This window comes from Camarhynchus parvulus, chromosome 1 (genome assembly GCF_901933205.1).
Source record: "Camarhynchus parvulus chromosome 1, STF_HiC, whole genome shotgun sequence".
Taxonomy (NCBI): Eukaryota; Metazoa; Chordata; class Aves; order Passeriformes; family Thraupidae; genus Camarhynchus; species Camarhynchus parvulus.
The window spans coordinates 81,962,367-82,016,765 of record NC_044571.1 but is presented as its reverse complement, the minus strand read 5'-3'; the positions used below and the strand labels follow the sequence as shown (position 1 = coordinate 82,016,765).

Below are 54,399 nucleotides of genomic sequence, written 5' to 3'. Positions count from 1 at the left end.
TGTGGATGGAAAGAACTGTGTGCTCCTCAAGGAGCATTTGCCATCCTGCGCCTGCGTGTGACACTGTTAGCACTTAACAAAAACATCCCTGCCGAGAAGGCGCCGATCTGCGACTCTTCTACCTTAGTGACAGCTCTTTGTTGCTGTTGTTGGGGTTTGTTTCTAATGTCTGTATCTCAGCAACACAGGAGCTGTTGATTCGTGGGTCCATGAGAAGAACCTCGTGAAGTTCAACAAGTGCAGGGGGCTGCATCTGGTGGGGCAATCCCATATATGAGCACAGACTGGAAGAGGAACTTACTGAGAGCAGCTCTGAGGAGAATGATTTGGGGGCTGTCATGAAAGCTGAACCCAACCTGGCAGCTTGTGCTCACAGCCCAGAAAGCCAGTTGTGTCCTGAGCTACAGCAAGCGCGGCGTGGGCAGCAGGTCGAGGGCATGGATTCTGCTCCTCTGCTCTGCTTGTGAGATCCCACCCAGAGTGCTGTGTCCAGCTCTCGGGACTTCAACACAAGAAGAAGGATGTGGATCTGTTGGAGCAAGTCCAGGGGAGGCCACAAAGATGATCATAAGGGCTGGAGCACCTCTCCTACAAAGGCTGGGAGAGTTGGGCACGTTCAGCACGGAGAAGGCTTAAAGAGAAACCTCACTGCAGCCTTCCAGCACCTTGAGGGGGCTTGTGAAAAGACAGAGACTTTTTAAACCAAGCAATAGTGACAGGACATGGGGCAAGGGTTTTGAACTAAAAGAGGACAGGTTTAGATTAGATATTAAGAAGAAATTCTTTACCGTGAGGGGGGCCAGCCATTGGCACAGGTTGCCCAGCAAAAGAGCTATCTCTGAGGTATTAGATACAAACATCATATCCCTGTACTGCCCAGTTACTTTCCTGGTGAACCAAGAAATTAATTCATCACGAATATTAGACTTGTATGTATTAAAAAAAAAAATTACCTTTATGTTCACACATGCCATTGAGATTTGGATTAGATATAAGGAATATAAGGAAGAAATTCTTTACTGTAAGGGTGGTGAAAAAACTGGCACAGGTTGCCCAGAGAAGCTATTGATGCCCCATCCCTGGAAGTGTTCAAGGCCAGGGACAGGGCTTTAAACAACCTGGTCTGGTGGAAGGTGTCTCTGCCCACGGCAGCCCTTTGGAACTAGATGATCTTCAAGCTCGTTTCCCTGGTGTCACAGAGCGGAGCAGCCCCCGCGGTGCGGCACCGCCTGAGGACGTACATGGACGGACATGGCGCCCAGAGCGCTGCGCTCCTCCCATCCGCACGGGGGCGCTGCGCCACCGCCTCCGACCGAGCCCTGCCGTGCGGCCGCGGACTACAGTACCCAGCATGCCCCGCGGTGCCGCCCGGAAGCGGCAGTGAGCGGGTGGAAGCGGAGGGCCGGGGCGCCATGAGGGGCGCTGGGAGCAGCCGTGCCCTCCGCGCCTGGGCCGGCCCGCTCCTGCTCCCGATGCCGGCCCGGCTGCCCCCGGCTCCTCGCAGAGGTGAGAGGCGCCGCGGCGCCGTGCTGCTGCCCCTCGGGGTGGGTGGCTGCCGGTGTCGGGTGAGCCCGGGCCGTGTGTGTGAGCGGCGCTGGGGCTGCGCAGGGCGCTGGCCGGACTCGGTGTGGGAGCGGCCGCGGGGCCCGACCCTAAGGCGCTGTGTGAGGGAGCGCTGAGCGCCTTCCCTCGGGGCTGGAACAAGGGGTGAGTTCCGCGGGCGGGAGCAGCCGCGTACGGGGCTGTCAGGGGTGCTCGGGGCGGGAGCAGTTACCGGGGCTGCGGAGGGCGTCACCCACAGGTGTCTCGGGTACGGGGCTGCGGAGAGACCAGCTCCGGGCTGGGAGACGAGCGTCCAGTCGAGACTGCAGGAGTGGAGCAGTGCGGCCAAGAGCAGCGTGGCGAGCAACCAGAAGTGTAGTATCAGCTTTCTTGAGACTGTGCAGTGTAGCTGTTCAACCCAATGAAAAAATCCACCTATGCGTTCAGAAGACAAGAGCTGTGCGTTTAAAAGCTGGGACAGCTCCATAAAAACGATGTTTTTCAGTTGGTTTTCATTATTTGTAAGTAGCATTTGGTGCATCTTAACTCTAATATTGTCATTAATAATACAGTACTGTGGCTGGTTTAGTTATAGTCAGATCTTTATAGCATTTGTAAGATAGCACATAACTTGGTTTATCTAGTAGCGGCACAAAATTATAAATCCCCTGTTTAAATGTTATAAATCTTTTGAGTAAAGATCTGGATAAGACACAGAATTTGGTTAAGGCAGAGAGCCTGCAGTGCGTATAGTTTCAAATAAACAGATTAAGAAGTAACAGGGCTGCTTAGATAACAAAGAATTAATCAGGGCAGCATCTGTAATATGCAAAGCCACACAAACATCAGGTGAAGAGAAACATATGCTTGAAATAAAAGTAGGAGAAGCAGTGAAACCTGCTTGTGGGAGGCCACATCATAAATAAAGTGGATCTTTAACTAATACCTGAGGTTAACTAATGCCTCTTTAGAGATTAGGTATTCCTAATCTCTGAGGTATTAGATACAAACATCATATCTCTGTACTGCCCAGTTACTTTCCTGGTGAACCAAGAAGTTCATTCTCATGAAAATAAGACTTGCATATATCTTTTTTCTTTTTTTATTGTAGCTTTATGTTCACACAAGGCACTGAAAATGAGATATTTGGATTAGATATAAGGAAGAAATTCTTTACTGTGAGGGTGGTGAGCACTGGCACAGGCTGCCCAGAGAAGCTGTGAATGCCCCATTCCTGGAAGTGTTCAAGGCCAGGCTGGATGGGGCTTTGACCATCCTGGTCTGGTAGAAGGTGTCCCTGCTCATGGCAGGGGGGTTGGAACTAGTTGATCTTTAAGGTCCCTTCCACACCAAACCATTCTGTGATAAAATAAAAAGCTGTTGGAGTTTAAGCTCAGCAATTTAAAGAAAATAACAAGGAATGCTTAACTGCATAAAGTCATTCAGTGTGTTACAAGTACAAAAATTATTTAAGTGATGTTTCCCAGATATTATAGACCAGTTGGCTGTGGGGGTTATTTGTGCTATGTCAGGATGCTTGTCTGTTGCACAGCTACATGAACACACTTCAGACAGATCTGTAAGTCCTGTTTAGTGTAAATTCCCTGTGGAAAAGGGTTGATGGTTTCTGGTGTGTGCTGTAACCCAGCTTTTTGTTGCAACATCCATGCAGCTTTTCTGTGATGAAAGAAATTAAAATTAGTGTATTGTATGATAAGCCAATCAAGGTAAGATTAAGGCATGTTTGGTTGTTTCCAGGTTTTGCTGCCACGTTCGTTAGGAAGTCATATGATGTCAGAAGAATTGATATCACTCCCCTGGAGCAGAGGAAGGTGACCTTTGATACCCATGCTTTAGTGCAGGATCTGGAAGCCCATGGTAAGTGATATCAGATAAATAATTCACAGGAAAACTTTGAATATTAAGTAGTGTAACTTTGAGTGCTGTCAGTTTCCCCGGAGTGCCAGTACCTGGTGGTGTAAAATGTCTTGGCAGCCTCTTGAGCAGGCTGCTGAAGGAGAGGCATCTGTTGGTGTGCCATGCAAGCAACTGGGACATTAGATTTACCTCATTTGGAGCTGTAGGCAGGTTCATGTGGTGTCTTCCAGCTGAGGAACATAACACTGGTAACAAATGTGAAGTAACAGTTAAAGACTTCTATAGCAAAAATGAAGCTTTTCAAAAAATTCCTTCTGTCGCAGACATCCTTTTCACTAAAAATCCTTTCTTAGGATTTTTTCCCTTCTGAGGAGCTGAAGCCTCAGAGACAAAATGTAAACAATAGGTATGTGCTGCTGTAGAATGCAACAGGTAGATCCGTGATTAGTCTCGTGTAGATGTTTTAGTTCAGTGACCAGTCACGGCAGAGCTGGCTCTCTCTCTAGGTCGGAGCCAGCTGCCTTTGTTAGCATTCTTTTCTATTCTATTCTTAGCTTAGCTAGCTTCTGGAAACCTTTCCTTCTTTTTCCTTCTAGTATAGTTACAATGTAATACATATATCATAAAATAATTAATCAAGCCTTCTGAACATGGAGTCAACGTTCTCGTCTCTTCCATCAATCAAGAACCCTTGTGACCACTGTCACATTCCTTCTACTAGCCTGCTAAGAATAATTGAAAGGTTTTTTTCCCAATGAGAAGTATTTTCAGCAGCATGGTGCTGTGATACATTCTCAGTGCCCACTCTTGTGTTGTGAGTGAGACTGGCTGAAGTCAGATACAGGCTCCATCCAGCCCTGGCATGACACTCCAGGCAGAGGAGTGTTTCAGCAGGGCAGATGGATGTCACATATCCCCTTGTACTTTCCAAGTTTCCAGTTTGTCACCCTGAAGGTGTTTTAAATCAGTTGAGAGTTTTATTAACCTTCAATGGAAATCTTTTCACAAGTTTATGCAGTCCCTGAGCCACTATAAACTGATTACTATCCAGAATGTCCTTCCTCATGGAACTTGAGACATCCGCATGTTCTGTTTATGCAGAATCTGGCATCTGTGAGGTGAATTTGATGCCCACTCAGCTCTTCTGTGGGAAGGAGTGAACATTCAGTCTCTCATGTCACTCATGATTATGCAAACTTCTGTCATATTGCCCCATCATTTTCCAAAGAGAAGAATCCTAGCTTGTTGCATTTTTCCTGAAGCAGTAGATTATCCATATTTTTGATTATTCATGATGCCCTTCTGTTAATATTTTCTGCTTCTGTCACATTCCATTCCATTTCATGTTTTCAGGGAACAGTGCTGGCATTACTTGACAATTTAATGTCCTATGGATTTGCATAGTAAAGTAATGTGTCTGTTGTGTTCTCTGTTCCTTTTCCTAGTAATTCAAAGGGTTTAGTTTGCTTTATTCATCCCTGCTGAGCTTTGAGCTGATGTCTTCATCAGACTAGCAACTATCTTTTAAAATCCCAAGTGACAGTAGAAGCTTTGTACAGTCAGAGGTTAGGACTGTTTCCACTATTTGGTTCCAATAATAATAATATGTGTTAGTAGTTAAAAGACTTATAGTAGTGTGCTAACTAAGTTGGTTTTTTTTTTCATGCTTGTCAGACTTGACAGCCTGTACTTCCCTACATGTCTCTAGAACTGCTTTTTAAAAACTGGCACTGTTATTTTCCAGTCCATGGGAAACCACAGTAGGCTGTGAAATGTGACTTGTCCCAGGAACTGATTCAGCTATTTCTCCTTCAAGCTCCTTTAGAACTTGTGGGGTGAAGTCTGGTGCCAGTTGTTATTCAGTTTAATTTGTTCTATAACTTCTACAAATACTTCTACCTCAGTGACAGGTCTGTATAGGTAAAACCACAAAAGTAAAAGATCCATTTAATTTTTCCCAAACTTTAGGCAGTTTTCAGGCTTCAATCTCTTGGTTATATATATTTTTCCTCATTTTCTAAACTTTCACAAAACAAAGTAATTTCTTGCTATGGAGAAAGAGAAACATAAGGAATTGGCAAGAGCTTAAGTAACCCTGAAAATTCAGAGAAATTGAAGCAATACTATCACCCTTGGCAGTGGAAGGAAGCTGTCATAAAGCATGTGTAGCTTTTTTAGACATGTAAACCAGTGGTGCACCTGGACAGTAATAGTATTTTAGAAGGGTGCAGTCGCATAGTCCTCTAAATAATGTGCCTTGAAATCATTTTTCAATGTTAATTTAGCCCACTTTATAAAATGGGGTAGTTGAAACACAACATATCAGTCAGATTGCTGGAAATAAATCTCTAGGGCAAAAGCTGTCAGCACTTGACCAGATCCAACTAAAATGAGAGCAATTTTTCTTCCCCATTATTCACCACACATCATCTGTAACACTTCAAATTTACACCAAGTTACAGACAAAATGTACTTTTTATCATCAGAAAGCAAAAATCCCAGTTTGAGTTCATTCTGCAGGCAATGGATGCAGCAGTTTAAAAATCAGTTTTGCATGTGTTCTTATCTCGGCAGGACAGTTCCAATATATGCAGAATTACTTGTTATTATTCTATAGAATGCATGCTTTGTAGCTCAAGGTAAGTTTGATTTTAACAGAATTTGTGAAAGTTAATTATTAAGTAAACTTTTGCTAAATTATTTTTATAATGCATGAATGTGTGGATCTTGTATGAAGAAATTTGGTCTTTCTTTCAGCTGCCTATCTAGACTTTGAGTATATTAAAAGGTGCTGTGCTTCAGATTTTCGCAGCATTAAGTTTGTTTTTTCTAGGTGGAGTCGCAGTGCCTGGCTCCTGGCTGTCAGTTCCCAGTCATTGTGTGAATTCCCACGTGCCACTGTGGTTAGGTGTGACACTTGAGCGTCTCTTGCTCCTTATCCAGATTTTTAATACCACCTTCACTTCTCATCCTTCAATTGTCCCCTAGGCTTTGGGAAGGAGCAGGCACAGACCATCGTGTCGGCGTTGATAACCCTGTCCAATGTCAGCTTAGACACTGTCTACAAGGACATGGTTACACAGGCCCAGCAGGTAAAAACTCATCTGTGCTATAAAGGCTCGTGTGTGCATCTTTGAAACACAAGTGAGCAGCTCTCTCTAGTACTATAAACACCTCACTGTGCCAGGTTTTCCTACGTTTCACTTGGGATTTTAGCAGAAGGTTATAGGCCCTGACCAGCTTCCACTGAAGTCTGACTACTTCACTGAACACAATGAAGATTGACAATTCCTGGGAAAACTTTGGTTGTATTTACACTGAGGAGATAATATGCCTCATACCATCTGAAAATATTCATTATCAATACTGACTACACTACAAAAACCAGTGTTTCTGCCTAATAGAATTCCATGAAAATTCTGTTTAGAGTGCTTTGCATGTAATAGGATTTCCAAAAAGAAAGGTTTTCATTCTGATGAAAGAAAATCACAGAGACAAAAGTTCTTGTTTTCTTCTGAGATTTAGAAGGGGCAAAAAAAAGTTAGACAGCTTTTATTACAAGTAAATGCCAGTAAGCTAAAACTCTGTTAGAAGAAAGGCTTGGCAGTTCAAATAAAATAGCAACGAATGCTTAATTACTTTAAGTAATTGAAGAAGAACAGCACATCATTTCAGCTTGCACAGCCTTCTGGAGCAATGATCAAAACCATCACTGTGCATCAGAGAATCGCACAGCAATGTGCCTTTTTCCATGCTAAATAGTAGGGTAACTTCCATATGCTGGGTGAAGGAGTATTGCTTTCAGCATTTTAAAATTCTGAGCTTCTTCCTTTATTTTCTGGTTTGAGTTTCTTCCTGTGTTTATATGTAGTGGTTGAATTCTGAACTTGTTAGTTCAAACTCCAGGAAGGCTTTTCTCAGTGCTTTTTAGCAGTGTTTCACTTCTGTCCATCAGACTTTGAAGCTGGCAGTACGATACTCATTAAGTCTTTGGCTTTCAATGAGCTTGTAGGCAGGAAATGGAAGTGCTTAGTAAGAGCTGCATTCAGATCAACAATTAATGCTTCTGAGGCTACTGAATGTTCATTGAAAATGGAAGAGACTGCAGGAGGGACCTGTAGTTTCAGGTCTATTTCATTTCATTGCTACTTGGACTAACACCTCTGGCCTTTTTGCTTAAGTTCAGAGTTGGTGAACTAAAGCAACAGAAAAAGCACAAAACTCTTGAGTCTTTCAAACAAATTGCTGGTATTAAATTGTCTGTTTCTGTTACATTCTTGTTAGAGATACTCCCCACTTTTGGGCTTTGCAGTAGCTAATTTCATTGTTTCAGACCTAAGCATTTTTTCTTTACTTGTCAGAAAGAGTGCACCTTAATCAATGGCATGTTTTATTTTTCAAAGGAAATAACTTTACAGCAGGTAATGGCACATTTGGACTCCATTCGAAAAGATATGGTCATCCTGGAGAAAAGTGAATTTGCAAACTTGAGAGCAGAGAATGAGGTACTAATATATATTTTCATTAAGCATTTTAATCCAGTATTTGTTGTGTTTTACCTGATGTTTTGTGGAACAAAATATAAATGTAAAAGTAATTCTGGATGCTTTCATCGGAATTGAAGAGCCTGTGTGTTACAACTTCAGAGATCACATAAAAATGTAATTCACTTGCTATGACCTGCTCAGATCTTCTGTAAAGGATTCTAAGATGTGTACATTTTTTCAGCTTCTGTAATTTTATTTAAGGGTAACTGCTAGTTTCTGGCCATTAACCATATAGTGCAGGTAGAGGAGTCAGCCAGTCCTTTGCAAGAATTTAATTAATTTGGTGATTGAGACACATTTTGCTTTTACTTCATGGTATTTTGGTATTTCTCTGCTGTCTTTAGACTCAGAATAACAAGATCGTCATTGTAACAAAAGAAATCCTTTCTTTTGAAGAAAAATCCCAGCAGATTATATATGCCTGTACCTTCAAACACATTAGTTAGGATATTTAATCAAGAACAAATTGCCCCATTGGGAGGAAAAATGGGGAAAGAGTAATTGCATGGATGCAGTGATAACATTTAGATCACTGATTCATTTAGTTAAGTTTCCTGAATTTTTAAAAATCTTTTTTTTTCTCCTCTGCACTTAGAAAATGAAAATTGAATTAGATCAAGTTAAACAACAGCTAATGGTAAGTAAACAGCAAGTACCTACACACTCCCATTAGGGAGAATAAGTAGCTATTTTCATAATCTTAATTTGTTTTGAAGACTGAAACCAGCAAAATCCGAGCTGACAGCAAGCTAGACATAAACCTGGAGAGGAGCAGGGTGACAGATATGGTGAGTTGGTCTGTGAGATGCCCTTATTAGCTTTATGTTGTGTTGCTGTTGCTATAGCTGTGATGTATCTTTTATCCAGTTTACAGATCAGGAGAGGAAACTGATGGAAGCAACGACAGAGTTTCATAAAAAAGTAAGGACTGAACAAAGCAGGATGTAGATATGCATTGCATGTTCTGTAGACCCCAAACTTTGGTGAAAGCTTCTATGTTTATGGGTGTAGTGAAGCAAAAGGCCAGGCTCTGTCACTCAGAGCTGTTGCAGGTGTTTCTTGCCTGTGGGATTCACACTGAACTCCAGTCAGCAGAGGGAGGCATTCCAGCCTTGTCCCTCACTTCCCAAGTACTGTCACAGGCTGGCACAGCTGGGATGTGAGCTGTCATGCTTCCTTTTTCCCAGTGTTAACTGATGAGCTGTATCACAGGGATGGTGCAGGTGCCTACAGCCAAGCAATTCAAGGGCTGGAAGTCCCAAAGCTGCTAGAGAACATCAAAGTCTAAGGGGCTGAAGAGGGACTGTGTCCCATCTTGAGTATATCTTCCATTTTTGCGATATGCCTTGTGAATGCTAAAACCTTTGTTTTTCAAAAATGCAGGAATATTCTGTGTGCTCTGATACTGTTCTTTGGCTCTGATGTGCCAGTGTCTCCTTCAGGAGGCACTGGCACATCAGAGACAAAAGTCTGTCATGAGGGTGGCGAGACAGTGGCACAGGTTGCCCAGAGAGGTTGTGGACTCTCCATCCATGGCAGTGTTCAAGGCCAGACTGGAAGGAGCTCTGAGTAACCTGGTCTAGTGGAAGGTGTCCCTGCCCATGGCAGGGGGGTTGGAATGAGATGGTCTTTAAGGTCCCTTCCAACCCAAGCCAGTCTGTGATTCTATGATCATTGAAGTTTTTTTCTTTTACTGTCTATGCCTTCAGCAATCTTTCCAGATTGTATGAAGCAAGTTTCTCTGTCTTCTAATGTCTCCTAGCAGTGATAGGTTGGAAATTCTCTTGTTTCTGGTAGCATGGTATTTTAGTTCAGCTTTGGAAAGCTGAAGGGGCTAGAAACCATTGTCAAATATATGCTGTCTTTTAATATTTCAGGATGCAAATACCAACAGTATTATCTCAGAAATCAGTAATAAAATTGACACTGAAATAGCTTCCTTAAAAACACTCATGGAATCGAATAAACTTGATACCATTCGCTATTTGGCAGGTATGTGACAGGCAAGGAGGTGAGTACTGGGACTGGGTTGTGGCTGTATAAAATTATGTTCCAGAGTAAATGCTAAATGAGGGTAGGTGTAGCAGTAGGCAACTGGGATTGGGTGGAGGAGATCTCCCTTTCCCCCTCCAGCTGGAAGAAATGTGACAGAGAACACAGAAGAGCTGGAAGCATGCCACCATGGGACTAGGAGTGTGCCCAGAACTGGGATTAGGACAAATATGGACATGGTTAAAAAAAATTAAAAGCCTAAACACCTTACCCAGTTTGACAGTACCTCTGCTTGCTGCAGCAGTCGTTGATGTGATGGAGTTTCTACAGAAGTTTTGCTGAGGTCATTTACCTGAAGGTTTGCTGTCTTTCAGGACTGGTCTGAGAGTGACCAGTTCTGCCTCCCAATGAGTCTTCACAGACACACAGAGTTTCTGTGTGGCAGGACTTGTACTTTTCCCCTGCCAAGCAGAACAAATTTCTGCTTGTTCAGAAGCATAATTTGAGATTAGTCTTTTCAATATGTACATAACCAGTGAAGTTTTTATTGTGTAGGAGCTGGATAAAAAGAGAGTAATGCATTATATTTGGAAGTGAGAATAAGTTCAAAGGCAAATGTAATTAGCTTTATTCTAACACTAATTGAAACAGCAGTGTAACAAATCCAAAAGACAACTCGTCAGGTTTCAGGAGTGCTGTCGTGTTTGACAGCCCATTTTCAAATTCATTGTCATTTTGGTTCCGTGGGAAATCTGGGATGTCTTAACATGAGCCCTGGTGCAGCCAGCTCTCCTGCAGTGCAGTTTCCAGTAGCTGGGTGGCAGTAGTACAAGCCCCTGCAGCCTGTGGTGCTCTGAGGTACCCAGCATAGTTGTTGCGATGTGTCCCTGGAAATGTGGCTCCTCAGGCTGCTGCATTGGGCCTCCCATCTCAGCACTGCTGCTGCTGTGCAGGATACGGCATCTGAGACCAGCCACTGGCTTCTGGAATTGTTCTGTCACACCTGCAGCAATCTGGGAGGGTTAGGAGGCTCTGCTCTGTTGTTAATTCCTCCATCTGTTTGCAGCTGATTTCTTCTATGGATAAAGTGGTACAACAGCATTCAGCTAATTATCTCCTTTTTTTTTTGTTTTGTTTTGTTTTGTTTTTCTTTTGTTTTTAACAGCCTCAGTGTTCACTTGCCTAGCAATAGCACTGGGGTTTTACAGGTTCTGGAAATAGATCTGCATGGAATGACTGCACTAAATACAGACAGAAAAGGCCACCCAGGCAACACCACTTTGACAATAACCTTGGCACCTTTTGGTTTTGATATTCTAACTGTACAATAAAAATGTTTTCTGAATATGTAACACTAAAGATCAAAATAATTGGGGGGAAGTAGCCAAATAGTATTATTTCATTGCCTCCTATTCAATACTGTATTTATTTCAAAGTATTCCTTATGCTATACCAGAAAGTTTCCTAATATCTTCTAGAATTGAATTTGTTTTCTTTCTGGAAAATTCTCACTCTCGGCTCCTTTCAAAATAGAAATATTAAACATTTTATGAGAAATGGGAATACAATTCCCAAATTAGAGTTCCCAGTATGGGGATGGTAATACCAGACTTCAACCTACCTAATCTGATCCAAGTAAATTAATCTTGAACATAGGTTCAGGATTTTGCCTCCAGGCTGTTCCTCACTTTTTTGATGAATTCAAGCTTGTCCCTTTGGTTTTTTAATCTACATATGTAAAAACACACTCCAGGGCCTTTACTAAAGAACCTTTTTTTTCCTTGAAAACTGATTTACATTAATTCAAAATCTCATGTATAAAATGTCTCTATAGATTTTGTTAGTATCTCCTGCAATTTCTGTAAGCCCAGAGGTCCAAAGAATGGGAAAACTTCTCTGTCTTTGCCTTTCCAAGGGGGAATGCCGCCACTCCCAGCAGCTGTGTGCAGCTCTGGGGCAGATAAATGCTCTTAACTTCTCCCCTCAAGTAGTACAGAGTATTTCCAAGAAACCTGCACATGTTTTCTGGGCATAGCATCTGGCTTTTAATACGGAAATACTCAGAATCTCAGTGGTGCCAGGGTGGTGGTGGTCCTCCTGCCCCCTCCTGCAGGCGTTTTTGCAATCCCACGGGATACACTGACCCTCGTGACCACTCTGCCTTCTGCAAGGACTTGACAGTTCCTATTGCGGAGTTGCAACACAAGTGGATGCCTTCCAAAAGTGAAGCAGTTCCATCTTGTTGAGTACAAATGCATATGCTTGGTTTGATTCTTTCAGTATAATAATATTTTTTTAAGTCTTTCTGGATTAACTTTGAAGTAAAAATAGGCCTTTTATGGGCTAAGGACTGTTGTAGTACTGAGTACTGGCAATTTTTTTTATTGCTGTTTTATTCTGTTTACAGTTGAACTTGCTGGTATTCTGCCAATTCTTACATTCTCTGCATTAAATTATTTATCATCTTCATTCAAGAAAATAAAATTAATTTCTTACATTTGCTGTCTGGTTGACAATTTCTGCATGAAAGTTTAGCACCAATGGTGATGCAGGAAATATGCTCATCTGGTGCAGCTTGTCACCACCATCATTTCACACATCAAGAACCAGGCTCTTGATGCAAGGCTGTTAAGTCAGCATGCCTCTCCTTCATGGTGTACACAAAACCATGGATTTTTATTTTTCAGTATCCTTGAAATTCTCAGAGATTAAGTTTTCTTTGGTACTAAGGAGAGGATGGCTCAAGACTGACGCACTAAAATAATTATCTTCTAAGTCTCAAAATGAGGGTTCCAGAGAGAAAATAATTTCATGGTAGCACACAGCTGACAGAAAAGCTTTTATATGTGTAGTTATTTAATGGTTTTTAGGTATGGGGGAGAGGTCAGGGTTGCAATTTCTAACCACAAGCTACCCCATAACTTAGTAAACCCTTCAGCCTTGAGTTAGGCCCAGAGACCAACTGATGCAGGTCAGCTGGAACCTCACAAAGGAGTCACTTCCTGCCTTCTTTAGGAATGACTAAAGATGGAAATCAAGGTGCCTGGCACCCCTCTGCAGCTGAGTAGTTCTCCCACCCACTATTCAGCTTCCACACTGAATATGCTAGGAGGTAACATGCACTTTTTCTATCCTAAGGTGGCAGTACAAAATAGACCAGTGAATGGAGATACTTTCTTCAGAATTATGAGGGCCTGTGACTTTCCTGTTGTTAGGCCAGAGAACTAGAGAACTAAAAACAGTTCAGTGAAAAGTAGAGACCCACAGCTCGTCTGTAGAGCTGGGCTGTGCAAACACTTGGCATTATCTGGAATATTGCTTTTGTACCTCCAGTCTGCTGCCCCTCCTTTGAGGTTCGTTCCTCGGTGTAATTGCATTCCTCCTGGGCTGCAGGCTGACTGCTTCTTTATTTTCATCTTTGCAAGACTTGGCCATTGTCTCAGCTTCCTGAAACAAAGAATACTGCAGCCATTAAACAGCAACCACTGAAAGGATGTGAAAATCTACATCTGGGAGTAACCACAGAATACTGTGTTCAGACTGAAGCTGAGGGCAGAGCACAGTCCTGGGGCATGGGATGGCAGCACAGCAGTGGGAGACTGGAAGGTCCCTTGGCTGTAGCAGTCACTCAGCCAGTAAAGGCTGCTTGGTTAGAAGGGGAAAATTACCAAAAAAACCACAACTGCCTAATGAAAAATATTGACAGAGAAAATGTTTGCTAGCCTGGCAATCACAAGGCTGAGAAGCAGAAACATCCTTGAAAAAGTGCAGCTGGCCTCTCTGAAATACAGCTGTGGCACCTAGTATTCAGAGCCTGAGATTCCACCAAGAAGCACAAAAAAAAAGACTGCAGAGGCAATTGACTGAAAAGGTGGAAAATAGTCTGGGAAATAAAAAGTGCTCTGAAAAAATAGAAGCACCATCATCTATTGCCATCTATCTATTGTACAGATGAAAAGTAAAAAATTAGAATCATCATCACCTGCTTGCAATGTTGGTGTCCTCTTTCCTCTTATGTCTCTATCATATAAAAAGCTTAATTTTTAATTCAAAATAGAATCTGTCTGAGAACTCCTAGTGCTGCACGTACTGTTCCTTTCCCAAACAGACTGAATTCTCTCCATGAATTTTCTATGAGCTCTTGGGCTCTCATTCAGTATGCCTGACTGACTCCAGACACCGTGACATGGATCAAGTCCCCGTTACTGAATTTGTCCCCCTCTGGGGACCCACGGTAGCAATCTCTACACCCGTGCAGGCTGGGAAGCCCTTTAGGGGGTGACAACACCTCTCCTGAAGCACTATTCGAGTCTCAGACACCAGGTCTCAGCCAAGGGGAGCTGCCAGTCACTGGATATGCAGTATGGAAGCACTGGGGATCAGCCCACTCCTTAGGTGAACATTCAGATGAAGAATAGCAGTGCTTCTCTGCCAGGGTACAGAAAGAAACTGATATCCTTTCACAGCAGAGACACTGTCAAGGCCACACGAGGGCTCCTCCTCACTTCAGCGTCCCGAGCTGAAAGCTGTAGCACATTTTCTCTAGACTGTGCCCTCTAATAGAGGGAACAAACAACAGAAGCAGCAAGCAGGGGCCTCTGTGCCCCGCCCGGGGAGCTGGTGTGGCACTCACCACGGAGGCAGCAGAGGCGGTGCGGGTTTTCCCCCGGCCCTCTCGGAGCTGGTTTATCTCAGCACGGTAATCATCCAGCTGGCTCTCCAGCTTCTCCCGCCTGACTCGCTCATACTCCAGCTGCGCCTCCAGCTCCCTCACAGCCCTGCCAAAAGCAAAGGAGACAAGCAGAGCATGAAGTACATCCAGCCCTGCCCCGTGGCGCAGTGCCTTTGCCAGGGAACAGGTCTGTCACGCAGAAAGCAGCGCAGCACGCCTCACGCCGGCTGTGCTCAGGCTCCGGAGCCTTGGGGACAGCGCTGAGCAGCAGCTGTCCTTCCTCGGCTGCCAGCCGTGCTCAGCGCCATGGCACCACGAGATGGAGCCGCCTGCCCGCACACCGAGCCCGGGCCCCGCTGCCTGCGACCCGGCCAAGTTCCAGCTGCGGGGGAGGGAGAAGCGCCCAAGCAACCACGAAGTTATTATGAAACAGGGAAAAAGCACAAAGCCGGCAGCATTCTGGAAAGGTCAAGGCCAGCCTTCTCAATCACATCTGGTGCTTCTACACCCTTCCTATTGATTGGCTTAGGCACGGATGAGGAATACTCAGATGACAGCTTGCATGACTGACTTATACACAGTTGCACAAGATCTCACTGGTCACACCCTCAAGGGCTCCTAAATTATTTGAGATTCCTGGAACTGTTTAGCTGACACGTAATTCACACATAAACTGAGTCTCTGGAGTTGAGCCGGCTCTCTCATATATCAGGATGAACGATCCCAGCTACAAGGATGGAAGATCAGTAACAGGAAAGGGGAGACATCTGTCCTATGCATTCAAACAGCACAGGAGGAAAGCTCTCAGCAAGACCTACCATGTTTCCATGTTTCCCTGTTTCCCAGAGTGAGGAATTCCTGACTCAGGCCCTTTTGAGCTACCAATCAGCTTTACTGCCACTGCAAGAATGGCCTGTGCTCAGGGGACAGCTGACTTCTTCCATGCTTCCAATTAAAGAGGCACAGCTCCCAAACTGTGTGACACACCCATGGTGACAATTTCCTGCAACAAACTCTGGTTAAAGCACTGTGAAGTGATGCACACCAGGCCTCCTGCAGCAAAAGAAAAACTAGACTAAAGCAGAAATCTTCAAAATCTGCTACAGTGGCCTTCCCAAGTGGCAACTCCTGCTTTTCATCTAGCAAAATGTTGTTGTCATTAAGTATTTTATCAATAATGAGGTTTTCTGGCCTATGATACAAGCACCTTGGGGTTTATCTACAAATAGTCACCCTGGGAAGGGTAGGCAGGTATTCTGAGAAGCCTCATTTTTTTTGAAAAGAATAGTTTGGGGCTAGGGATGCTTTCTAGCCTTCACAGGTGGGAGAAATCCTTCAAAGAACCTCACAATTTTTCTAGTTTAGCCACACATGCCACAAAAAGCAACACCCCTGAAAGAGCCCCAGCAGAGCCTTCTAATAGACATTGTTAGTTTTTGAGCAGCTGCTCTATCCAAAATGAACTTTCCTGTCTGTCAGTAGTCAACAGTGATTTTTCCATCATTAAAACCAGATTGCTCTGACCTTTCAAAGTGGCATCAACACTTAAGCTGGTCACCCTCCTCTAAAACCAGGAGAGACACTTCTAGAAGTGATCAATCTCATCCTGAAGTACATATCTAATTATGCCCTAGAAGTGGCTACACCTCTCCAAGAAGTTGAGAAAGGAGCTCATGGTAACTAACTCGGACAGAGGTGTCTGTCACCTATTGTATACATATCAAGTTAAGCAAGATGGACTTTCAGCATAAGCTGAGTCAAAGAGTGATCTGGAACCAGAAGAAATCCTGACCTCAGTTTCCTGGCTCAGATATGGCTGCAAAACATAGTACTTAATTGCAATCTGTGGCACCTATTACCTGCTCCAGATCAACTGCTAAGTCTGCTGTCTTCTTGATGGCATATAAGCCCCCCAGACAGTGACCAAATAAAGACAGTGGTTTGAGTTGGCCCAAACACATGATGGAGGTGGTTATCTACAGAGGCTGAGAACAAAGGGTAGCCAAACCTTTGACAGGCAGAGGTGGAGACAGGCCTGTCCTTGGAGGCTGCAGTATTGTTAAGTCTCTAAATCTTGGATAGACTTTTCTTTGAAATGTAGACAGTCTGTCCATCAAATCACCTGACCAACCTAACAGAACCATTGGATTTAATGGAGACATTGAGAATTAGATCTTATGAACAATGCTTCACATGCAAGGGCAGGTTTGCTGATAGTTTTTTTTCCTGTATTCTGGATACAAGCTAATCCTTTCTTGAGCACAGAAACATATTGCCAATGAACTGAAATGTTAGCAGGTCACTGAATAATCTCTGCTGTATGTGTTCTTCCATTCAAGCCATGCTAAGACTATTGCCTATGTTCAGATTTCCTGAAGAGCACACATGTATTTGGCATCCTCAGAGGAAACAAAACAGCCAGAAACTACCAGACCTACCGCACACATCTGCAGAAAAACCTGAAGACTGAACAGATGATCTCACACAAGAATCATGGACCTATCAAGCACTTGTGTTGGGGGGGCTAATCGTGGTGGTAGAAGTTTAGAAATGGCCAAATTGCTGCAGTTCATTTCTTTTGGCCTGGTTGAAGTTGGTAAGTGGAAAAGACAGAATGGCCAAATGCAAATTTGAGTGTAAATCAGCTTTAAAGGAAGATTTAAAATGGGTCCCACAGAGTTAAATATTAGCAGGGCAGAATGACCTTACTTCTCAACTTTCCTTTCTTCTTTTCTCATCATCTTCTCCTCTTCAGTTACTCCCCCCAGCTGTCTGTAGTTGCTGTAGGCAATTTCTAGAAGTCTCTGAAGTTCTTTAATCTTGTGATAGGCCCTTACTGTAAAACAGAGTTCTCCAGGTAGGTAAAATGCAAGAAGACAGTCATGCTGAAATCCAATAGTCTGTAGAATAGTCTCACAAACAAATGAGCAGAAATCACACTGCTCAGCAAACACTGAGCTACACCTGACACCCACACAGCAAGCAGATGTCAAAAACAAATAGCAATCCAACACTGTTGCACCAGCATGGATTAAAATGGTATGACAATTATGATCTGATTGCCTTCTGCTTGCTTTCTAATATTCCCCAATTTGTTTCAATGCTCAGTATTACAGATATCCTGTCAACCATCTCATCTTATAACAGAAAGAGCAGTTGGCTGGGACTGTCCTAGTTAGGGCTATAACGTCTTGATAACAACTTTTGCAAGCAAGGAATGATGGAAATAGAGTGCTTACCACGTGCATTCCTTTTCTCTGCTTCATCCAGGGTTAAATCTTCTTTGCTATCTGTACTCCCTTCCACACCATGTGTTTCAAAAAACTTGATGTTGTTTGCATCTAGTTCTTCATCACTAGAGTTACCGTTTCCAGTTCTTGGTGCCAACAGTTCCACAGCTGCCAGATGGCCAAATCTGCACAGAGAACAGTTAAAATCTGGAAAAACACATGTGGTAGAAACTCTCAAACTGCCCATGTTCCCATTTATCAGAGGGGTTTCAGAACTAAAGGAAGACTGGACACACACTACAGTTATCTATCTGCTTTTTGTAGTATTCTTATGGCATGAGCTCTGCCTCGATGGAATCTTACGGCAATGGCTCCTACATCAGAGGCATCTCTTTCCTTTGCAGGGTTTCTTAATTGAATCTTATCAGAATCTGCATTATTTTTATTAATGCAAAAATCAGCTGGCCTCATTTACTTTGTACAGCAAACTGTGAGTATACGGGCTCAAAACTGTCCTCTGGCAAATGAGCTAGTTTTCCTCTTTTGTGTCTGACCTCACTAAAAAGAAAATAAAATTAAGTGAAAATTAAAACCTTTTATAGTCACAATATTATAGATACAACACAGCCTTGCTTATCACTCAGAGCTGGAATTCATGGGCTTGATCTCTTTTTTCTCCATCACTGAAAATCAAGATTAATTCCAACAAAGATGACATGATATTGATACATAAAAGTAAATAAGTAAATAAGTAAATAAATGTCAGAGCTACAGGATATGTACTGCTACCTCTTGGCTACATCCTTTGGAGTCTCTCCAGCATCATTTGTAATGTCACAGTCAGCTCCCATTTCAACCAACCACTGTAAGCAATGGATATGCCCCTGTTCAGCAGCTAAGAGAAGGAAGGCATACACAAATCAATTATATACAACTGAAGTGTTTCAAACCTAACACGTCCTGACTTGCCATTATTTGGCAAGTCAGAGATGGGGTTCACTAAGACACCACAAGGGAGATACTATTTCAAGGGAAGCCTCTGTGTCAAGATGCTGACAATCACTTGGGTACACAGAGTTTTGGGGAAGAGCATGCAGTGTGGTTGGTGACTCTTTCTAGGTCTAGTACTGGCAGCTCTTGCTGAACACAAGCTAAACTAAACTTGCCCAGTCTCGTGTATGAAGCACAAGACACACAAATAACTGCTGCCCTAGTTGAAAGGCCTGCATGTCACAGTTTGGCAGCCCCAGCCTGGGGTGTGTGCTGCTGTCTCAGGAGAGAGAAGCAGGGCTTTGTGCTGGAGCTAAAGGTACAGCTTTTCTTGGGGCAGACACCCAAGACAGCACCTCTCAGCAGCATCCTAACACAACCCTACTCATATGATGTGCCATGGCCACTGCTCCCACCATGTGGTACCAGGAACAACGTCTCACTTATGGAAGATGGTATTTGGCAGGACTAGATTAAACTGTACACTGATTTTCTCAAGGAAGAATAAATCCATTTCTTGACAGCACTCCCTTTTGGATATCTTTTGTATTTGTTTTCTTACTGAGATAAGGAAATGAAGTCACAACAGCATGTAAACACTGGGGATGAAACAACCATAGGTCAGCATCATTCCAAGAAGAAAAAGTGGAATTTTAAAATCACTTCATATCAGTTATTTTAATAAGAACTTCAATTATGTTTTTTTAAATCTACTATATACCTAATCAAAAAGAAATGCAGGAAATGTGTTAAAAGCATATTACAAAAATGCTTCCCTCTTTCTTTTGTCTTTTGTTTCTTCTTTCAGATAATACTGTGAAACCCCAAACACAAAAGAACCATTTTTTCTGTAATGCCAGCAGTCCACTACATGCCAAAGTGTCAACCAGAAGTTTACCTTTCTTCACAGCATCCTACCAAATGATTTTGTTGTGGTTTTTACAACATATCCCCACAGTACTGATGTATTCAGTAAATAAGGGCCCAGACCACAGTACAGATCATTCTTATATTTAGCCAGCCAGATGTTTCTAAAGGCCACATCTCGCCTGATTAAAAAAAATCAAAACTATTTAGTTACATTAAATTAAGTGAAAATTAAAAACTTTTATAGCTAGGATACAGCCTTGCTTATCATTCAGAGCTGGAATTCATGTACTTGATCTGTTCTTTCTCAATCACTGAAAATCAGGATTAATTCTAGCAAACCTGACATGATATCAATATTCAAGTAGTTAATAAATGTCAGAGCTACTTAGTTTTCAGTTTAGATGCTGATTTCTCTTCATTGTAAGCTCTTCTTCCTTGACTTGAGCTTGGTTATATTGTTTTTAAAGTGACCCATGCACACATACATTACAAAATACAGGGTTTGGGGTTGCCTTTCCAAGCCCTCAAGGAATGAGATGCTGGTTTTCATTAAGTTTTTCTGATAAGCAGCCACTTGAAAAACAAAGTAAATGAATCAGCAACAAAGAGTAAAAGCTGAAATACAGATCATAGTTACTGACCTTTGTGCAGGAGAGTGGATCCTTTATCATCCCGCTCATTTATGTTTATTACTCCACTTCTCACTAGGCTTCTAACCACTAGTAAGTCCCCATTGAAAGCAGCATCATGAGCTGGGAAAGCTAAAACTGAAAATGAAAGGCACATGTTTCCAAGCAGATGCCAGCAGTTCTACTGAACATGCTGGTATTTGTCTGACAGCTCACCTCCCTCATAGCAAATTATGTATGGACACTTCAGAGGTAGCAAGGATAATGCTCCTTAATCAGCTGAAATGCAGCTGTGTAACCAGCAGTGCTCACCTGACACTTGACTAAACATGTCTTAGTTATGGCTACAGGCACCTCATGCAGTTAAGAGATTAATTTCACAGGCCTGAAATAACAAGTACACCTTTGTGTACTTCTGCAGAATTACACATAATGCTTTTTTTTAAAGTGTATCTTGATCCATACTCACCTTCCTGTGTCTCTGGATGTTCCTTCTCTTTTTCCACACCATCAATATATTGCAGAATATTATCTTTGTAGAACCGTTCAGCCAAGTCCCTTGGAGTCTCTCCGTGGTCATTCCTGGCTTTCAGAGTGTGTGTAACACTGCCCATTTTCCTGAGCAAGAACTTAAAGCAATGCAAGTGTCCTTCCACTGCTGCCAGATGTGCTACAGCACAAATGAAACAAAGGGTGCTAGAGCTGAGCCCTGCTGCCCACGGAGAAAGCAATGCTCCCACCACTGCTTAGAGCTGGCTCATCTAGCAGCACTGAGCCATCCAACACTGCACAGGGGGAAGAGCAGCCTCAGCTGAACTGTGGATGTTCAGCTCCACCCAGGACAGAGTTCAGCTCTAGGCAAAGGAGGTAAAGCTGCCAAGGATGGGATCTGCAAAGATGATTTCCTGGTGGAGCTGACTGCAGGAGACAGAACAGACTCCCAGCAGAGCACCAAATCCTAGCTCAGAGAGTGCACTGCTGGGCCTCACCTCCCCAGGAACACGGATCTCGCTGACCCTGCTGCCCCAGGGATACTTTCATAGGGGGACAGCAAGCAGTGTCCTTGATTAGGAGCTAAGGCCATTTCTGCTTTAGGCTCTACTGTGCCACCACAAAAAAGACGCAACACACCCTCGGTTACCTCACCCATAAAATGAGGACAGTGATAGGTGCTTTACTGGACAAAATATTTGAAGGTACATTCCTCACCTGACCTTTAGGCTATGCAGAGGTTTACTTATTTAATATTACCACAGTGCTGGGCCTACACCAAAGTAAGAGGTACCAAACACATGCTGACTCATTTGACATAAGTAATATCCTCTAACCCCGTTAATGAAAAGAACTTGCCAAATAAATGCTTATTATGATCTATCCCTCCATGAAAATGCTCTGTAACAGCTGGCTGATGTTCTAGAAACAAAAGGATTAGTTTGTCTCCAGATAAGAATCTCACTGTCTTCATAATCAACAAACAATGGGCCCAGGACCCAAAAAACCCATGTCAATTCATTTTTGGCACACACAAGTTCTCTATAGCAAACCAAAGCATCCACAGCTTTCCAGAGCATAATTGCTCTAAAAGGCTATGGACAATGGTTTTACAGCAAGATGACAATACCTCTGTACAGATGATAGTGTATAATCTGAGCTTCACTGAAATAAGGGCAGTTTTTGCCATTGTCTGAATTTTAGCCAGTGAGTTAGGTTCTCAGGAAGAAGGAAAAAGAAGGGTACCATGCTAAAGGTAAGTCAGCTAGTGAAAAACTGACTCAACCCTTACAAATCCATTTTCAGATACCTTGAAATCTGTTGGTATCCCAATTTCTCTGTGTTTCATCTTGCCTTTTATAAAATCAGACTAAAAATATTCACTCTTCTCAAAGCCACCAGTTAAAAAATTGTGTCTGTGAAAAATATTTAGAATAGGTTTGACTAGTGAGCAATAAAAGAAGCATGGAAGTAGCCCAAAAATGAATAGAGAAAAAGCAAATTGAAATGTTCAGTTAATAAGCACAGCCCCATTCTGTACATTGAATGAGACACAATTTTTTTTTCTTCCAAAATAATAGCAAGGAAATTAGCAATGATACTTAGACCCCTTGCTGTAACACACATATAAAAAAGATGCAGCCAGCTTCTAAGTTTCAGGTGCCTGGCACTGCAACGTCAAAAAAATTTCTTCCAGTATTCTCTTCAGAAAAATTATTGCACAGTTCAGCTAATCTTGAAGCTGAAGCATGTAAAGATAATTTAAGTTCACTTCTGTTACACAAGCAGACAACAACCTGGTTTGCACAGTACTTCTACTAATCTCTTACTAGCCTTGTTCCAAAATATCCTCTTTCCTTTGGAAGATAATATAATCAAACGAAACAGATCAAAGGTTGGAAGATCAAGCTTCTGTAGATACCAAAACACAACAAAAGCAGTTTTCTACTAACCATTTTATACAGAGCATTTAAGTAGAACTGTGCTGGCATCTGCTTTCTCTCCACAGAAGTCTGTTATCGGGGAAGTGTTCCCAAATGCAAATAAAGATGCCTTCCACGCTGCCCCCAGGGTGCCTCACATTGTGACCCCTTATTGCTAATGCACCAGATGTCCTGCTGGGATGCAGGAGCCTCACACCCTTTAACAAGCCCCAGGTTTGCAAAACACAGCATGGCTATCTGTTTCCTAGGTAAGGTAGTCCTTAGCAGAGGGTAAAAGATTTTAAGAAGGGATTTATAAAGATAACTGCACAAGTTATAGAGAGAAATGCTCTTTGGAGCAAATAATATATACTCTTTAGAACAAATAATGTGACAAACCATAAGAAGGAAAACGCTAAAATGAAAAGGATGCAAGGAGAATTCAAGACATGAACAATACCATTGAGCTTACAGAGAATATTGAGGCAGTAGGATGTTAGGGAGAGGGATACTTGAGAAAATACAAAAAGCAAGGAACAATCACTGGCAAATTTTTGTGCTGAAGTGAATACATTGATAATTATGAAAAGAAATTACAGATAATCCAGAAAAAAGCAGTATTCCAGAAATCAAGATGAAGAAATCACAGGAAAATGAAAACAACTGTTTCACAAAATCAGTTAAGAAACAGTGGGATACAAAAACTTGCATGCAAGCTCACTACACTGGCACCAAGTCAAAAAGTAGCACATGGCAGCTGAAACTACCTCCCCCTCCACCTATCCCTCTGTAACCTCCACTGGCATATGAGCTCCATCACACACACAGGAGATGCTGCTCACCTGCTCCCAGTCCCAGCATTTGTGAGCTCTCATCCTTGCTAGCAGCAGCAGGAAGTGAACGGGATACTGGAACCAACAGTAACACTTTGGAAAAAGTGGGCTATCTATGTGGATTGCATGGAATCAAATAGCATTTATGAGCTCTCATCCTGGCTAGCAGCAACAGGAAGTGAATGGGATACTGTCACCAACAGTAGCACTTAGGAAAAAATGGGCTATCTATGTGGATTGCATGGAATCAAATAGCAAATGCTGCTGCTGTGAATTAGTTATAATTTGCCCAATCATCACATTTCACAACAACTGGAAACCAAAGGTTTTAAAACGTATGATTTATCCTGATATACCTGGAAGGTTTCCATTGTTATCCACATCATCTACACACGCTCCCCATCGAACAAGAAGCTGCAAACACCCCAAGCGACCGTGAAAAGCAGCATAATGAACAGGTTTCCAGTCATTCCTGTCTGAAACATTTACATCCTAAAATGAAAGTAGCAAGTTAATTCATTCACTTCTGAATCCTAAGACACAAGACAAATTTTATATATGGAAATCCACTGTTCATTGTGTTAAATTATTTAAATCAAACCAAATAACGTTTTTCAAAGTTCAAACTGCGTTACATGCAGTTCCAGCTTCACGACAGGTACTGTTCACAGGTTCTTGCTTTTACTTAATACACTTAGAAAAGGTGCATTTTTAGACATGTTTTTATCATCATAGTGACCTGCATTGGTCATTATTCCTTAAATATGCATCTGGACTAATCTTCCTCTTTTTTTAAGTTTATGTCTCCTTTACTACAGAAGATTTTTAGAACTGCAAAAAATTACCATCACGCCAGTACCTGATGCTCATTTAATGACATACTCAGCAGAAAGTGATTTACTCACATTATTGATTCTCTCTACATTTTTTGATCATGTCCCTAAATGTATATCACAATCTAAAAAACCATAAATTTACCCATGGAATAAATTCCCCCCCAGTAATTAATCTCCAGCCCTAAATGTCGGTTTAAGCGAGGGAGAGTTTAGCCTGGGAGAGGCTGCCGGGCTCAGGCAGTCCAGCAGGCCGGCCGGCAGGAGTCTCACCGCCCCCGTGCGCAGCAGGCTCTGCAGCGTGTACGAGTGCCCGTGGGCTGCAGCCAGGTGCGAGGCCGTGCAGCCGCGCTCGTCCCGAGCTGCTGCGTCCGCTCCGCTCACTAACAGGGCCTGAAAGAAATGCAAAGCACACGTTCATTTCACAAGCTGAAAAAGCAAACATTTCCTAGAAGGACAGTGCATGATGACCAGCAGGATAACTCTGGGCTGACCTCAGGGGTCTGGTATTGCACAAAACAGATCTGTTTGCACAGACAGCGCAAATGAGTGCTCTGCTCTGAAAACGACTAACTTAATTTGACATGTCAAGACATCAAATGAGCTACTCATAGCTCCCTGAGGGGCTCCCTCAGCTGATCTTCATAATGAATTTGTCCAGTGTTAAGGTCTGCCCTAGTAACTTTTGCCTGAGAGGGAGTATTTGCAGTACCTGCATGCAGGCATCCTGCCCGCGGATGGCTGCCAGGTGAGTCGCAGTCCAGCCCCTCACGGTCACACGTGCGGTGTCGGCTCCATGCCAGAGCAGCCACTGAAGGCACTGCTCAACAAAACCAAAGGCTTCTTATTTAACTGTACCCATCGTGTCTCTGAGGCACGTTTCAACTAGAATCCATCCATCACAGTTACATTTCAAAACAGTGCTGGAATACTTCCTTATGGAAATAGGAGATCCCAGAGCATGCCTTAAACAGGTATTTGTGCATTAGGAAGTTATGGGTAAGTTATACTTTCCAGGTTTCACCCAAGGGTACAAAATGTGCAAATAACCTACTAATTCAGACCCCAGCATCAATGTTACAGTATGACTTTATCATTTTACTCTTCCAGATTTAAAATGTAATCTGTGAGAATATTCTTATGGCATGAGGTTAAAGCATTGGAAAAAACAATGCAAACATGCTCACATTAATTCCAGCTAAAATTATTGGCAGAAAAAAAATCACATACTAAATTTAAAGCCTCATTTAATTTATTAGGCTTCTTAGGCATGTTATCCCATATCTCTTCTCATCCTTCCATGGCCTAGTTTTGTTTTATTCATCTTTTTCCAACAGATATCATTGCTTGCAATGGAAAGCTTTATGAACTATTCAAAGACAGCTAGAGGAACAGTTAGAACTTTTTATTATATATTCTTATGATTTATTATCTTCTTTCAGGCCATCTTACAGCTTCCTCCACTATTTCTGCCAAGGAGCTTAGTGACAAACAGATAATTCAATAAAGTCTAACAGACTGATTGCAAAGGAGGAGAGTCCAATGAAAAATGGCAGAACTTAGAGAGGCAGAAAGGGAAGGTAAGCAATCTGGTTTTGGGGCTGACATTAGCATTTTCTTGACAGTGTCTCTACATTCCAGAAGCAGCTCTGCACTTAGCAATTCTTGAGTCTAGCAAGAACTTCATGTTTTTTCTTTTGGGACATGAATGGCCTTGCTGCTTCAAGTTTAGACTGCCATGAACAATGAACAAGGAGGCTGCAAGAAGGAGAATGTTGTACTGAACACATCAGTTCAGTCCTTCTGGAAGTTTAAAATATTGATGCAATCACTTGCTGATTTCTCTACCATTATTCAACATTTTCATTTATTAAAATAAAGTGTATTAGGACAATTTCTATGGAGAGTGAGGCATGGGACACTGGTAAGCAGAATGAATATATTTTCATGTCACTTCTCACCTTTTCAGTCACCTTTAGAACATTTTACACAACCTACAGGATTTTCTAGGTGTCTCAAGAGAACGAGAAAATGCAGTAAAGACAAAAGAAGGTCATGAGTCTGAAAGGGGGGCCATAAGGCACATTTTGCTCAGAGTAAGAAACACGATTTTGTAAAATATGGCAAAGTTGATTGAGTAAATTGCCTAGGTCTTCAGAAAGAAAAAAATAAAATCCAAAATCCTGTACTCCTGCCCTTGGTGAATATATTTAATAAGAAAAGCAGGCAGAGATTATTTTTTGAGATTATTGATTCAGTCTGATTAAAGCAATGTTGTGTTCAGCCTCTCCCAAAGAAGGAAACAGGGACTTATAAAAGCCCAGCTATGCCTGTACACTAAGGTAATGCTTTACCTCCAGACTTCCCGAGTGGGCAGCACACTGCAAGGGTGTGAATTTGTGAACTACATCCACCTCATTAATACTGGCTCCACTTTTTATCATCGATGCAAGCTGTTCTACATCCCCAGCTTTCACTGCTTCATGCACACTAGTGTAATTTTCCTTCTTCTTGACAACTAGTGAGGAGTAATGAAAGGGTATTAGTGCACTGCTTAAATCAGCAACATTTAAGAGATAGAGAATGTGTGATGAATCAAAAAAATATCAGATTTGACATTCATGGCACAGAATCCAACTCTAAATGTAGAAGCAGTAGGATAAAAGAAAAAAAAAATCTTCTGTCACCAGGCCATGGTATCAAATGACCTGTGTCCTCCCTTTAGGCCTTTCCACTGATTAACTACAAGACTGGAAACAATGAGAATTACATATCCAAACCCCTTGCAGCATCTTGATACCTTGACAAAACTTGTAAACAGAAATATGAGATGTAAGTAGATCTAATGGCCAGGGGGGCTAACTTCAGATAGCCAAACGTGAAAGGAACCTAAACCAATTAGTATTCACCTTCTGCAGTAGTCATCATTCTGGTACCAAAGTGCACCAACACTGATTACATTTCACACTGCTGGAAGTCCTGAAGAATTGGGCTACTGTTCAGCAAGTCAAGAAAGCATAAAACTGAAGCTCTCAAGGTCTTAGTGCCTCAGTTCCTCTGCCTGTGGAGAAGAAATGGTAGTGGCAGTTAACACTGTTACACAATTCAAGGTAAAAAAATATTAAAAAATATAAAAGAGATATTGCACGGACGTGTTTGTCATATTTGAAAAAAAGCACTAGATATAATTAAAAACATCCTCTGCAGTTTCCCATTGCCTATTTTCAAATTATCTGTAGTGTGATAGTAGAGCTCGGGCAGATTTGGGGTTGCTACAGAGAGGAGGGGGGGAGTGAAGCTCCAGCACTCCAGTCTGACAGTAACACACCCTGTGTGGATCCTGTGCCTGTGTCTCACCCCACCTCCACCTCCCCAGCTTGGCAGGCTGCATCACTGCCCTGCACAAAGCCTAGAAAATTTCAAAACCAGGACTCCATCCTGCAAAACACTGTACGAACAAACAGCAGCAGCACAGAAACACAGAATAATTCCAGTGGGAAGGGGCCTCAAGAGGTCATCTAGTTCATGTTTTGAGATTTGAGTTGTTTGGGTTATTTTGAAGAACAGTTTCACCACGACATAATTTTCCCCCAAGGAAGAAATTGCTCATTATACCAAGTGAGGGTCACAGATTTCAGCTGAATTACACAACATCACAGGCAGGACTGGCTGATTACACTGCTCGGCAAAGTTCTAATGTGTTTAACACAATGTTTCGGTACAGCAAGTTCAAGGCAACTCCCTCCCCCCCCCTCCCCTTAACCCAGAAGAAAAGCAAACAAGGCCCACCAGCAGAAAGAATTTTGTCTCCCCTCTCCTTCTGGATACCTACTACTGCATGGAGACGAATGCCAAGGGTGGGTGGCTGCCCTGGCTTCTGGGCACAGGACAAAGGCAGCAGCCTGGGAATGAAGCTCAGAAAAAAGCTGTTAACATCAATTCTGTAAGAAGACACATTGATGTTCAAAGCGAAGGGCAGGCTCCATAATTCTTGCGCAATTCTTTTTTACCAAAAATTGTTATCAAACAGTCGTTCAATGTTCTTGGAGAAAAGTTTGCAGAAAGAATTCAGTAAGCACTTTGAGATCGGTACCTGCCCAAAATCCAGTTAAAGAAATTAAGTGAAGAAGGATATGGCTCGGAATAGGGGAAGGCACAATTTAAGCGTTCCGATGTTTCCGTAACACACAAACCCAACCCCTCGGAGCTCGGCTTTGGCAGCAGCCCCAGGGCCGCGGTAGCCGCCGGCCCGGCCCGGCCCGGCCCGTCCCGTCCCAGCGCGTCACACCGGGCGGAGGCGGAGCTGCCAGGCCCGGGGCAGGGGGAGGGCCCGGCCGGCCGGCGCCAAACACCGCCCTTCCCCGCGCTTCTGGTGGCTGTGGAGCCTCCTCAGTGCTGCGTGTGCATCCCGGCGGGGCCCTGTGCCACAGAGCCGGGTTCGGGAGAGCCCGTCCCGCCCCGCGCCACACGGCCGCCCGCGGCGAGGGGACGGGGGAAGGAGCAGGCGGAGGAGGGGCGGGCGGGGCGGTCTCACCGGCCGGAGCGGGGCACAGCCGCCCCTCGCGGCACAGGGGGCCGGCAGGTCGCCGCTGTCACCTGGAGCGCTCCCTCCAGCTGCTCCTGCTGTTGCTCCCGCCCGGCGTTGCCATGGGCCCCGGGCTCGCCCTCCCGCGGCGGAAAATGGCGGGCGGGGCGGGAAAGGCGCGGCCCGGCCCTGCCCTGCCCCACGAGGTGCGCTGCAGCTGCTCGGGGCGCTCTGCACCTTCAGGCGGCCCTGGGCTGCAGCCGGCACGGTGATTGATCCCCACGAGAAATGTAACAAGAACCAATTCTCATCTCGGAACCCCTCAGTGCTGCTCTGAGCAAGAGATACTGAACCAGCTTGTGCTCCGGTTGATCGGACTCTGATCACGTTGTGGGAACCTTTAACCCTCATTTCTTTCTGCAGTGACGCGATCCTGCTCCTCAATTCCCTTAGTCAAAACCAGCTGGTACCCTGGGGGTAAGCTGGGTTTCTTTGATGGGGGAGAAAAAAGGACGCTGGATTTCCAGAATCCTGCTTCCAGGCAGAATGAACCCTTCCCAGTCAGATTTACAGGTGTGCAGTGATAATTACATGGACCAAGTGAGCTTAATGAACCATTTAGGGTTTAATTATCCTTGTCGTTAAAAAGCTGTCATAAAGCCTATTTCTGCAACTTATAGGTCTCATTTTTGTTCTATCTCCAGTAGACAGTAATCTGTTCCCTTTTCTGAACAGCCTTCTACATATTTAAAGACATAATGTCTCTGCTCAGTCTCCTGTGAACCTCAGTTGGTGTCACTTCGAAGTTCACGGTATTCCAGGACACAAAGCATCATATTTGGGCCAGGGCACCAGGCTACATCCCTGCCCCAGGACGAGGTTGCAATAACACAGGAGTACCCCCGAAAACACAGCCAGCAGCCACACACACCACTGTATGGACTGACACCACCCTGATTCATTGTATTTTTGTGCCTCTGGACTGTCTCTAAATTAAGCAGCATTTTAAAGGCTCATACCTAGAACACTGCAAGCTCACTAGAACTACGTCTAGAACAACTATCTACAACTACAGATGCAACCTTAACAGAAGAACCAAAGCATTACTCACACCTTAAAAATTGTGTGAAGCCTGGGTGTCAACATGGAAAGAATTTTTTGCAGCCAACATCTCCTGCACTGCTGATTATTTCCACTTGCACACTAAGGGGGAATTCTGACTCCCAAATATAACCTGCTAGGACTGTGACATTGCTTTCTGAGTTTTAGTGCTTCTGTCTTGCTCCCAGCAAGTTAAAAATACACACTGCAACTAGCAGAGTGAATAAAACATCAAATGCATACTGAAACACACTTTATTTCAATTCCCACAAACGTACCAGCCACACAGACCCATCACTGAAAGGAAGAGACTCACGCTCAAATATATGCTTAGTTTTATTTATAACATTTAAGAAATATTAACATCTCAGGATATCTGGTTTACCATCTAAGTCCAGTCATAAGCAACAAAAAAGAAAATGTTAACTATGTTTCAAATGAGCATTCTTACATTCATTCCCCCCTGTAACGTAAAGAAAATTCAGCTTTATTAAATTTGTGTTTGACTAATGGAAAAAAAATAATTAAAAACACCTTAACTACCAGGCATCCTGGTTTGTTAACTTTTTTTGTTGGCACTTGTGTTCACCACAATCCAGCACTCCGGTTGGTTAAATTTTCCCCTTCTACCCAGAACTGTCTTTTTGTGAGTTTTTCTGTGGATTTTTTTATTATTTTGTTGTTGTAATTGTTTTTTAAAACATCTGGATATGTAAGCTTGTTCAAATAACTTTAAAAAGACAAGGAATCTAGGCCTGTCTGAGAAGCTCCTTCCTTGATAACCCACCTATGGGATAACTGAAGGAAGAGACTTGCTTTCATTTTTCTGAATCTTATTAAGCAAAAATTCGTTTTAATTAATTTTAAACTGAAAAAAGTACAGAAACACTGTATTTATTTGATGGTGTGCATAAACATTACACTCCATACATAGCAAAAATATCTTTTATTTATAATTTACATTTCAACAAGTGAAAATTTTACATTTTTACATATACCATTAAATTTTCACGCATCTACAGAACTTTCACACAATGACACCTGAAACTGTGCAGGCAATAAGAAATTTCAAATACAAAAATGTATTTATTAACCAAACAGTAGTTGAGGCCCTGCCTCAATTGGACATTTTATTCATATAAAAAGTATTAGCCTTCCAGAATTAACACAGCAGCTCCTCTGTAGAAAACAAAAAAAAAAAAAAAAAAAAAAAAAAAAAAAAAAAAAAGAAAACAAAGAAATCATACCGCAGTTTATTTAAACAGACTCCTCAGGTTCTGTTTTGATTTCTGTAGATGCAGGTGCGCTCTCTTCTGCACAGGCAGGAGGAGGGGTGTCTTCAGGTTCTTCTTTGATTTTAGGTGAGTCACAGGACTCTTCTGTTTCTTGTTTAACAATGTCCAACATTATATTTAGTGGATTTTCTGAAGGAGTCTTGCTGGGAGATGGTGTGCAATCAAATGATGATGTCTACAAAGCGAAAGTCAATGTAGCATTAGCACGCTAAAATAACCATTTTTAGCCTCTTGTTCTTTTTGCTTTTTTTTCAAGAGGCAAATATGTTGGTGGTCAGGCACTCAAAATCCAAACTTCTACTTTGTCAAACTTTTAAGAAAACCAATTTGTTTTTTTAATAGCATTACTTTTTTTTCCAATTCCTTTGAAAAATATCACCAAGCAGAGATGAAATGCTTAACACATTACCATGAACTGTTGTAACTTCCAAAGCATTAAAAATGTCACACCAATACCCACCTACTCCATTGTTAAAAATTCCTAAGATTACACATTACTCCACAATAAATCCATCAAACCATGGCTTTGCTTTATGGCACACGAGCTGTCATGGTACTCACAACCAGAAACACATCTCAGTTAATTCTGTATTACAAACTTGCCATGCCCAAGGCCTACAAGTCTTAGGCAAGGGAAATGGGAAGCACAATCTGAACACATCTGCTCCCTGCAAAGCAAAGAGATGAAGCAAACAAACTGAAAGCAAAATGCTCCCAAAAATATGAAGGATTCACTTACATTCTGGTAATCTTCATAACAAGATGGATGGTAAATCTGAAAAAAATTGTTATACATTTAAATATGTAAAAATAAATTATAGCAGGATCACTGATAATGAATTGAACATGTCTATTACACGTTATCACATAATTCATCTAGAGAAACTATGGTCTGAGCAAGCTAAGTATGGTGTCAACTATACCTGCAACATGATTTTGTGATGTTTATTTAGGATATGTAATCATACAGAAGGCTGGTAAGTGCTGGGAATTACAGAAGCCTGGTGAGTGCTGGGAATTACCTGTGCACAGCTGCATGCAGGAAGAACTGAGCCCATACCCACACCTATACACAGAGACATCCATTTTTCTTTGAGTACTGCAGTGTAAGGGAGAGCTAGTGAGCCCATACCAATGACACCAAGATTTCAGACACTTCCAAAGGCAAGGATATTTATGTATTTGGAAGCCAGAAAAACTACAACAGGAGTCCTTCAAGAGATAAAGAGTACTTGCCACCTCCTCCTGTCCTCCTGTTTGTGGGTTTTTTTTTTTCTGTAATTCTTCAGGGGTTTTACTATAAATTAGCATCACATGTAAATAAGATCAGATTACCTTTTCGTCTACCCTGATAGCATTCTTCAAGTGCCACTCTTCCTCTTCCTCATCCCAATACTGTTCAAATTGTTCTTGGCAAATTTCACAGCTCTGAAAAGTTATTGGAATAACAGAGATAAATCATGTTACTGCAATTTGCTGAACACATGAAATTCAAGAACCTAGAAGGAGTCAAATAAGGTTCTTTTAAATTAAGTATATTAAGCCTAGAACATGATCTTTTCTCCACACTTTAAAAATCACTTTAGTAAATCTTAATTAAAAATTGAGTATGGTTTGCAGACAGAGAAAGGATCACCCTCTGGCCCTGAATACTCTTTGTCACTTGAGAAAAGTAAGCTTTACCCCCTTTAGCTAGTTAGTCTGCAAAGCATTTTGTAACAGTGTAATGCTGTCTTACTGTCACGTAAGACAACCCATTACAGCAATTTAACTAGTTTTATTTCTGGCAATATCTTAATTCTTCCCCCTTAACCTGCAATTTCAAGTCAAACAAGGCAGAAGTTTTTTAGTACTTTTGTGAAAAATTATCAACCCAGAGAATAAAGCACGGAAGATGCTTTTTAAAATTTAAAAAAAGGCCTTTCTGGTTTCATAGCTAGTTTCTTAGAGGCTTGGCATGTAAAACTAAATTGCAATTCTAACATTTGTATTTGATTACAACACCAATTCATCTACCAAAATACAGCTCTACTGGTTACTTTCAAATTGTGGTATTTCTTTCTTCTAACACCTACCTGCTACCAAAAAAGAAATTTTTGTGTTTGAAAGTACCAAAATACCAGTAAATCCTGTAGTTATTTGAATGACAAATGAATGACAAACGACCATCAAAGGACAAATCACACTATTTTCTCTACATAAACATTTAGCAAATTAACACACTTTGCCCATTTCAATTTTGCTAAAACTACACAATGCCAATGGTTGCAGATTTTTTTTAACTACAGGTTTCTACTACTCTTGCCCCTGGGAAGCAACCCTTACATACACAAATACACAACCTATGGAGGGGCTACACAAAGGCCCAAGTACAAAGTCTACATTTAGTAACAAGAGTACAGTACAAGCCTTTAAAAGACTACGTTCTTGCTATCTGGCAAGCTGAAACTTACCTCCACTGCTCCAGCTGGTCCAGCTGGAACACTCTGAAACTCCTTCTCTTTGGCAGCCTCCTGCGTCTTCAACACAACCTCTTCATGAGCTTTTTCAAAGAACTGGCTTTTAGCACGCTCCTCTAAATCTGCTATTTCTTCAAATTCAATCCAGTCCTAAGGAAAGTGTTCATTCTCACTCAGACATCCCAAAGTATTGTATTTAATAAATGCTACTTTGTTAAACCTGAAATATTTCCCACATGCAGCATTAGCACAGTGTACTCTTTCTCACAAGGCAACACTTCAAAAACTCTTTTACCAAAAAAATCACTATCCTTCAAATTCCATTCACAGTGGATGAAAACAGTGCAGTAAGCAGCTTTAAACTGTTTACTGTTCATAACACAATTGCCTTTTGTATTCTGACAGGCATTTGCAGACTACTTGAAGCATCTAAGACATCACTGTTTATCACAACCAACTCCTGTGATGGTGCAAATTTCAGCTGCAATCCTACAGCACATGCAGGAGTAAAGCACAGAATCCAGCCTGTAATTTATCCACACAAATACTGCATTACTTACTGTTAAACTGTAGTACCATCTCCTGTGTGTAATTTTTCTGCTAACATCTTTTTCTGTCCGGTTCTGGCGATAATGCCAATCTAAATGATCTGCATAAACATCTGTCTGTGAAGTAGTGAATCTCATTCCACAGGAGTAACACTGAATTCCAGTGTACAGCCGATTTATAACACTATCGTAACGCCTATAAAAAGAGAGAAAAATCTTAGCACTTCTTTAAAAAGCGACAGTAAGAAATTTCTCAGTAAATTGCTTCACTTGCCTACAGTAGTAGGGAAAAAGCATGGATCTGCTCCAAGTTAAAAGTACACAATATGACATTTCATCCTGATTTTCATAGCACAATTAACTTAAAACATTCAGAAAACAATAGGCTCTTATTAACGATTCATGAGAAACAGGCTAATGTTGTCTCATTCCTACTAGATTTTCTCATCTAAAAATGCACAAATAGCAATGCCTTCATTTGGCCCAGCTTTACAAGCTACCACCAAATGGTATAATTAAAATCATAAAATGATTTGGGTTGGAGTGGATCTTAGAAGACCATCTGGTTCCAACCCCCCTGCTATGGGCAGGGATACCTTCCACCAGGTTGCTCAGGGCCCCATCCAATCTGGCCTTGAACAATTCTAGGGCTGGGACATCCACAGATGCTCTGGGCAATCTATTCCAGGGCCTCATCATCCTCTCAAGAATTTCTTCCTACTATCTACGGCAAATCTGTTCTTCAGCTTGAGGCCATCTGTCCTTGTCCTGGCCTTGTGAAAGGCCCCTCTCCAGCTTGTCTTGTAGTCCCTTTTAGGAACTGGAAGGCTACAGTAAGGCCTCCCTGCAGCTGTTTCCTCTCCAGACTAAACCACCCCAACCTTCAGCCTATCTCACAGCAGAGATGCTCCAGCCCTCTCATCATCTTTATGGCCTCCTCTGGAGTCACTCCCAACATGTCCTCCTTGTGTTGGGGCCCCAGAGCAGCACTGAAGGTGGGGTCTCACCAGAGCAGACTCACCTCCCTTGACCTCCTTGTCACACAGCTTTTGGTGCAGCCCAGGCCTGGGCTTCACTGCCTATCACAACCTTAGTGCTGAACTATCAATGCACACCTTTGTGTAAAGCTAAGCTTTCCCATGTTCAATTTCTGTCTTGCAAGGCTGACATCAAACAATGCAGGCTTAACCTCCTCAGACTCACTAAGTGACAGATAATCTTTTAAAAGCTTTTAACTGTCTTGGATGAACTATCTAGCTCCTGCCACGTTGTTATTCCTACTGGAAGCCCATGCTTCTATACGCACTGTCTAAGTTCTTCAACTATGAAGTTAGTGAGGTCTGGAACATTCTGATCTTCATTCTGATCATCATCTTCTTCTTCAGCATTCGGCTGGGCCGAGGTTTCATTCGCTTCTAGAAACCATGAAGATATTATTTTATCAAAATTCCATCAGAAATCAGAAAAAAATTCATCAGTACATCATCAGAAAGAAATTATGTGCTCCTAAAAGTGGGGGTTTTTTTTCAAATATTATTAATACAATCTGACTATGGTTATCTTCAGTTAATCAGACTATCAGTTATCTTCTGACACCATTTTAAAAAAGCATAAAAGAAAATAAGCCAGAATTTCAATTGAGGAAAACAATATTTCACCTCAGTGTTTGGCATTAAAATTCAGTCTTCACAGATACAGAAGTATTTCAGAAGATGAAAAGACCCTGATTATAATCAAGAACAAGTTACAAAAGCACAGCACCAAAGACAAAACTGACTGCTCTGGATAGCTGAAATGTAAATTCAACAAGATACTAAGAATTTACTCAATCACATACACTAAATTCCTTCCCAAAAATAAGAGCTCAGATTAAAAAAACCTATACAGGAGTTCACAGAAGTGTGTATACTCAGATTTACACTTGAGCTGTGGATAAATTCGACAGTTAGAACAAGATAAATCTACATACGTGCTGAAGTGGAATCAGTTTTAGACAATTTGAGGATCCCTGTTTTCAGCAGTTTAGCGAACAATTCATTCACATCAACCTGTCCAAGGTGGTTATCAGGATATGAATGGGAAAGGGCTCCTGGGGAAGAACATAGACATTCAAGGTGGCAAAAAGTTAGCATCAGAAATTGACTTCACTTTTATCTGTATATTTCACAACACAATTTTCCTGTTGCCTCCCATTTATTTCATTTTCTGTTACAAATTATTTACCAACTCTGCTTTATCGAGTGTTTGGCTAATTTTTCCCTTGAAAAAGGGAATCTTTGTTACAAGATTTTCCCTTCCTTCATAATGTATTCTGGAGTGCTATCTAAGCTGGTTGCCCATACACAGATCTCTACTGGATGGTGGTTCTTGAAATGCACTATTATCCTGGATTCATACTTCAATATTTCCCCACACTCAACCTACTTCATCACCTAGTTTAACCTTTTATGATGTTATTGAAGTTTTTCACTACTAACCACTCATACACTGGAAATGTTTGCTCAGCCCAGCCCAGCAAGCTAGACCTACAGACTGATGCCTTCCAGAAAAACAGATCAAAACAATTTTTTTTGTTTTTTCAGCACAACTTGATACCAAAACCACATGGTTAACGAAAACTAACAAAAGCCTCCAGTGTTTAAGAAAAGCTCCTTAAGAGATGAAGGTGCTACAGATACCTTATCTAAAGCCACCTCACTGAGGAGGCTTCCCTTAATCCATACAGACCCAGTAAATGAGGACATTAAAAATGTCATTTCTGTGGCCACCACCAAATGAACAATCCACCCAACAAACAATCCAAAAGATATAAAAGGAATTCTGTTGTTACACACCTGCAGGGTTCTGGACAAAACTTCCAGGATTTGGCAAATACTGCTGACCTTGGCCATAAGGTCCTGGTTGAGCAGACATCAGAGAAACCTGTGAAAGTAAACATTTATGTAATCTTTGTACAATAATGTGACTATAAACTTACTTTCCACATTTTACTATTAACTTCTAGATGTTTCTCAATTATTTCACACATACTGAACTCCTTCCAGGAATGAACCATGTCAGTTTGGTATTGAAGAAGACCACAAATAACTATATGATCTTTCCCTAATTTTAATTTCCCACTAGGAAAATTCAGACCACATCCTTGTTTTGCCTAATATTAAAATAAACAAACAAAACCCTACCACAACACCTTCAACACCTTTCCTTCTACTTAACAATCACATTTTCCAAACACAGTACTTCCTTTTAAATTGCTCATGTTCACCAAAATAGAGCTTCTCAAGAAATTCAAGGAACTCATAAATGTCTATTAATAAATGCCACAATTAATTCTCATGAGGAACTGAACCAGCATTTAGTACAGACACACATCTTGAAAACAAGACTTTTCAGCACATCAGCTACAGTAAGCTGTAGGTAGAAAAAACAAGTCTTTATAACACATTTGTAATAAAAATGTTTGGAGGTTTTTTTCCTAACTGGCTGTTTTCTAGATTTACACACTGTTTAAGATTTTATCCCATTAGAGGTCTGCAGGACACATTACCTGCTTTTGTACAATCAGTTGTCTTCACATTCACTTTTTAACCCCCAAAATTAAAAATGCTTTTTAAAATCTCTACTGTAAGAAATTACATCAGTTTCACCACTGTAAAGTATCATTTACTCCTTTTGAAGAGAGCATTTCCAAGAGGCAACAGCAAAGACAACTGAACTGACAAAGCAAGATAGTGCCAAGGGAATTTTAAAAGACAACAGCGCAGTTGAGCAAGAAAGTTCAACAATGGCCCCATCTTCCTCAATCAAGCTATAGATATCTCTCTAAAACTGGCTTGTAACCAGTAATAACAGCTGCAAAAAGACAATTATTATTTTGGTCCAGTCTAACTTCACACCTCTTATAAGAACTAATCATGTATCATGTAATCACTTACATTATCTTTTATGCTTTATACAGAATTCGTGTATGTTGAAATTTAATGAGAACACCAAAGGCTTCCAATTACCTGGTTTTGTTTTAATATTGAAAATAATTATTTCAAAGACATATTCTGAACTATGAAGTGATTGCAAAGATCCAATATTTTGTCTAATACTTAAAAAAGATTCTTGAAACACAGCAATGCATGTCCTTCTTAAATTATCTAGTGACTTTTTTAGTTTGAAAGTGACTCTCAGCCTGTCAACTCTTTAGAAAAATATTCCATTTTTACAGGAAGAAATCTTGCTAATTCTTGGAGAGAAACACTTCTGCAAGGAAAGTTTTGATGCAATCAGCTCTTACCTGATTACCTCCCATTGGCATATTACTGAAATTTCCATACTGAGGACCTTGGAGACCTTTTTCTTCAAAGTAATGTCCAGCTGCTCTCAGTGGGAAGTTCTGTACTCCTGGGCCAGCTGGCCCATTGAAATTTGGTCCGGGCGAACCATCAAATATATCAGGTCTCTGGAACTGCATTCCATGAGCTGGTCCGTTGTAGCCCTGGCCAGGATGTTCAACAAATGGACCACCTTGTCCATATGGTGACATTTCTAGTCTTGAGGCAGGATGGTTAGCTACATTTTCAAAACGTGCACCCTGAAGGCCAAGGGGCAAGTCAAACCTAGAGGCTGGCTGGTGAGGTCCATCAAATCTTTGAGGTATGGCTGTTTCAAATCTTGCTTGTGCCTGTTGGCCAGGTGCCAACCTTGGACCAGGCTGTCCATGAATGCCATCAAATCTTTGCAGGAGAGACAGCTGTCCAGGCTGACCATCAAATCCAGCTCCATGACAGCCATCAAATCTTGGACCAGCACGACCAAGAGGACCATCAAATCTAAGTCCACCAGCTCCCTGGTGTACTGCTCCATCAATCAACCTAGGACCTAGACCCGGCTGACCACGTGGTCCATCCAGTCTCAGCCCACCACCTGATGGTCCATGTGGTCCCTCAAACCTGAGCCCACCACCTGATGGCCCATGTGGCCCCATGGGCTGACCATGTGGCCCCTCAAATCTGAGGCCACCTCCAAGTTGTCCATGGGGCCCCAACGGCTGTAAATGTGGCCCCTCAAACCTGAGGCTACCCCCTGGTTGACCATGAGGCCCCAAGGGCTGACCATGGGGTCCCTCAAACCTGAGACCACCCCCTGGTTGACCCCGAGGCCCCATAGGTTGACCATGAGGTCCCTCAAACCTGAGACCACCTGAAGGCTGACCATGAGGACCCTCAAACCTGAGACCAACTCCAGAACCTTCAAATCTAGCACCACCTACAGGCTGCCCTGCAGGCCCCTCAAACCGCAAAGGCCCAAGAGGTCCCTCAAACCGCAGCGGACCTGCTCCGCCAACCTGGCCTGCGGGTCCTTCAAATCTCAGGGACCCTGCCAGCTGCCCTGGTGGCCCATCAAATCTTAAGGCTCCAGCTCCCCCTGCTCCTGCCAGTGGTCCATCAAACTGAGATGCACCTGCGCCCACCAAAGGCCCCTCAAATCTCGTAGCAGCCTGTCCAGCTGGCCCATCAATTCTGGAACTTGAACCAGCAGCAGGACCATCAACAAAAGGACTGCCTTGCCCATCTACCCCAACCCTTGCAGCAGTCGGTCTAGGTGAGCCATCGAAGAGAGGTCTGTCTTCCATCAGTGCACTTATCCTCTGCTTTGCCTCAATACCTCCAAATCTTGATCCTGGACTTTCTGGAAATGGTGCTTTCTCTGGATCTTCATACCTAGCTCTTTTGAAACGTTCAGTGAATGGTGACCTTGGTTCCTCTCGAACACCTAATAAAACCAGAACAAATTACATAACCACTCACTAATACGTTGTCAGTTACTTAACAGATATAAAATAAAGTAAAATCACATACCAGTTTGCCCAAGAAGCTGTCTTTCTTCACGATTATCAAACCTACAAAGTGCATCTCCATCTGTTTTCTGGAACTCTGCTGTACTTTTCCCCTGTTGTCTGATAGCATCTCTAAATTCATCCGATTCTCCCCAGCTGTCATAAGGATCAGAACCTCTTGCTCCTTTAGTAGCACGCTGGTCTTCAAGTCTTCGTCGACTCTCAAGCGGTGACAGGTTTTCAGCAAACGGTCTTGTAGTGCCACTTACAGGAGAGTGTCTCCTTGATCTTTCTGCAAATGGCTCTTTTCTGTCAAACTGTACCCCCCGCTTGGCTTTTGCCTGCTCACATTCTATTCCAGAAAGCAATGCATCAGGTATATGATAATCCAAAATATCATCAGGATCCAACAGATCAAGCCTTGACAATGAATGCTGAACTTGTGTCCTTTTTAGTTTAGCTTTATGTTCATAATATGTTAATTCTGCATCCGATAGAAGAGGTTTCTTTTTCAAACCACATTTTTCCTCTGTAGGGCTATCCCAGACATTACATCTGTGCTTTCCTTCCTGATACTGGAACAACTGTCGGATCTGATGAGCGACCATGAGAAACTCATCTTGTGTTATTTCACCAGATGTTAAGCGGTCATTAGCCTGTAAGATAAAGTTAAAATTTAGACTTCCAAAAAGACAAGAAAAGAACCCCACACCTGGGACATTTCTATGAAGACAGATTTATTAGTATTACCTTCTTAAGTAATTCTCTTTTACTTGCAGATGTCAATTCTTTGGGAATCTGTAAATTGGCATCCACACTTAACCGGTGCTGCTGCTTTGGTGCTCGGGGTGATAGAATTCCTTTACCAGCAGGCCAGTTCTCCCGATGTCTTTGGTGAGGGGATTTAACAAGTGCTTGGTGTTCATCATTCTGCTGTGAGCTGAAAACAAGAATATATGTAAAATATAGATTATTCATTATTCAGGATGTAATGGTTCCTACAAGAACTGATCATGGCAAAACACTGCTATCACCTTAGAATCTAAGTATGCATCACCTCTGTATTTCACTAGTAGAAACAAATTAAACCTATTAACTTTAACAATCCGAACACTGCCTCTCAACATCAACTATACTGAAGCCAACAGGAGAATTTCCACTGACTTCACACACAAGTTGTTTAAGAGATAGTAACTTACTTTTTACTTTCTTCCCAACCAGATTTCCACCTCTTGCCTGATTTGGATCCCTGCCAGTTTTCTGCATTCTCCTTTGGATCTGGAGAAGCTTTTGCAGAATGCTGGGTGGCTGTCTCCTGGGGTCTTTCTTCTTGGGCTTTTTTCAATCTCCTTGGATCACGCACCTCTTGTTTAACATTTCTCTTATTAGAATTTCTTTCATCTCTTGCTGCTTGTGTGCCTTCTTCAACATGAGACTGCTTAGGGCCTATCTGACGTATCTTTCCAATTTTAGGAGTTGACGAAGTAGGAGATAAACTCCGAAGTCTTCTTTTAGGTGATCTCCTCTCTCGTCTTTTTGGAGAGTGTGTAGATGGTGATCTTGCCTTAGGAGAGCGTGATCGTGACCGTTTTCTACTACTTGATCTTCCTTGTTTCCCACCCTGTTTTTCTGACTCCTCTGTAGCTGTGTCTTGTTTCTGAACAGCACCATTAATCACTTTATTTCTGCTCCCTACTGGTCTATGTTCGCAAGTCTTATGGTCCTCTTTTTCCTTCTTTTCTGTACTTCTCCTTTTTTCTTTGACCTCATCTTCCTTCCCCTCTGACTTATCCTGAAGATGTCTTTTAAGTCTTGGATCCCTCTTACTTATGTCAGAAACCTTAGCGCTTTCACATTCCTGATTTTTATTGTCTTTAGTATCGGGCAGCTTATTTTTCAAAGGGGATGGCGATTTAGATTTTGCTTTGGACTGTTCAAGTTCTTTCTTCTGTGTTTTTTCACTTGCTTTTGATTTTTCTGACTTCGTTGAGTTCTGTTTTTCAGCCTGTGCTATTTTGTTTCCCTTGGTCTCAGACTGACTGGTCACACTCGGTGAAAATTCTTTCCTGTGAGACTGATCTTTAGTATGAGAAGAATGTTGACCCATTCTATTAAGCCGAGGATCCCTGTTCACTATTTTGATATCATGAAGTGGAGGACTTGGGGATGGTTTGTTTTTTTCAGATTGCACAGCAGTTTGATGAGGTGGTTTAACTGTCATATGAGGTGTGGGAGACATGTGCTGCTTGGAAGGTGCTGGAACTGAAGCTATACTAGATGATCCCTGCTGAACACTAAGAGATACAGCCTGAAATTGGAAAAAAATACAGCATTAATCTGTATGCCACAACTCCTACCCAGAGGTGCTAATATTCTGTCTCAAAACCAAAGCTGTAATAGCCATGTCTTGAGAGGTATGAGCTTCAGCCATTTAACAGAAATTGGCCCATTAATTGCTAATTATAAGCACTAAAATAATGCAGTACCATTACAAATCAAATTCAAACACAGTGCAAGATCAATATATTAATGTAAATACTGCAAAAGATGTAAATTTGACACAAGTTCCAATTACAGTGCTAGCTTTCCTATATTTTCCACATTCTAGGCAACTCAGCTGCCAAGTATCCTATTTTCACACTTCAGTTCAAAGATGCTTTATTTTGTATTGTCAACTATCAACACAGCAAGACTTCCAACTACTGCCAACCAAGGAACTGACTTTGCTTACAAACGACCAGGCTCCCTTGTTCCTTAGGAACAAACATATTTGAAATAGCCCAGCTCACTGTCAGTTGCAAGAGGTGAAGGATGGAAGATCACAGTCAGGTATCATTCTGAAGAGAGATTAAAACCAAACCACAAGAATTCCTTTTTTTTTTTTTTTACATTTCAGTTTAATACTTAAGGTTTCAAGATGATAAAAACTGTTCAGGAACCCCAGCTCACCTTGCATTGCTGTGGTAGTCCTAAAACAGCTACACTTGCCTAACATAAGCGAAAACCAATGTACTGTACTTACCAATACAGTCAAGTACTCTCCAAAAGAGAGACCCCAACTACCCAAGTTTTATCAACTATCCTACTCACCAACTGTGCTTTAGTCTGTTCCAGCTCCAGCTCTAGTTTTTTTTGCTGAAGTTCTAACAACTGTTTTTGCTTTGCAAGCAATTGCTGCCTTATCAGTTGCTCCTGTGTCAAATTCTTTTGTATTTCAGGAACAGCTGGAGGAGTAGAGGCACCAGAAGTGACAGCAGAGGTAGGTGCATTAGATTCCTCTGGCTAAAAACAAAATAAAGATAAGTTACATTTAAAATCCTAATAAAATCAACTAAATCCATCTCCTTTCAGTGTTATCATGATCCAGTACTGGGACTTAGTTCATACAGCAGTTATACACTGCAATTTTTTTTGCCTCACTATGATTTGCCTACTTTGACAGGCGTAGGGAATTTAATTTCAATTCCTCCGGGTTCCAAAGCCTAGAACTCAATTAGTAAATTAAAAAAAAAAAAAAAACCAAACCCTTCAAATATTCTGAATTTATAAATTTCTCTTACCTGTTTACAAAGATCAGATAATTCATTCTTAATATTCTAAATTGTCAAAAAGCAGCACACAAACAATGAAAACTACATGTATTACCATCTGTTCTTCCAGAAGGCAGAAAAACTTACCGATTTATTTAAAAACTTAGGATTCACATGGATGCTAGAAGTATTCACATTTGGGGGCAGAGGTTTAATTGGCCAGGCAGGATCTAATGAGTTGACTCTGACATCAAGTGCATATAGTTTCTTCAAAGGAAAAATATCATCCCATGTGGAGCGTAATTTAAATAAACTTTTCCTAGTATTTTCATCCACCTAAAACAATAAAACAATTCTATGGCTTGTTAAGTTAATATAGAACAATTTCTTAAATTTTTCTGTAGAACTTAAGACTTCATTCATTTCCTATTTCTATCTTGTCATTTCAACATACTGAACTTGCTACACAAAATTTATAAGCAGTGCAGACAACACATCTCTATCAATGGGATCAGTTAACAGAAGCTCAAATGGTGCAATTGTTTCAAGGCCATTTGAAGATTTTATTTTGTATTACCATGCTCTGAGAATTTTCTTTCAACTTTTCCATTAGCAAAATTCTCATTTTACTGGCCCAACTTCTGTGGAAAAAAATACAGTAACAAAAGTATTGAAAGGCAACTGCCTCTGAGACAATACATCATTCAAGTGTTTGTGCCGGAGTATAACAATGACAAACAGATCAAGAAAAAACAAACTGAATGGAAAAAAAGGTGTTTTGCTCAGCTGTTTAGTCACTGAAGGATTTTTTCCAACAAATGCAATAAAATGAGTATTAGCTAAAATGAAGTCAATTACTATTTCAGTTCAGCTGCAGAATTAGACCCATCTATGTATGAGTCACAGATCAAATGTACTTGTAGGACCAGAGGCCCATTTTATCTCTTTACAAACAATTGGATTATCTTATGGCAGCTAAATTAGAAATTTACAATAAAGCCAAATTTAGTTCATCTCATAACTTAAATGGCTCAATTGAACAATTAATAAAAAACATTAAAGGACAAAATACATGCAGCTGTCAAATTTCAAATTCCCAATTCAATCATTAAGCATTGCCCATGTAGATTATTTTTGCTGCCATTTTCAGACGTTACACCTAGACATAGAATATTCTGGAAAGTTTGGAGGTTCTTTTTGGGTAAGAGCAGGAGCTTCAATAAAAGTAATTCATACTTAGTAACTGGTGGATGATGCCTCTATAGAATTTTCCATGAGAGGCTTCTCTGAACTTCACTGCAAAAATGTGCAGGAATGACTAAGCAAACAGTTTGACTTCAAGTGTCTAAAGATACCTTAGTGACCATTTACTGATAAAACTCAAATCTGTAACAATGTCTGAGCTGGAATTCTACACACATCTTTTAACAAACTAAGTTATTAGAAATGACTGCCACTTTACACATCTAACCATTACACATAAATAGTTCTAGTTAGCTTACTAGCAAGTTAACATATAAAACTCTGAAGATTAGTTATTATCCAGAGCTTCATTCAGCTGCAGCTTTAAACACAACTCAGTAGAAGAGCATTTACAATTTAACACAAAAAAACAGGTAAATCTATCTCTATCTGCTCTACACACAGGAGTTTAAATCTTCTACAGTCACGATCACAATCTATTCCTTACTTCATCACGCACTTTACATCTGAAAACCATATATAAAGTGTACTGGGATTTCAGATCCTCACTGATATGTAATTATAAATATTCAAAAGCTTCATTCATCTCATTTTTATGGAACACCACTTTCTTCTAACATACAGGAAACCATAGAAGTTAAACCCTTCTTTTCTGATCCAACTTAAAACCCATTCAAGCCCAGCCTTTCAAAACCTGAACTTTGATATGCTTTTCTCACAGAGGAGTACACACAATTACTTCACTAGGCTTCAAAATTAAGAGCCAGAATTAAAAGATAGGGCAGCAGCTTTCAATGTTGAATGAAATTAAAACTTATTTATAATACAGTCACAGATTTTAAGGTCCTTCTCTCACACAGTCGCAGCACTTTTTTCAACCAACAGACCACCAAGAGAGTACCAGGTGTCAGGGCTACTCCCTCTTGAGTTTAAGCACTCATTCTGCACAATGTGAATTATGTAAATCAAACAAATTAACTACAGGAGAGAGAAGCTTTGAGAAATCCACAAAAAATCAATTTTCAGTCTATTCTTGGCATAAGGACTATTAACTATCTTAAAAATAAACCAAATATTCATAATTAATTGGTCTATACATTACAAAAAGTCCATCCAGCTAAGCCATCAATAGTCAAAATCCTGTTAGTAAAATCTTGCCTGGACAGGAAAGCTACTGATGTTTACACACCAAATTAAGTAATATTTTACATCTTTCAGCTGACATGCTTGATAGCAGAAGGCATAATCTTTTACAGTATAGATACTGAGATTTATAAAAACCAATCAATTTGTATAGTTCACCACACAAGAAAACCCAAACCTGAAATCACGTACTTATTTTACCAGGAACAAATTTTGCTTAGAATACAGTACTTTTCTGAAAGTGTATATACCTTTTCAAATACACAAATAAATGTTGCAACTAGGTTTTTAGTAAATGCTGTGAGATACTCTCTTCCCACATTCTTGACAATGGAATCCATTAGGTACATAACGGGTAGCTTCTCTGATGCAGGAGCCTGGAGTAATAAGAAGAAACTGAGAAGTTTAGTACAACAAAAACATACTTTAACTTTTTCAAATAAAGGGATTACCAATCCCAGAAATACAGACCTCTCCTTTTGGTTGCCACTATAAATACCAAGGGATTTTGTTTGGGATTTTTGTTTATACAAAAACTTAATCTGAAAAATGGATACTCTGTTCAAAGTATAATAATGCAGTGGGTCTATCACAGAAAAAAAATTAAGAAAAAAAAAGGAACACCTTAGGTTAATTTGTTTGTGTATCAAAGCTTTGGAAAAAGGTGGGGAAAAAAAGAGGAAAAAAGAAGCCCATGAGACAGAATTGCCACTAGTGTACCGAGTGTAACCTTTCCCTTGAGGAAGCAACTTAGCAGGAAACCATCGTCAGCACTTCAAGGAACTTCTAAAAATTGCTTGTAATTCAAACCTCCTGGATGGATTTTTCTGGATTTCACAGAACATAAATTAGACTTCTGGCAAATAACCCAAGTCAGTGAACTTCTGTAGCTGTAAATTATATGTTGATTATCACAGTTTTTCGTAAATTACACGCAGAAAAGGTTGCAATTATTTCACTGTAATCCAACTGGATATAGCAGAGAGTCCCATTCTCTCTTGGCACTTGCAGATGGCAATGGTTCTGATTTCCAAAATGCATGCAAAAACAGTCAGAATAGAGTTCAAAATCCAGTCAAAACTCAGTCATCTGGTCGACTGGGTAAACACACAGACAAGCTCAGAAACTGCAACCACCATTTTCATAGAAGGTTGTCTTCAAACTCTGGACACAGCTTTGCTACAGGAGGCTTGGGGGCCTTTTTGTTTGGTTTTGGTTGGGGTTTTTTTAAATCCTTTTTCACAACTCATACCAAGTTTGTGCAATAAAAGTGTGGTGACCCTGGACCACTACAGCAACTTCCAATTTACAAAAAGCAGTACTGGACCAATAAAAGTGCTTTTAATGCCTGCCGGTGGCTTTCACAAAGCAGAAGGCACAGCAAAGTTTCAAAAAACATCAACAAGTACACAGACTTGTTGAAGAGGACATGAAAGACAACACAAGCAGTGGGCGTTGACCATGAACCCCTGGGAAGAGCATCCACTTGTAATACTTTAAGTTGCATTCACCATCTGGTAAGCTCTGGATAAAAGCAGAACAACTTCACTCACTGCTCATTTTAAACAGAATAGGTTACTAGATAATTAAAGACACCTTACTTAGCAGGCAGGCCCATTATCCAGACGTGTGAAATGCTACTGCCTCACCATTTTAAACCCAATTCCTTCCCCTTTGAGGTGGTTCACAGAAGGGCACTCACACAACAGTATTTTTACATGGACAATCGGGTTTCCTCACCCTTAGAAGTGTACTAATTTACCATAACCTAAAACTTATTATTGAAGAGGGCAGAACTCCTTGTTAGTTGGGGCGGGGGGGGGGGGGGTCACTGCCTTCAAACATATTGGAAAAAAGTAGAAACAGGCAGGTGATGCATTTTGTGCAGAAAAAGGCAAAACCCCAGCTACATTAGCTAAAACTAATTGCAGCACATTAGAAGTCAATTTCACGCTGTGACGTAATACTGAACTGTAAACAATCTAATGTGCAAGTGTTAGAAAAAAGCATCACTTAAGTCTCAGACATAGAAGACTGTGGATCTGCAGCCATTTACAATGTCTGTGGAATACTGGCTTCTTTTTTGAAGCAGTCTGCACAATGGCACATTAAAAACACTCCAGTTCTGAGTGCTTTCTTTTATAACAAAACGACAGTGCACCACTTCTAACTTTTAGTCAGTGTGTCAGACACACAAAGAGCTCTCCCAGAAGTACCTATGCCCAAGAGCTATCCCCAAGATGAATTCTTGCATTTCACCAATGCAGGAAAGTAGCTCACTACACTCAGCTAAGCTGGAAGTTTGAGATGCTGGGGAACCATTAGTAGCAAAAGCACTGAAAGAAGTTTAACTGTCCCTTTCATCATGCATCAGCCTGTTACAGCAATCACACACAAACACCACCGTCTAGGTAAGGAAGCCGACTTCGACCTACGGAGCGCAATTAGCAGCTCAGCAGCATACCCTGCTCCAAACATAAACTATTCAGGTGTTGCATTTTAATTAACGCGACTTAAATACCGCTGGAATATTTAAGTCTTCTCTTCTGGAAGTGTTTATTATGTCAAGGTATCCAGCAGGTATTTCAATAACCACAAGAGGGAATCCCACACCGGAATGCATTTTGTTTCCAGGAGGTCTCTGCAGCACCCCCAAGCAAGAAAGATGCCCGCACGACACTAACCAAAGGCAGGGAGGCGCCGCATAACCACCAGAACGCAGAAGAACACTAACTCTGAGCTCAGCATAGTATTAAGACTTCTTTACAAAACTCCCACTGTTCCTTCAAATAACGTAGGAAAGCTATTGTTGGAAATGTGTGGCTCTTTTTTATTAGTTTCCTAAAAGATTTCAAGTTTAAAATAATATCTGGCAATTCAACCCCAAGTCACAAACTTGTGAAAAAATTTGTTTAAAAAAAAAAAAGCAACTTTTTATACAAAATGGGTCTTGGAAATAAATTCTGCACTATACAATGGTAAATAAAAAGACAAATACATATTTCACACTTTTTATTTACAAACTTTATAATACCAGTCACACATTTCAGAACCATTTATTAAATTGTAAAGCAGACCACTCAAGTTTTACACTAAACAAACTGTCTCCACGCAACACTTTTTAAAAGTGGCTTAGTAAAGGAGATCACTTTCCCAGAAACAACTAAAAACTTGCCTTGAATAAACTACAGTCATAAACAGTAACTAGGCAAAACTAACCATTGATACAGGTTTTAAGACATCTTTAAAAAACCCCCACACTTCAGGGCAGGTTCTAAATCACCCAGAAATGAAAAAAACTTGACAGCATTGTTATTTCATCACAAATCATTTTATATACATCCACTGCCCTTTAGGAGATATAATGGTGAGAGCTATTAGATTATGAGGTCACCTCCCCAAGGAATGGCAAAGCTCAGCCACTGGCAGCATTTAAAACTAGACTGGAAGAGGTCTGTGGCACACTAAAAAGACATCCTGCATTGATAGAAAGATAAGATTAAGTATTTTAAAAGATGTTTCCCACCCCCATCATTAGATAGTACAATTCTCACCATTATAAACCACAATTAAAGCCAAAGAAAAAAGCCTTTTAACACCTGAGATCAGAGGGAGCAAGGGAAACAACGGGGGAGGGGTGGCTGGCACGAATACGGGGCGTGGGGGATTGAAAGAAGAACCCTTTTCTTCTAAAATGCTCGCTAAAAAGGTGCTGCAAACCCCCATGCATGTACAGTGGCCTGACTGATGTCAGCAACTGCCTGGGCTGGGCTCAGAGGGAGCCTCCTCTTTCCCTTTTTATATCATGTGCCTTTCAGACGCCATGTTAGGATCCTACAGGCTGCTGCAGTTTCTACAGTCAGGGAGAATTTCTTCTACCACATCCTCAACTAATAAACTTCTCTAGCCAAAATAAATTAAATACGCACACAACGCTAGTGCTACTCGGGGCACAGATAACCTGAAATCCAAACAGATGATCCAAAGCCCACAGAATTTTCTCTACCGAGGCAGAGCAAAACAACCCCCATCACCACCACACACACCTCTCTAACGGAAAGAGATGTTCACCTTTCACCCACAAACTTTTTTACGATATAAGGGAGCCTCCACCCCTCAATTAATCTCTCATAGGGACCGCAGTGGGGAAATAGCTTTAACTTATACTTCAAGGTCACTATACTTAGCCCTTCAGTGGCGGACAATTTGCGTTCTAGAAACTTAACCTTATTTTCCTTTTAGAGCACCCCCCGCAAGAAAAACCCAACTCTCCACGAGATCTCCCCACTCCGGTCCTCTCTAATGATTGCAATATCCACCTACTGTAAAAATCGCCTAAATGCCAGGGTTTAGTCACCAGATTCGGACACCGAATCCTGGCTGCGTGTCGGGGGAAAGCCCCGCTCCAAGGGCGAGGAAGTGCAGCTGCCCAGTCACTGCCGGGCCGCCATGTTGTGCCTGCTATTTACGCGGGGCTCCCAGCGCCAGCCACGCTGCCCTCCTCCCTCAGCTCTTCCTGGGGCCAGTCCCAAACCCTTCCCTACTCCCAACAAGCTGGTGTGGGGGCTGCTCCCCTCCCTCGAGTCCCCTGCTCCCTATGCCACGGGGAGTAAAAGCAGCAGCAGCAGCAACCTTAAGCTTCGCGTTGGAAGGAGGAGCCCCCGCCCGCCGCCTCGCCCCGTTGCTCCCTGATCCCAGCTGAGACACGCTTCCCTCCTCCGCCTGTTTCCCGCACGGCGACCCCCGGTCTCCTACACCCCCGTCCTCCCCCAACTCCGTCCAAACCCTGCTCTCTCTGTTCGCCCCCTCACTACCAACACCCCACCCCCCTCCCCCCGGCACTGCTTCCTAGGCCTCCCTACCGCCCAAGCCGAGCCATGCCCACCCGCCAGAGCCTATCTCCCTCTCTCTCGCCCCATCTCCCGACCCTCGGGCCCTCTCGTCCCCCGGCCCTGCTGTGTCCCCTTGAACCGCCTCCGCCGCTCGGCTCCCCCCGCGCCTGGCCTGCGGGCCCCTAGGCCGCCCTACCCCGCTGCCCCGGCCGGTCCCCCCAGCAGTATAGGTAGGAGTAGTAGTCGGTGGAATATAAAAACCTTGGCGATTTGCGCCTCGATCAGGGAGACGATGTCCTTGGCGAAGGGCACGTTCTCCTCGGCCAGGATGGTCAGCATGTTGATGTGCGGCTTGCTGTTGAACGTCAGGTCCTCCAGCGACGACTGGTAGTCGCGGCACGCGTCCTCCCGGGCCTCGCTGCTGCCAGCGGTGCTCTCCGGGGCCGACATGCTGCTCCAACCAGGACCCGACCCACCGACCGACAGCCCCCTCCCCGCGATCCCCCGCTGCCGCCGCCGAGCGATGCCGATGCCGCCCCCCCGCCGCTGCCGCTGGGCTCCTCTACCGCATCCTCCACACCGAGGCTCCCGCTGGCTGCGCTGCCGGTGCCGCCGCTCCTCGGGCCGCCGCCAGCTCAGTCTCCGCGCTCACAAAATGGCGGCGGCGGGCACGGCTCGCGAACCGCTTCCCGCAGCCGTTGCGTCATGTGAAATTGTGCTCAGGAGAGGGGCCGGCGCCTTGGAGAGGCCCTTTTGTTCGCCGGACGCGCCCTGATTGGCTGGGGCCCCGCCTGCGCGGCTCGCCATTGGCTCGCCCGTCACCTCAACGGTCTCCGATTTGCTGGCACAGCCCTATCTCACCGCTGACAGGCTCCTTCGCCCAAGTCCCGCGCTCGCACGCGCGTCCCGACTCGCCATTGGCCACGTCTCCCGTCCCCTCCCGCCCCGCCGCTTCCTCCCGCCTTCCCGCGCTGTCCCGAGCGCTGATTGGTGCTCGGCGCAGCCCCGCCTCTCTCCCGCGGCCCGCCCCGCCCGCCGTTGGCTCAGCCCCCTCAGCCCCCACACGGCTGCAGCCGCCCCCAGGGCGCTGGGTTTGCCCTGCCGCATGGGAAGTGCCTGGGCGAGGAGTAGTGGCCGTAGATAAAACCACAAGTTCCACTTCAGCACGAGGAAGAACTTCTTTTACGTTAAGGGTGGCAGGCTGCCCTGGGAGGTTTGTTGAATCTCCCTCTCTGGTGACATTCCAAACCCACCTGGACGCGTTCCTGGGTCACCTACTCCCAATGGCCCAGCCTGGGTGCGGGGATTGGAATAGGCGATCTCCAGAGCTCCCTGCCATCCCTGGCAATCCTGTGATGCTGCGGCTCGTTCGCCTCGGCAAGGGCCCTGCCCGCCGTGTATCTCCGATGCACGTCTTTAAGCCGTCACCCCTCGCCCCGGTGTTCCCAGTCTGCGCAGAGCCGGGAGCCGCAGGAGAGAGCTGGGAGTAGGGGGAGCAAGAGAAAAGTAACAAAACCTGCCTTTCCTTGGTCATTAGATTTGCCCAAAGCTACCTCTTGGAAGTGAAGTTGCTTGCAAAGCATTTTCAGGTGTAGCCATTCCTTCCCCCTACAGTTCCTATTCCTTGGTAACTGGAGAGCTGTCAGCATGTGAAACCAGGCAAAGGGTGAATGCTTCATTAAAATACACGGCATAAAATACATCATGTGAGATCGTGTTTAAAGTGAAAATTGCGTATATATTTATACATACAGACATAAATATATTCTGCAAATATAGTAGAAAGATAGTAAAAACATAAGCCTGGTACATTTCTGACAAGAACTGCTGCTTGTTGTTTTATATGGCTAAAAAATGTAGTTTTTTGTGTTCGTGTTTGTATGCCCTTTATGAACACCAGAGAAGGCGGGAACAGGAAATGCAATGGCATCTTCTGTTTGCCTGTTGAACTGCATGTTCGTGTTTGTTCCTGCAAGCCTCAAAACGCTGTACTTTGAACACACCACTTCGCCTTTACAGTGTGTCCCCCGAAGATAAGAGACCAAAACTGAAGTTTCCGTCCTTGGCTGACCAAAGCTGGGATCACAAGACCTTTTCTCAGAGTAAATATTAGCCAGCTGTTTGAAAACACACTGTCTATGAAGAATATTAATTATGTACCAGGAATCAAGCCATAATGTATACCCAGTTTATTTGGCAAAACCAGAACACGCTGTTCGGCTGCTAGGGAAAAATGTGGGGGTGGGGAAATCTAGTTCCTCCTCCGAAGCCCGTGTTTGTGAGTTAGAATGCTCGCTCCTATTAATTACAGGAGCAAAACCAATAATAGAAACAAAGCAGCCTTGATGAGGATACCGTGTGGTCCAAGGCCACCCTGAAAACCAGGTTTGCTGCTCACTAATGAGGAAAGGACCGAGCCTGATGTGAGGCAAAGCAGTTTGCTGCCTCCAGAACACAGAGCCTTCCTGCGAGCGAGTACCAACGTGCCTGAGCAGATCTCATGCTTTAGTGTAATATTAGTTTGCCTTTTATAATTACAAAGTTTGCCTTTACCAGTCTTCACGTGAAGCTACTTCTCACCAGGTTGGTGGTGAGAAGAGCCCGTGAGGCCCCCGTGTGCCAATGAATCGTGGGAACACTCCATGCTCTGAGCAATTTCTTTAAGAGCGGCACAGGAATACCCACTGAGTCTATCCCCGGGCTCTTTAATGAAAAAAGCTGATCATTATTATGGAATTGTTTATTATTTGTGTTATTTGTGCTGTTAATTACAAGCATTGTGTCGTACCAGCAGTGTGTGGGTTTCTCTGTGCCTGCAAAAGCACCTTCATACATGTGTTCTTGAACTTCCTATCAAAAGCAGAGCTTTGCTGAAAGCATCACCTAGAAATGCCTCTGGTGCAGCTGTATTCCACTGCTTCTTATCACAGTTGACATAGCTGTCAGATAAAGTTTGGATATTTGGGTCATTTGAGGGTTTTTTATAGATGCAGCTATGGGTTTTGCTGGCATAAAACCTGCTAAAAAGCCTCTAAATTAGACCCACATATAGCACACATGACTTGAGAATGACCAGCAACTGGTGATTAAGGAAGTTTTGCTGGATAGCCGTGAAGTTATTGTACTACATAAAAAACATATCAAGGTAAAACACCTTCCAAGAATTGATTACATTCCAAAACGTTTATAGTTGAGAATAGTCATGCTTGTGTTTATGTGTTTATGTAATGAGATAAATTTTCTTAGGCGGTTTTACAAAATTCCTTTAAAGTGTTTTATAACTATACAAGGATTGCGGGGGGGAGGGGGCAAGGATCTCCAGGCACCCAGAAACGTTCTTGCTGCTTTTCATTCTGGAAAAGTGAAAAAAAAAAACCTAATTGAAAATGCATCCTTTTTGACATGCAGGGAAGAGGAAAACAGACACTAGAGAAACAAACACAGTGTCGATTTTTAAATACTGGTTTAATGAGATGCAAATTACCCCTCGGTGTGTGAGCTGAAGT

General features: G+C 42.4%; 3 protein-coding genes across 8 annotated transcripts; 1 reads left to right on the top strand and 2 right to left on the bottom strand.

Moving 5' to 3' along the window:
• The first annotated feature begins 1,382 nt into the window (after nt 1-1,382).
• On the top strand, nt 1,383-12,454 carry CCDC90B (coiled-coil domain containing 90B). 2 transcript variants are annotated; one of them, XM_030950125.1, is made up of 9 exons: nt 1,383-1,506; nt 3,301-3,420; nt 6,409-6,512; nt 7,824-7,925; nt 8,563-8,604; nt 8,684-8,755; nt 8,835-8,888; nt 9,845-9,959; nt 11,125-12,454. In XM_030950125.1, the coding sequence occupies exons 1-9, from the start codon at nt 1,413-1,415 to the stop codon at nt 11,178-11,180; spliced, it is 759 nt and encodes a 252-aa protein (XP_030805985.1). In that variant the 5' UTR covers nt 1,383-1,412; the 3' UTR covers nt 11,181-12,454. The 2 variants fall into 2 exon arrangements, with proteins under 2 accessions (XP_030805985.1, XP_030805994.1); XM_030950134.1 differs by lacking the exon at nt 1,383-1,506 and adding an exon at nt 1,515-1,707.
• Nucleotides 10,498-29,223, bottom strand: ANKRD42 (ankyrin repeat domain 42). Of its 4 annotated transcripts, XM_030950107.1 has the most exons (15): nt 28,965-29,223; nt 28,263-28,332; nt 27,340-27,491; nt 26,785-26,948; nt 25,143-25,250; nt 24,704-24,823; nt 23,954-24,089; nt 20,820-21,020; nt 20,363-20,488; nt 18,651-18,756; nt 17,871-18,046; nt 17,341-17,467; nt 14,593-14,737; nt 13,287-13,406; nt 10,498-11,035 (listed from the first exon to the last, which is right to left on the bottom strand). In XM_030950107.1, the coding sequence occupies exons 3-15, from the start codon at nt 27,356-27,358 to the stop codon at nt 11,003-11,005; spliced, it is 1,581 nt and encodes a 526-aa protein (XP_030805967.1). In that variant the 5' UTR covers nt 27,359-27,491; nt 28,263-28,332; nt 28,965-29,223; the 3' UTR covers nt 10,498-11,002. The 4 variants fall into 4 exon arrangements, with proteins under 4 accessions (XP_030805967.1, XP_030805959.1, XP_030805951.1 ...); XM_030950099.1 differs by having other exon boundaries at nt 28,220-29,223; XM_030950091.1 differs by having other exon boundaries at nt 28,263-29,223.
• Nucleotides 29,224-30,068: 845 nt separating this feature from the next.
• PCF11 (PCF11 cleavage and polyadenylation factor subunit) lies at nt 30,069-51,606 on the bottom strand. Of its 2 annotated transcripts, none has more exons than XM_030944520.1 (16): nt 51,155-51,606; nt 46,313-46,438; nt 43,863-44,051; nt 43,276-43,467; nt 41,385-42,493; nt 40,936-41,125; nt 40,208-40,841; nt 38,644-40,121; nt 37,193-37,280; nt 36,328-36,447; nt 35,665-35,770; nt 34,371-34,554; nt 33,805-33,960; nt 32,687-32,779; nt 32,091-32,126; nt 30,069-31,526 (listed from the first exon to the last, which is right to left on the bottom strand). In XM_030944520.1, the coding sequence occupies exons 1-16, from the start codon at nt 51,341-51,343 to the stop codon at nt 31,314-31,316; spliced, it is 5,103 nt and encodes a 1,700-aa protein (XP_030800380.1). In that variant the 5' UTR covers nt 51,344-51,606; the 3' UTR covers nt 30,069-31,313. The 2 variants fall into 2 exon arrangements, with proteins under 2 accessions (XP_030800380.1, XP_030800370.1); XM_030944510.1 differs by having other exon boundaries at nt 30,070-31,526; nt 35,665-35,773.
• Nucleotides 51,607-54,399: the final 2,793 nt, after the last annotated feature.

Bases quoted from the DNA above. Each gene is read 5' to 3' on its own strand.
- CCDC90B (XM_030950125.1), top strand. From the start codon at position 1,413: ATGAGGGGCGCTGGGAGCAGCCGTGCCCTCCGCGCCTGGGCCGGCCCG. The intron at 1,507-3,300 runs GTGAGAGGCGCC...GGTTGTTTCCAG, and splicing joins GCCCCCGGCTCCTCGCAGAG to GTTTTGCTGCCACGTTCGTT. The intron at 8,889-9,844 runs GTAAGGACTGAA...TTAATATTTCAG, and splicing joins CGACAGAGTTTCATAAAAAA to GATGCAAATACCAACAGTAT.
- ANKRD42 (XM_030950099.1), bottom strand. The intron at 24,824-25,142 runs GTACTGCAAATA...CATTTCTTTCAG, and splicing joins GGCAGGATGCCTGCATGCAG to GCCCTGTTAGTGAGCGGAGC. The intron at 21,021-23,953 runs GTATATCAGGAT...TTTGTGCTGTAG, and splicing joins TAACAATGGAAACCTTCCAG to CACATCTGGCAGCAGTGGAA.
- PCF11 (XM_030944510.1), bottom strand. From the start codon at position 51,343: ATGTCGGCCCCGGAGAGCACCGCTGGCAGCAGCGAGGCCCGGGAGGAC. The intron at 41,126-41,384 runs GTAAGTTACTAT...TCTTGTTTTCAG, and splicing joins GGTTGGGAAGAAAGTAAAAA to CTCACAGCAGAATGATGAAC. The intron at 32,127-32,686 runs GTAATCTGATCT...AATTTTTTTCAG, and splicing joins CTATCAGGGTAGACGAAAAG to ATTTACCATCCATCTTGTTA.